Genomic DNA, 72,089 nt, shown 5'->3' on the forward strand with positions numbered 1-72,089 from the left:
CCATAAAGGGATGCTAAATCAGAGAGGGATGGTGATGCCCCATAGATCTCAGTGCTATTTGTATTAGAGGAAGATGTTGAAGAGTTATTTGAATCAGAGGTAGCCACAAAGTTGTTACTGAATTGCTTAGACAAAGTGGGCTTCTCTTTAGTTTCTTCCTTAGATTTTCCCTTCTCAATCTTAGGCACTCTATATTCTCCTACAAAAGTAGGGTTAAATTCTAAATATCCCTAATCATCATCCAAGAGAGCCTTTTCAGGAGAAAAGATATCTTTGGGAGAAGATTCTGATTGAGTAGAAGGATCAAGAGTACTAGAGGGGACAAAATCCTTAAAGGAAGTAGATGCATTTGAAGTGGTAGAAGGATTGGAAGTAGTTGAACAAGAAGATCCAGTTCGTAATGGTTCTTGAAGATTAGTATCAGCTAGCAAGGTGTATGTTATATTGTCATAAATGAATTTGACTCACCCATGCAAAGTTGAGGGGACAAGTTGCATACTATGAAGCCAAGGTCTCCCTAATAGAAGATTGTAAGTCAAATTACCAGAGATGACATGAATAGGTGTAGGTAAAGTAACAGGACCTACTATAATAGGTAAGATTATGATACCCAAACATTCTTTACCAACATTATCAAAGCCTCGAATAGAAATAGAAGAACGTTTAATGAGAGAGTGATCCACATTAAGCTTGTCCAATAAATCAATACTAAAAACATTAAGGTCAGATCCATTGTCCACAAGGGTTCATCTTATAGCACTTTCATTGATAATAACTACAATCATAAGAGGCTCATATTGATTTTGAATTTCATGAGAAGGTAACTCATCTTGTGTGAACACAATTTGAGCTTTGGGTTTGCTTGTAGAATCAACCAGGGAAGCCATGTTATTATTATTATTATTAGGTGTCACTGGAGGTGGGACATCTAAATTTTTTAAAGCATCTTGTAACATCCCATGATAGGCAGGTGAAGTTTGAACTAAATCCCAAATAGAAATCTTTGCCGGAGTAGTTTTAAGTTGTTCAATAAGATCATAGTCCTTACTAAGCATTTGTGAAATACGTGGAGCTTGCGGAAGAATTGGTTGAGGATTAGGAAGAGAAACTTGAGTAACAGGAGGAGGATTAGGCTGCCTATTATTTCTAGTATTATAAGCATGGGCAACTGCATTATAACTCTCTCTATTTAATTGCTTGGCATAACTATAAGGACTTATAGGTTTTCTTCCTTGCACAGTGATGATAGGTTTATTCGGAGTAAGAAAGGAATCATGACCATACCCTCCTTGGACAACAAGGAGAGGTGATTTAGGAACTTGAAAGGTGGGAGAAGGATAAGCACCTTGGACTTCAAAGAGAGGCTTATTATGCTCATTCAAGTTTATCATGTTAACTAATTTAGAAGTTTTGTTCTTGTTTAAAGATTTCGATAAAGCCACAAAGTCATCAAGAGCATCGTCCAACAAAGCATGATCATATCGATTAAAAGGTTTATCTTTTAATTCAAAAGGAGACATCTCTTCATAGAGGGGATCATTGAAAACAACCATGTTACTAGATTTAGTGGAAGAGTTGATAGGAATGTACCCTTGAGAGGAATCATTCGACTTATCTTTCTCATCACAATGAAATGGCATAGTAACAATGTTTATGAGTTTTTGGTAAAATGAAGGTTTGGTATCTTTAGGGTTCAAAAACTCATCTAAAGCTTCATCTAATTCATCTTGGCTATACTCATAATCAACATAATTGCATACATCATCATAAATATGAACATCTTGCAAATAAAAATCTGACATTTTGAAATAAAAATTACATAAAACTTAAACACACAATGCAAAGAAACAAAGAAACACACTCTTTCTTTTCCCTCTTTTTTTTTTCTTTTTCTTTTTTTTTTTAATGAAAAATGAAACTTAAATGAAACACACTAAATCTAGATCTAGCTCTAACAAATGCAATGTAAGAGAAAGCAATAATAAGTTTCACGTCGGGTTCACCAAAATGTGTAGGGGAAAAAGCGAGACTAGGCTAACATGCCCTAATCCTACCTTTTGACACATTGTGGAATACGAAAGAGCCTAGAGGTATCACACAATTGGATACTTCTTTTTGTGGAAGAGAGAGCCACGTGCTACCTATTAGGATTTCTATTCCTTTGTTGTAATTGAAAGATAAAATGATGCAAGTTCAATTCCTAACCCTAAAGTGCAAGTATGAACTAATAACAAGATTGCAGAATTGAAATTAAACAATGGAAAGCTGTAAACACAAGGACAAGACAAGAATGCAGATGCGTACCCAGAGTTAAAATCTGAGTGAAAATGTTCGGGATGGGGGCGCAGGCGCCACTGTCCTGATTTTGCTCCTGAAACTGCTGTTTTGCAACCTGAAAAGCTGTTGGAAATGCTGAAACTTGCTGTCTGACAGAGGGACCAGGGCGCCCAACGCCACTATCCCAGGGACTAGGGTGCCCAGTGCACCTGTCCTAGTAGGACCAGGGCGCCCCACGCCCCTGTCCTAGTCTTTTGCCCTGAAATTTGGTGTATAGCTCAGTTTCTGTTTGCTTCTGCCGGATCTGCAACTTGCGGCGTCGTCCGAATCCTGAAATCTGCACTTATAGCTGAAAAGGTATGGTGGGCAGCTATATAGGGTTTTGCCTTAGTCAAACCCCCACTTTGGTGATTTCCACCTCCACGAATAGCCAAGTTGTATTGTAAAAGTAGTGTGTGTGCAAGATCCTAAAATGCAAGTAAGCAAACTAGAGCAACCTAGAAAGTAAACCCTAATTTCTTGTAAATGATAATGTAAATGCTCCAAATCAAGATGCAAAGTGATCTAAAGCATGAACACAAATGATATAATGAGGCTTATGCAAAGACATGAAAACAACATGAAATCATACCCAACCCCAAGGGAGGGGTACAAGCCAATCTTCAGTCGGTGATCCCCTATCACTCTTCAATGTCTTCAAATCCCTAAATGGATGAATGAAATTGATGAATGCTTGATGGATGGATGTTGAATTTTATTGAAGTCTTCAAAGATCTGCTCTTTTGCTGCATATAAGGCCCCTGAAACCAAAATTTGGATTCTTTCAAATGAAGAAAGAGAGCTCTCATATATGAAACCCTAGGTCTTAATTTCAACTTTTGGCTGACCTAGAGATTGAATCTCCCACCAATTTCTTGGGGTTAAGTTTTATTTTATGATTGGATCGCGCTCCTAAAATTTTGGGAAAAATGTCCAGGACCGTGTGCACTCCGGGCGCCATGGTCCCGACAACTTCTCACCAAATTTTCAGGGCCATCGGATATGATGATTTTAGAGAGAATCCTGAAGTTACAAGTGATTTCGAGATGTTTTGACCCCCGAAATCAAGCCCCCAAGTTCAAAATAGGACCTAATTAGGGTTTTTGATTAAATGATGTATTGGAGGAATAAAATGAAAGGGGCACACTTTAATGAAAAGGGCCCAACTTTATGATATGGGAGATGATAAAAATAGAACCTTAGACCTAATTAAGTGCTAAAGGGGAAATGCAATGCAAAATGCAAAATGCGCCAAGGCGGGTGCTAAACTAGGTGTGAAATTGTACCACCCTAGCAAGTGCGTACAATTTACGACGCTACAAAATGTTACATCAGAAGAGATGATTACATTGGGAAATTTGATCCTAGAAGTGATGAAGGAATATTTTTAGGTTATTCATGTAAGAGTAAAGCATATAGATGTTTTAACAAAAGATTGTAAAAAATTGTTGAGAGTACAAATGTAAAGATTGATGAACAATTCAGGAGAACTTCAAGGTACATAGATTCTGAACCAGCAACAGAAATTATAAATGAACCTAGACTAAATCCACCAGTACAGAGTGAAGATCCAGTTACACCAGTATCATCTGAAAATTCCACTATGACCGAAGAACAACAGCAAACAAAGACACCTCGGTATGTAAGACTGAATCATTCTGAAGATCAAATAATTGGAAACAAGCATAAAGGAGTTATGACAAGAGGAAGATTGGCAAATGAAGAGGTATGTCTCATTTCTCAAAATGAAACCATCATCAATTAATGAGACATGTGAAGATAAGTATTGGACTAAAGCTATGGAAGAAGAATTAGAACAAATTGAGAAAAATAACACTTGGACATTAGTTCCCCGGCCTAAAGATAAAAATGTAATTGGAACCAAATGGGTATTCAAAAAAAAACTTAATGAAGATGGTAAGGTTATCAAAAATAAAGCAAGACTAGTGTGTAAAGGATATTCTCAAAAGGAAGGAATTGACTATAATGAAACCTTTGCAACAGTAGCTAGAATTGAGGTAGTTAGATTATTTTTGGCTTTTGCAGCACATAAAAACTACAAAGTATATCAGATGGATATTAAATGTGCATTTCTGAATGGAGGTCTTGAAGAGGAAGTTTACATTGAACAACCTGATGGATTTTCTTTGACATATGACAAAGATATGGTTTGCAGGTTAAGGAAAGCCTTGTATGGATTGAAGCAAGCTCCAAGGGCTTGGTATGCAAGATTGGATAAGTATCTTTTGAAGATTGGTTTTTCTAAGGGTAATGCTGATAGTAATTTATACTATAAAGTGACTAATGATGACATCTTGGCTATAGAAGTTTTTGTTGATGATATAGTCTTTGGTTGAGAAGATGGATTGTGTAAAGACTTTTCTATTAAAATGCAGCAAGAATTTAAAATGTCTATGATTGGTGAAATAAGATTCTTTTTAGGATTGCAGATATCTCAGAATGATAAAGGTATATTCTCGAGTCAATCAAAATACTTAAAAGAGTTACTTAAGAAATTTGGGATGGAAAACTCTAAACCGGTAAGCACACCTATGACTACAAATGACAAACTATCCTTAAGGGATGAATCTACACCTATGAATCCAACTAGGTACAAATCTATGATAGGAGGTTTATTGTATTCGACACAAACCAAACTTGATATCATGAATGCAGTATGTATTGTTTCAAGATTTCAGAGTAATCCTAGAGAAAATCATGAATCAACAGTAAAAAGGATTTTTCGGTACTTACAAGGCACTACAAATCTTGGATTATGGTATCCTAGAGATGAAAAATTTGACCTATGTGCATACATAGATGCAAATTGGGTAGGAGACATTGATGATAGAAAAAGCACCACTGACGGAGCATTTTTTCTTGGAAGCAGATTAGTTTCTTGGTTAAGTAAGAAATAGAGTTGTATATCTTTATCAACAACAGAATTAGAATATGTTGCAGTAACAACTAACTATACATAGGTACTATGGCTTAAACAAATGTTGAAAGATTTAAAGGTAAAATGCAAGGAACCTATAACTATCTATTGTGACAACACATCAGCAATTGATATATCTAAGAATCTGGTACTACATTCTAAAACAAAACATGTTTCAATCAAATTGAATTTTCTAAGGGAAAAAGTTGAAGCAAAAGAAATAAAATTGGTTTATGTGAATACCAAAGAGCAGCTTGCAGATATTTTCACTAAAACTTTTCCTAAGGAGACCTTTGAATATCTTAAAGAACAGCTTGGGGTCATACCCCCACCGGTAGACACTTAGAGAGTTGATGTCTATCATCAACCGATAGAATTCACAAAGAAATATTTTACTCCGGCTTTAATGAGGAAGCTACTTCTCAGGGGGAGTAGTTGGTATATTGAAATTGATTGGTATTTTGTATCTGAACTTGGTTTTGTTGTAACTTTGGCATTTGATGTCAAAGGGGGAGAGATATCTATGGAAAAACATTATCTTTTGGGAAGAGATTGGTACAAAAATTTATAAGGAAACTCATGTTACTCTTAGGGGGAGAGATTGTTACTTTAGGAAGATTGTTGGTTTTTGTACTTGGCATTTCTGTTTTGGCACTTTGATGGTTTTTCCATCTTGTGTTGCCATCAATGCCAAAGGGGGAGATTGTTGGTATTTTGGTATGGTTTTGTCATTGATGTCAACACCTACTGAAACTCTAGCACTTTGGAGATCCAACAACATTCACCGGTAAGCAAGTGACTTTTGCACAGTCACTAGTATATGGTACACCGGCATGAAATAATGGTCACCGACACTTGGAATAGCTTGGAAAACACTTGGTAATGTCGAAGACATTGTTTGGACATCTTATCTTGGCAAATTGTTTATTGGCATATTCGTATTTGCATATTTGTTGTTACTGACAAATAGGTCCAGGGTTACACTGGTAGGCTTATCTTTTCCAGATCAGTACGACATGCTATGGAGATGATTAATTATTGTTGTAAATGCATTAAGCTGACATGTTCAATCAGTTATTGCATTGGATATTGTATTGTTTGTAAAATGATTTTATTGTAATATCTTGTAGGACCGACCTACTAAAATTGGTCTTAGGTTATGATATAAATGTAAGATCTTATTTGTAAGATCAAGTGTGGGATGTGAAAAAGGATAAGTGTGAAGGTATATGCGAGATTAAGCAGAGCTATACATGAAGACATCATTTGAAGGTAAAGCTAGGTTTTTATGAAAGCATATCAGAACTACACCGTTACTGAATCCAACATATGAAGATGCTATTTTGTGCAGTACATTTTATTGGATTTAACCATCCAATTGTAGTCAGTGTGACTCCCATTTGTGATTGAGCAGTGAGCTCTAGGTGCTTGGCCTTTCTGCATGTGCAGACCCCATTTATGTACACTTACTATCTGCAGTAGTATCATCTGATTGTGGGTAAGGTTTCCCACCATGGTTTTTCCCCTTATAGGGTTTCCACGTACAAATATTGGTGTCATGTGTTGTGGATGACTTTATCTTTTTGTTTCATGCATTAATCTTTACAGGTATTGCATTTATCTGTTAAAACTATCCACCGGTATAACAGACTGGTTCACTGGTATTAAGCAGTAATTTGGTAATTTATATTGGTCAACTGATTCACCCCCCCCTCTCAGTTGCCTCTGGGACCTAATAGGGTAGCTGACATATCTATCTGAAAGTGGATTTGAAAAATTGTCTCTCAGAGTTATACATTGGTTTTGTAAATGAATAACTCTATCACCCAAAGGAAATAAGGCAATGGTCTAGTTGCAAATAAAATTCAATTCAAGATCAAACAAATCATTTTCAGATTTATGTGTATGTTAGTACGAGATAGAAGTAGAGAACATGAGTAAGAAGTAATCAAATTGAAACAAGAGCAGATCCCTAATCCATATAATTAACTAAATGTATCTAAAATGAACTCATCTAAGGTGAATGGATGAATATAAGCTAGAGAGAGAGAGAGAGAGAGGAAAATAGAGAGGGAGAGAGGGAAGGAGAGAGATACTTGAGAGAGAAAGAGAATAATAGCGAAAGAGAGAGAGAGATGTGAGAGAGAAAGAGAAAGGGAGGACAAGGAGAGAATGGACAAAATGGGATGGAGACATCTGAGAGAGAGAGAGAGAGGAAGAGAGAGGAAGAGAGAGAGAGATTGATAGTATTCATAATATCTACAAGTCATCCACAAGTTAGTTTATCAATCACAATGCCTAGTTAACTAGGTCCTAAAACCCACACATTACTCCAAAAGTGGGGACATGAACTACATGTCACCCAGCCTACACTATACTTGGTCCAATGAACGTCCACACACTTTGACTAGCTAGTGCATAGCGCAATACTCTAGTGCATTTGTTTGGAACACTGTGGAACAAACTATGAACTAGTCATAGTGAGCATAATGTCAACCTTAACTTTCCTTCTTGATCACCCCCTATAAAATTTGAATAGATTTGTATTTATGTTTAGCCTTACTTATTTTCAAACTAAAAGCCTCAAAACAACATAGTGGTAGAATGGGGTACAAAATATTGCATCAATGTACTAATAGGTTGTGAGCAATAGACCTTTGAAAAATATCATAAATAATTTTTAATATAGAAATGTTTAATATCCCATAGGTCAATTTTAATTTTTACATATAACTATAATATCCCATATAATATCCAATTTAATTATGTAATTAAAATATCGCATTTACATATAATTATAATATCTCATAGGTCAATTTTAATTTCAAATTACTCTACAAAGCAAAAGACTTCGAAAAACTTCATTCTCGCAAGGCAAAGCAAAAGACTTCAAAAAACTTCATTCTCACAAGGCAAATAAGGAGAGGAGATTCACATACGGTGGTGAATGAAGAGTTCATTTGTGTGCAGGAGAGGAGATTCACAAGAGGGGGAAATTAGCTTACAGGTGAGCAATCACTTTGCTTCATCTTATGTGCATTTCAATGATCTTCTAGGGTTTTATAGGGACTTGTTCTTGGTATTGTAATGGTTTGTATGCTTTATGAATGCTTTGAAGGATGTTCTTTGAATGTTGGGATTGTGTCAAGTACTTCTTTTGTATATGGATAGTAAATTGAATGTTAGGGGAAGACATTGTATGTGATGTGTGAGGCGACCAACGCATCTTATCACTAGGAACCTTAAGCGTACTGGAAGATCAAAACTCATACATGTATTGCAATTACATAATTTTTTTCTTATTATTAAGTGCTATCAAAAGAAGATAGCTCCCTTACATCCCATATGCAGGCCACATAGTAGCAGAAACAGAAAAAAAACTATTCTAAATAAAAGAAAGTTGCACTGAGCCTTTCACCAATGTCCACCACATACACACTTGAGGCCTGACTAAGCCAATTATCATTTGAGTTTAGGAATCTCTTGAAGGGCCCCAAGTCACAGTTTCTAACACCCACCTGCAACACCTCCCAAGCCTCTTCCATGAAATTCGTCTTCCTTTCTTGCAGAACCCTAGCCTCCTAAGCATCCTCATCCTCCGACTCAGACTCTTCCTCTGGTGGATCCACTATGTAATGTTCTGAATTGAAATACATGTCCAAACCACTAGTCTAGTTGCCCAAATCCAAGTCCATAATAGAACTTTCTACCGCTTGCCCATTGATTGATCTTACGAAGCCATCAATCATCTGTATACATGCTTCCTTGGAATCAAGGATGTCAACCATTCAGCACAGAATCACCTCATAGACAAAACCATCACACTAGTGCCTGTCCCCATCCAAATTACCCCTGGCCAGATGCAACAACACATACCAAGTGACCTCATCCAAGTTAAAGAGTCTCCTGCATTGGTATTGAAATGTCTCCTCTGCACATAGGCAACTCAACCCAAAGTGATGGACCATTTCCCCTCAGATCTCCTCCTACATTCATTGCTCGATCTGCCTTCCTATTTAACCTTATCCTTATGATCCCTTGAAATGACATGAATCTCAAAAAAGACTAATTAGATCCTTTTATTTTCAAGATACAAATTTCCCATCCTTATCGAACATCTGGTTCTGTCTTAAAGAGAAAGAAATTTGATATCAAGTGAAAATCAAATCCATCTTTGGATTTGAAGTGTCCTAATCTCTTTCCAACTTCTCCCAATCTCCCTTCATTCATGGTAATTGAAGCCTTATTTTCATCTATCATGATCACCTCTGTCAGTTCGGATCCAAATTTGTGGTTTGGAATCCAAATGAGTACCCTCCCTTAGTCATACCTATCCAATGCCTTCTATTTTCTACCTCCATGAGGATTCATAGTTTTCCACTAGAATCTGTTCCAAATCCTCACTCAAGATTTCCTCGAAAACCTTCTCATCCTTTGTCCTTAAATGTTATGTTCCTGAATGCATTTGTCTAGTTCCTTGGTGTCTAGTCCTGAATGGAAATGAGAAGTGCACATCTGATTTAAATAAGAAGTGCAGACTTGATTATGAAAGTTTATGTCCCTTTCAAAGGGCATAAATAATGAAGAGTTTCACTCTTTCAAAAGGGTGTTATTTATATCCCATTTACATATATGTAAAAATAATTATATGTAAAAGGGGGTAGAAATAAATATATGTAAAAATTGAAATTGAAATATCCCATTTACATATAATTATAATATCCCATTTACTTATAATTACTATACAAAGAAAAAGATCAAAATTGACCTATGGGATATTAAACATTTCTATATGTAATTAGAGAATTTGTGATCCGAATGAACATTGCCAAGCTATGTTGAATATATGTTTTGCACTATTTGACCAATATAAGAAATGTATGAAAAATATGGTAACACAGACAAGGCAGTGAACTGTAAGAAAAAATGCCTTAAAGAAATGCGGTCTCATGGTGATGGAATGCAATTATGGTGATGGAATGTGATGATAGTCACATCACCATCATTGCATTCCATCACCATGAGACCATATTTTTTGAGATTTTTTTTCATATAGTTTGCTGCCTTGTCTATGCAAGGTAGTTAACCATTTGATAAAATTCTTAAGACAAACATGTATTTAGTTGTATGTACTTGATTCTAATCAATAAATAAGTTACTTTTACCTACCCCTAATTGTGTATTGTATAGTGTGATGAAATGATTGATTTTTTATAGTCCTGAAGAATACTCTTTGCCATTCTGTAAAGCGGAAAATCAAACCCTAGGTGTTCCCCCCACTCCAAGGAGAAAGGAGGTCACTAGGATTGATGGTTTTCACTTAGGAGAGACTTTACATTCAAAAGAGGGGTTGAAACCCACAAGATCCAATCCCACACAATGCAAGATTGAATGCTGAATGAGTTTCAAGGGTTAAGACAACAAGGCTACCCTCTTTTGTAAAGAATGTAGATAGAAGGATTGAACTAGGAATGCATGTAAAGTAAGAAAGATTCGCTTGTAGACGGAGATAGAGACACAGGATGAAGCTACAGACTTGGAATTAGTAGTAAAATGTCGAGACGATGCTGTCCTACAAGTTTGAGCGAAAGTTGACGGGACGATGGCGCCCGAAGTGCACACGGTCCTCCGAAAAATCCGCGAAACGAAGGGGGATCTGTTCGTCTCTGCACAAGGATTCCAGATCTTCAATTACAGCCGTGTACCTGCAACCTACACACAGAAAAGAGAGGACGATTGGGGGGTTAGGGATTAGGGGTTTGCCTTTAGGTCAAACGCCGGTTTTGGAATTAACCAAGAAATGAGAATGCTGTAAATGTAAATGTCTGTAATGTAATAAAGTACTAATACCTTGTTGTAAGAATGTTTGTATTCTTACATGCGAAGGTGTAATGATGTTGTATTTTGTATCTTGTAGGTGATCTCCTCTTCAATGGTTGAATCCTTGTCTTGAATGCAACACTTAGCCTTGAATGGAGACCTAGAATGCTCAATTGCTTGAAGGAATGGTTGAATGTTTGAATGTTTTAATGTTTTCCTATCGCTTCCACCTCTTGCACACATATCTTTTTTCGTCTTTCCATCTAACCTTTCTAAGAGGGGAAATGTAGTTTATATACTTGTCAATTAGGGTTAGAAGACTGATTTTTCTGACCTTAGGCCGACCTAGAAACATTATTTTCCAATTTGCAAACTTAAAGACCCGATGCCCATAAGAGACCGGGCCCAAAATAGGGCCAAGGACCAGGGCGTTGGGTGCCATGGTCCCACCTCCCGGGGCAGCAGGGTGCAAGGAAGGATCAGGCCATGGTGCAGAAATATGCAGTTTTTGATGTCGTAAACAAGTTTCGGGGTCTCCATTCAGGTTTAGTGTTGCACCGCCATTGTGAAGACACAAATGCACTCGAAATTGCAGGTGTCACAATTTTAGGACGCTACATTTGGCCCCCACTTTAGCGGGAGTATAAGCGTACGCCCATAATTTTGGTAAAGTACAAGGAAACAACATTGAAAGACTTTCACCACGTCAAGGAGGCAAGATACACCAAGTCCCCAGTGGACTAAGGATCTTACGACTTTGATTGACAAACTAAAAGGGAAGATCACGAGGGAGAACCATGACTGTCAGTAGTAAGGTTCCCTCACTATGAGTCATATAAGAAAAATACCAAAAATTTTTCAAGGCAAAGCTAAATTTGTCAAGAAATTTTCAAGTATCTTGAAGAGATATGGATGGAGTGTATGCCCCCTACGTTAAAGCGATCGCACACACCTCATAGGGGGTGATTGCTTTAAGGTAGTGATACACATAAGAAATGAAAAGGGAAAGGAGTGCGTTATCACAAAGATTTAGCCCCCAAGTGTGAGAAAAACCCAAGGATAATAGACACAAAACACAAATCACGAGGTGACTTCGCTTTCCTCGGGGTCAGTATGTTGTATGATAATTCATGTATATCATATGTATGTATGCATAATTGTTATTCATTCCCCAATCAAGGAAGGTCACCTAGAAGAAGGGAACACATGTGTCTTTTGAGTCAACATGAGAGAGACCAAAAGAGATCTCAATGCTTTGCATCGTCCTCAAGTAGACAACACTAAGGACAACAAATAGAAGAATGAGAATAACACATAGAAGATGTAACAAAAGAGATCAAGAGAGGAGCAGAAAGTCTGCTATGCTAATGAACTAGTCTAGCACGTCATCCACCCCCCGATCTTGCTGATCAATATTTCGGGAAGGCAGGAAACATGTTAGAGGAGGAACATCCAACACAGCAGATGGAGCTATCACAAGATCCAAACAAGGGCTATGTTCATGTTCCAAGCCACGTTTTTCTTGTCTAGGAGCTAAGATAAGTGCTTTAGAAAATTCGTTAGATAAATGGTTATCAATATCAACATATTCATATTCACTATCAGAAGCAAGAGAAGCAACATTTTCATCATGAATAACATTTTCATCTATATCATCATCAAGATTTATAAAAATAGGATCTTTAACTCGCACAGGATCAAAACCATCATGCATCTTATGCTTAGGAGATTTTGGCTCAATTTTCGGCTGAGGAGAAAATGGAATAATACTAGCTGAAGGTGTTTTTGGGGATTGCAAAGTTTGAGAAGCAGCTGCACATGCTCTAAGATGATGCTTTTGTCGGCGTTCACGCGCAGAACGATTTCGTCTAGTCTTAGTAGGAAGTTGAGAAGATTGAGGAGGAGGAATGTTCTCATCCTTATCACTTGGGTGTTTAGGTTGTGATCTCTTAGATTGGCTAATAGGAGAAGAGGAAGGTCTCTTCTCTCTATAAAAGGAAGGAGGAGGAACTGCTCCATATAAAGGAGGAAAATTTGGTTTAGGAAGGAGACCATGTCCATCATGACGAGGAGGTATAGGTCTACTTTTAGAAAGTTTATTAGACATAGACATAGTCACATCCATAGGAATGGGTTGGGAATCTTCTTGAGGAAAGACATTAGTTTTATCTTTCAAAGGAAGAACTTCCTTCTCAAGAACGATAGGAATATAGTGTTTGGGTGTTCGAGGTTCACTTAGAGATAGGATCATATCTTTTTTCCACTTTTGATAAGATTTGAAAAGATGATCACTTCACGGTGGAAGAGATTGGAATTGTTTAGGCCAAAAATAATCAATAGGAACACTAGAAGTTCTTTCAGCTGGTTTAAAGAGACTATGATTGACAGTAACAACTTCACCATTATGGGGAAATTTCAAACACTTGTGAATAGTAGAAGCAATAGCTTTCATGGAAGATAGCCAAGGATAGCCTAGCTTCACACGAAATTGTTCGGATGACGGAATAATAGCAAAGCTCACATCAAGGGATTTATTATGGACCTCAATAGGTAATGTAATAGAACCAATTGCAGGAGAAGAAAATGCATCAAATAATTTCACAACCACATTTTTTTTGTCATAGATCACTTGATTCAATTGCAAAGTAAAGAGAAATTCTTCAGTAATAACATTAACCATGCAAGAAGGATCAATAAGCACTCCACGACAAGGTGTATTTTTGACTTTTGCAACTATATATAAAGGACCATCAGGTGCCCTGATAGTTTTGGTGGAATCAAATGTGATGGAAGGTTCTTTAGGGATTTTCTGCTGCTCTACAAAGTTAATCACATTTGGAGTCATAAACACAAGACCATCAGGTGAGAAAGAGGAATCATTATTCTCAATCACATTAGAGGTATGAGAAGGTAATGGATCAATAAAAATCTTAAGATTTTGGTTAGGAAGAGCTACAGATGTGTTGCCTTTATCATTCACTCCTGAAACAAAGATAGTATTATTATCAATCAAATCTTGAATTTTACCCTTCAAAGCAAAACATTTTTCAGTATCATGCCCAGGTTGACGATGAAATTGACAAAAAGATTTGTTATCAAAATAGGGTGAATTAATCTTTGTAGGATCAATTTGCTTTATAGGAGGGAGAGTAAGCACATTTTGTTCCAATAACTTATTCATAATACTATGCAATGATTCATTCAAAGGAGTAAACTTTATTTCTTTCTTGAAAAACTTAGAAATAGGAGGCACACCTGATGCTGCATTCACATTGTTGTTGATGATGTTTTCATTGAACTTAATGAACCCTCTGTTCGGTTTAAACTTCCCAAATGGTTGCTGACTACTATCACCCTTATCACTCAGAGCCATAGGATTTTCTTGTTCCATTTGACTCACAGTCAGTTGATAATTGTGAAGAGTTGCACACAACTGTTAGAAAGAAGTAAACTCAGAAAACAGAAGTTTTTCTCTAATATCTTTTTGTAAATTAGAAATAAAGATTCTTTGAATATCATTATCAGGTACTGGAAAAGAAATTTGAGCACACAAATGCTTATATCTACCAATGAAATCAGTCACTTTTTCTTTAACACCTTGTTTACAATGCATTAGATCAATCAAAGTAACTTTAGGACTTATATTGTTTTGAAATTGTTGAATAGAAGCATTTGCAAGTTGTTGGAAAGAAGTAATAGAATAGGAAGGCAACGAGCAATACCATTGTAGAGCCTTATCTCTTAATGTCCTAGTAAACAGTTTTGCAAGCAACCTTTGGTCATGAGCAAAATCGGTACATACTGTTTGAAAGGTCTTAACATGTGTTAGAGGATCACCTTTACCATTATAAAGCTCCATCTATGGGATTTCAACATGCTTAGGAGGGGTAGCTCGAACAATGTCAAGAGAAAGTGGGCTCGCAACATCAAATGTGGGCACACTAAACTTAGATTGATTCATAGAGGCAATTTGTTGCTGTAAAGAAGAGACAGTTTGCGCAATATTGTTAATGGTCGCTTCAGTCGAAGAGTTCATATTAGACATGTTAGATTGTGATGGAGGTATTATGTTATTGAAAGAAGGTATTGATTGAGAGTAAGGTGGCGGGACACTATGATGGTTAGTCATATGAGATGATTGGAAACAAGGGACACTACCAGGAGGAATGGAATGGTTGAATGAATTGCCCCCTTGCGTCATGTTCATTTGTGGAGATGTAATAGGGACACTGATTGAAGGAATGAATGAAGAAGTTGGATTGAATGAAGGAAGAGGGTTAATTGAAGAGGAAGGATTGCCCCCATGATTGGTGATCATAGGTGGAATGTTTTGTATTGAAGTAGTCATTATGTTTGATGTAAAAGTAGGTATACTAGCAATAGAAGTTGTTAAAGGAATAGAATGATTGACTTGAGTAGGAGGTTGTGTATAACCTAAAGTTTCGGCACAACTCTTCATAGGTATCACATTCGAATCCACGATGTGTGCAATACCACACAAAATATCAATTCCATTCTTATCACTTTGAACCATACGTTTTAGACCCTCAATTAATGAAAGAGCTTGACTATCGGGATATTCTTGAGACATCCATTGCTGAAAATCATCAAATTGGTTATCCAATTTCAAAAGTTGTTCTACAGAAACCTCATGGAGAGCTTCTTCATCATTAAGAGGATTAGAGGAATTACCCGTGTCCTCGTTAAAAAGGCCATTCAAATTAGGTTCCATCTCTTCGGTAATTAAACCTTGGAAAGACTTAATTCTAAGGCTTCGTCTAACGAGAATAGTGTAAGTAGGGCTTATTGTTGTGAAACTCATGCACTAGAGAGGGAGAGAAGATTTTGAATTTAGAGGTAGCAAATTTCAATAAAATCAGCCAATCTCCTAGATTTAGGCTGTTAAATGCAATCACGACAATCTCCCAAAATTTCGGAAAAAATGTCAAGGACCGTGGCGAACGGAGTGCACACAGTCCTCGCAACTTTTTTTGAAATTTTTAGGGATGAAAGTTATGATGATTTTAAAGCTAATCTGAAAAAATTGAGTGATTTTACGATCTGTAGATAGGCCAAATTGAAGTTGCAATCTCAAAATTGAACCCTACCAAGATTGTTGAAAAATGCAAAATTTGAATTTTGAAAAAGAGAGGGAAACTGAAATTTTGAATTTTATGATTTTAGAGGGAACACTAAAAGCAATGCAAGCTTTAAAATTTAAAAGTTGACTCAATTTCATGCAAAATTCAATTTTGAAAGCGGAAATCAAAGTTGTTGCAATTAAACACTTAATTTCAAAAGCCACAAATTGCAAAATTTGAATAAAGCACTGAAACTTCGAATGAATGCCAACACACTTTTCAGATTTAGGACAGTAAGAAACACAATTTCGACACAAAATTTCAATTTCAACAATTTTTGAATGATTAGAAGCCTTAATCCAAGCAATCACTAGACCAACTTTGACTTTAATTTTGAAAGTGTTAGAATTGATGAAATCAGCCAAGATTCTGGATTTTAGTAGAAAAATACAGTAAGATCTAGCTCTCGAAATTTCGAAAAAAATGTCAGGGATGGTGGCGCTCGGGGTGCACACGGTCCTCGCAACTTTTTTCAAAATTTTCAGGGATGAAAGATATTATGATTTTGTTGCGGAATCCAAAGTTACAGCCGATTTGGAGGTGTTTTGATCAGTGAAATCCTCGGTCAAAGGTTGAATCAAGAGGGTTTTAAAAATTAGGGTTTTGACACTTAACCACTTAATTTTCAGAATTAAAGCACAAATATGAATTGACAATTTGCAATAGAAGGGTAGATCTGAAACAAGCATTAACAATTAAACATTTCACAAGCTCAATTACTAAAAAGAAAATTTAGGGTTTTTATGCAATTAACCTCTAAAATTTGCAAAAGATCAAACATGGAAGTGTAATTAAGGAAGCAAATTTTTCAGATCTAACCATGAATAATCAGAATTAGGAGGTTCACGTCGGGTTCACCAAAATGTAAAGCAGAAAATCGAACCCTAGGTGTTCCCCCCACTCCAAGGAGAAAGGAGATCACTAGGATTGACGGTTTTCACTTAGGAGAGACTTTACATTCAAAAGAGGGGTTGAAACCCACAAGATCCAATCTCACACAATGCAAGATTGAATGTTGAATGAGTTTCAAGGGTTAAGACAATAAGGCTACCCTCTTTTGTAAAGAATGTAGATAGAAGGATTGAACTAGGAATGCATGTAAAGTAAGAAAGATTCACTTGTAGATGGAGATAGAGACACAGGATGAAGCTACAGACCTGGAATTAGCAGTGAAATGTTGAGATGATGCTGTCCTGCAAGTTTTAGCGAAATTTGATGGGATGATGGCGCCCGGAGTGCACACGGTCCTCCAAAAAATCCGTGAAGTGAAGGGGGATCTGTTCATCTCTGCACAAGGATTCCAGATCTTCAATTACAGCCGCGTACGTGCAACCTACACACAGAAAAGAGAGGACGATTGGGGGGTTAGGGATTAGGGGTTTGCCTTTAGGTCAAACCCCAGTTTTGGAATTGACAAAGAAATGAGAATACTGTAAATGTAAATGTCTGTAATGTAATAAAGTACTGATACCTTGTTGTAAGAATGTTTGTATTCTTACATGCAAAGGTGTAATGATTTTGTATGTTGTATGTTGTAGGTGATCTCCTCTTCAATGGTTGAATCCTTGTCTTGAATGCAACGCTTAGCCTTGAATGGAGACCTAGAATGCTCAATTGCTTGAAGGAATGCTTGAATGTTTGAATGTTTGAATGTTTGCCTATCGCTTCCGCCTCTTGCACACATATCTTTTTTCCTCTTTCCATCTACCCTTTCTGAGAGGGGAAATGTAGTTTATATACTTGTCAATTAGGGTTAGAAGACTGATTTTTCTGACCTTAGGCCGACCTAGAAACATTATTTTCCAATTTGCAAACTTAAAGACCTGATGCCCCATAAGAGACCGGGCCCAAAATAGGGCCAGGGACTAGGGCGCTGGGCGCCATGGTCCCACCTCCCGAGACAGTAGGGTACAAGGAAGGATCAAGCCACGGTGCAGAAATATGTAGTTTTTGATGTCGTAAACAAGTTTTGGGGTCTCCATTTAGGTTTAGTGTTGCATCGCCATCGTGAAGACCCAAATGTAGTCGAAATTGCAGGTGTCGCAATTTTAGGACACTACATGTTCATTCCAGTATTTGTATGAACTATGATGACTGCATATTGTAACAAGAAATAAATCTATTCATGTTGTCAACTATGCAATTTTTAGCATACGTATCATGTGACTTATGTAAATCTGATTATGATTGACCTTCGTATAAGATGTAAGCTAACATAAGATAAATGAATTACATATGCATGAACCTGTACCCTGTTGGCATTGCACACTCTAATGAGAATTGTAGATGATTGAAGGTATTGTCATTTATGGCAACCTTGCAATCCTATGGCACCGATACGCATTGGCATCGACAGATTCTACATTGACAAATAGTTCACCGACAGCGACAAGATGATTACCGACACCCCAGTCAACAAGATTTTGATTATTGTATATTATTTAATTGTAATATCCTTTTGTAAGCTGCCAAGGTGTATTGTAATAAGACTCGTATATAAGTGTGAGATCTTGTAGATCATTTTAGATGCAAACATAGGAAGATTATTGCTGAAGTAATGTGCGAATATTAAGGAAAATTTTGGAGTAAGGTTTATGGTTGTTGTATGAGCTTAAACTGGTACTGAACTTGGCATAGCAAATGCTGAACTAAAGCAGTACATTATATTGGATTTGTATAATCCATTTTGTAAGTCAGTGAGACTTCCTTTTGTAATTGAGCAGTGAGCTCTAGGTAGTTGGCCTTCCTGCATGAGCAGGCACCACTATTGTAAGTAATATCCATGCATTGGCCAGTGAGTGAATATTGTGGGTCACAAATCCCATCGAGGTTTTTCCCACATCGGGTTTCCTCACCAAAAATCTTGTGTTATGGTGTGCTTTCTATGTTGTGTTTATTGTTCATATTTACTGCATTAATTCTTGTTTACTGGTACACTATTTTGGAATGTAATTTATTTATTAAGGTCATAAATCTATTAATTGGTTAGATATTGATTCACCCCCCCCCCCACACCTCTCAGTATTTACAGCTCATTCCACTTTTTTGGCCCTCCTATATGCTTTAAGTGACAAGGAAAACTATTTTTCTAAGTTTTTGAAACTCCAAAATTACCAAGAAACTAAACTTACTCAATTTTTGAAACCTCCACATTAGCAGCTGTATACACCTAAAAATGGTCTGAAGATAATTAATTGAATAAGAAATTATTTAATTAATCCTCCTTCCCAATTTAATTGAATTCATCAACAATTTGATTAAGTTTCCCCTTTTATCTACTTATTAATAAATCTAAGGATTTATTAAATAGGTGCATAATCCTTTTTGATTAATTAATTCAAATTAATTAATTCCCTCCATCAAATTCATTTCTTATAATCCCCTAATTAATTAAAACAAATCAAATTCATGAGTTGTTGAGATTAATTAGCCTTTTCCCATTATTTGAATTTTTAAATTCAAATTCTCCTAACTTCTACCACTCCTAAACCTAACCATTCCTAAACCTAATCAATTCTACCTACCCCCATGTCCCCTTTCATCCAACCTCTTCTAGAACCTTTGTGACACTTGTCACTAAGTGTTCCCTTTCATCCTACCCTTCTAGAAGCCTCTTGACACTTGTCACCATAGAGATGACAGATGTTCCCTTTAATCCAACCCCCATTGCCAACCTCCAATTTAACCATTGATATCTTCAGATCAATCTTGACCGTTGATTCCTGCCACCTCACCCCTAGCCTTAGAAAATCCTATAAATAGAACTCATTTTGAGCAATATGGATCCCATCTCATTCTCATCTTATGCATTGTTACTATAGGAATCTAGCTTTTAGTTTATCATTTTTAACAATGTTATCATGCTCAATTTTAGCTTAATTTCATCTTCATTCTAGTCTATTTTCTAAAATAATCATGAGCTCATATAGCTTAATCATGCTATTCTTGCTAGATCATGCATTTTCATCATTCAAATCCTCCATCTAAGTGTAGTCTAGTCACTGGAGTTTGCATACCAAGATCTGAGAGCAAAATTCATACTCACATTTACTAGGAGGCGATAGATCGCTTAGTTATGGTTTTATCTTTCTTTGATTTAAATTCATTAACCATGCTTATAATAATTCATTGAGTGCATTGTGGTTGCAAGTACAGGTACACTTCATAGGCACGACAACAACAACTCTAATACAATTATCAGCGCTTGAGGCCCCAGATGGCCTTATTCAAATTTAAATCTCAACATCAAGTTTAGGGCCGAATTCTTCATCAACATTGCCCTCAATGATGAATTTGGGGAAAAAACATGAGTAATTCTTATCAGTCCATGCAATGGACCTTTGACAACCCGCCCTCAAATCTATTTGCAGTATTTGCAAAAAATCAACAAGATATGGTGAACCATCTATTACAACTTCTTGTCATCTCTCTCCATGGAATCATAAAATTTATTACCTCTCACAATAACAATTGACCCTCTCCCAACTATCTCTCTCATTTAATGGAGTGTAGGTACCACCAAATAGGTATTTGTCAAATGTGTCTTCCTCGAGTGAGGGAAATTCAGAAAGAGAAGAGGAAAGCGAGACATGTAGTAGGTCTAAAAGAGGGAGATCAACTAAAGGTCAAAAGATTAGAAGAAAAATCCATAAACGCATGGAATTTTTTCTTGCTCAAGGGGAGTCATGTTCTTATGATGATGAGAGCATAGGCAACATCAAGGTTCCCTTGAGGTAAAAACATCTACAGAAATAATGGGTACCCAAGGAACTTCCTCTAATAAACACTGATTTTTGTGTTAACGAGAGGATACATTACATAGCACCATCGTAATTACATGGTTTGGGCCTATTTTCCATGGACGACATAAAGGTCTATTACAACAAAGTTGTTGAATTGATGGAGTATGTCAGACCTTGTAACAATTACAAAAATTGGATGCAGCTAGTTCGATATACACGAAGTATGCATAGGTATGCACTGTTAGCAAATTATATACAGCTAAAAGATAATGATCAAAGTAAAAGAGTGGCTATGTACATTGATAGAAGGCCAAAAGCAATAGGTATTATTGCAAGTTTTGTAAATAGTACATGACCTGGGTCAACTTATAGGCAACCCAATTGCATATTCGAGGCACGCGAGGGGAAACTTGTATTTGTATGTGCGATAAAATCAATAAGTGTAGGGGAAGAGTTGCTAATCGATTAGAATTTTAATTGCATAGATACAAACAAAGTTACTATCATGGGGGTGGTACGTACTTATATATACCATTTAAACCAACCTCTAATTAATGACTCCAATATACCATTTTATTATTAAGTTTTTTTGGTAAGTCGATTGGTTTCATTTTGCTAATGTTTTTTTTATATTTAATTTTTGTCATAGCGCGTCATTAATCTGACACATAGCACAGACTGAGATGTAGCTCTGAGCAATTCTACCAAGTAGGTAAACCTCATTCTAATTGTACAAATTACATACAAGCAAAATGTTAGCAGGGTGAAACAATTGAGAGAGAGAGCACAAAACTTGCAAGTGAGCAATCATGAAATCTTTAATTATAACATAAGTTCATTCATGGTTTATATTTTATACTCTTTTACGTCATGAACTAAAATATGTACATGTTGTTTTTATAGGAATTTTTGCATCCTCATGAATCTGGTGGCCATGATTAGGGTACTTCAGGTAGTTCAGGTGCTGACCATGTTCTGTGCATACACCAACTCATATTTTTACATGTTCCTATCCTTTCATTAATATGTTATTGCTCATATAATTAATGTATTAATCTTCAGGTGTTGTCCATGTTCCTATGCATTCACCACCTCATCTGAACCCATCATCCACACCTATATTGCCAATTGCAATGTTGGCAACACTCAACATGCAATCATCGAGTATTGAATCGACTTGTGCAGCATGACATGTACCTGGGGAAGCAGAGGCTAGTAGTGGTGATATTTTAGCATCATTTCCTCGATCTTCCCATATTACTAGTATGGGAACGTTGGCAGTCACATTTGTGGTGACCGATGATCTTGTTCCCATAAAGATAGAGAAGGTTCTAGGTACTTTAAAATTATTATTATATATAGTCCAATAGTAATTTACTTATTGATCACTCATTTTGGACTAATGATCCCATGATTTTTTTGTAGGCAATAATGTTTTTTATAAACATCTAACTGATATTATATTGGAGATCTTTGGGCCCACCATACGTACATGATGGGATGCCCAAAATCAACAATTAAAAGATGAACTCATAAACCATTTGGTTGTGCTGTTCGGAAATGACACATTCAACAAAACTAAGGTCCTTCAAAAAGCTGGAACATATCTAAAGTATGTGAGGGACCAATATAGGACACATTTAGAGAAGAACATAAAGTACAAGCGTCCCCCCATGATTTCAGTGAGGGAGTGGAAGGACTTGGTTTCAGATGGAAAGGAGAAAGCTGAAAAGAGAAAAGGACATACACCACCGGACGAAGGAAGGCATGTGATACTATTAACAATGTAATTATGTACTAATTACTCTTTATATTTAAATAATCTAACATATTTCAAACTTTTCATAGGTTGTCCGACACATCGAAGACAACTAAAGCAAGACTAGAAAAGAACGAGCAACAAAAACTTGGCTCTGGTGGTTATATGAAAATTGCCGCATGAATTGTAAGTATCAATAAATGAAATATCGCACCGAAATAATAAATTGCGAATAATTTTTTTAATCAAACAATAGAAGAAAAATTCATGATATTAAGCAAAAATACAGGGCTCTGAATTCAATAGAGTGCCCACAGAAAATGACATGAAAATTATCTTCCATCAGGGATATGGAGTCGTGGCTTAACGCCTAAGAGAATTGAGTGGGAAAACACAAGATTTCGATGCATTCGTCACATAGGTAAATAAGCTAAATGAAAATTATTTAAAGTTAAATACTTGAGCAATAATCTATTTGATGTTAATTTCCAACATAAAGTGACTATATTTGTATTAAATAAGCAAGCAATGATAACAATGCGCATGGCATTGAAATGTGGCCTGCTAAGGGTGGAACACAACCTGCACATGATGAAGGTCATGGTGTGCTTCCTGGTACTGGAAGTATCCATGTGCTATACATTTTTTTTATGTAATTATTAATAAAATTAAACATTTTTATTTTAGAGCATGGTGAACAAGTGGAGCATGATCAGGGTAGACAACATCAGGAACGCAATGTGCCCCCATCAAGTAAAGAGGACCAATGTTATTCCTTTAAATGAATTTAATTGCAATTGGTGTATTGATTAATGTAACCTTTCATGTTTCAAATCTAGAGGATTTAAAGGGTGTTCAACATGTTGAGGATGAGGCTAGACAAAATAATCAGGAAGATGATGTGGCCCCATCAGGTAAAGAACACCCTTGTAATGTTCTTTTAATTAATGAAATACTTGTAACAATAAGAAAAAATATTATGAATTTAACCCATTTCTTTGTTATTGTAGTGGACCCCCTTTTTCCTAGGCGTCCTCGTCATGAGTATAGGACTAGGTATACATTAAGATCACAAGCAGAGGGCACAACAATTGATGAGGGGAAAAACGATGAATAAAATGATGTAACATTTAGTCTTTACTTAGCTTAACAAATAAATAGAAAATGATTGTAATCATATTATTTATTAATGAATGTAATGTTATATTTTATTAATGGATGAAAGAATGAATGAATGTTATATGTTAATGGGGAATTTAGAGTGATGTTAGGGGGGAGAGCCAAATGATCTTCCACCTTCACGTGGTTGGCCCTGTTAAGTAGAGAATATGAAACTATTCTTGAAACAAACAGAAGTTCAATAAGGTAACACACTTTTCAATATTTCATTATGCTCCACTATTAATCTTATTGAATAATATGTATTGAATCTTAATTGCAAGGTCCAATAGAGCCAACACGAACACTAGCACAAGAAGTTACTTAGTGGAGACCATCAAAGGTAAGGTCCTTGATTAAGATTTGTTATTTATATTCATATTGCTAATTATAGAAAATAGATTTTGTTGTTTATATTCACATTGTTGACTACAGAGGCAAATATGCATTTAACTTTTTAAAAGGGCAGTCACCAAATACACCAAATAGTTGTCTAAGTCTAAGATCAAATATTAGCAATCTTTTTGTCTTTAGCAGTCTAAGACACAAAATCAATCACTTTACAATTTGTATTCCTTCATGTTTTTTTGCTCATATCTCTCCTATACCCTTGAGGCTGCTTCTTGAATCTTTTGTTCATGGATACCTGAACTTTGATGATGAAAACTATTAGAGGAAGAATACACGAGGAGAAAAGGGTCCTTTTAGGTCAACATGGAAGAGACCAAAAAACATCAACACTTTTCTTTATCACCAAAAGATAACACAAAAGCACATATAAAACACATGTATACAACATATAGAAGAATAAAGATACAAATACGAGAATACCATGCCTAAACAAGGGCGAGAACCCACTATGAAATATAGTTTACACTTGTCCTTGAACTGAGAACTTCAACATTTTTATGGACTAGATAGGGCACTACCTTAAAAAATGAGCCGACTTCACATGAAATTGGCCTAAGGTAGAAATAATGATAAAAGGAACATCTAAGCTTTTAAATTCAACTTTAACTTGAGGGTGATGGAACTAATGGTGGGACAAGTGAAACCATCATGCACCTTAATCGAGACTTCAGTTTTATCATAATTGTCTCGATATAATGCATATGTGAAAATACATTCTTTTGTATTCATATTAAAACCATATGTAGTATATCAATAAGCACCCTACATGTGGGTTTGTCATTACTTATAGTATTAATGTATATTGGTCCATCAAGTGTATGCTTTGAGTTACCACTTTGGGTAAAGGTGATATTAGGTTCAATCTTAGGTTTCAGTCTATCTTGTTTAGGAACTAGTTCCATCACGTTCACTAGATGTTCAACTCAGTTGGTAACTCCAAGGATCACATTTTTATTCTAGTGACTACTTTTAATCTTATGAATATAATTGTCCCTTGATAAGGCATTTTCTTCATTGATGTTGAAATTTTTCCCTAATGCATTTATCATATGACTGGATTTTGTGATGCTATACATTGTCTTGTGTTTTTTCTTTCCTAACTACCATAGTTGCTCATACACCTCTTAATTACTTTATAGCTTATCTTGGTTCTATGTTGAGGCTTTAAACTATCAATGTAGCTTGATCTTTGACAATTTGTGACAATGGTTGCATTATGTTGTGACCGATACTCTTGATAGTCTATATAACTGTGAATCGTCCTTTTGTTTAAATGATGAAACTATTTTGACTGTGTATTATGGGTGTCCTTTGAGTAGTATAAACTTTTGAATTCATTGCAGCTTATTATGGGTTCTTCATTTTGCCTTAACACATCTTTGTCTCTAAGTTATCAACTCTTTGATGCGTAGGACTATTTTTTATTATGATTTATTGAATATCACTTTAGTTGGTCATTCGACCTTCTATTCATCTTTTCTCACTACAGAGACAATTTTTTATTTGCTTGGGTCTGAGGATTATGTTTTGACAGTGAAAATAATCATTGTTTGTTGCCTTTTTCATTTGAGAGCTCCTATTAGATCCTTATTTTTCTATCCTACTGTTGATATCCCAAAATCTAGTAACAATACCTAATACCCCTAGCATGTTAGTCATCACCAAGCTTTTGTATTTGTCATAAGCGAAAGGTTGAAGCTACAGAAGTTTTCTTTAACTCAATACAAGACCACACATACTATAGCTAAAATCATCTAAGAATAATCCCTGATAGACCTAAGAAAGATCAGAAAAATAATCCTCATTAAGTAACATTCTATGTATATATCGGGATAGCTAACCCAATCTAATAATTCAATACTGAACATGGCTATCGACATAGTTATATTGAATGCAAACAATGAGATGCCTATTAGAATAGACACTAAAGGCGAAATAGTAATATTTTGTATTCCCGATAGAGTATAGATACCTCGACAGTGTAAACTTAATCCTGATAGAGTATAGCTATCCCAATAGTGTAAAATTATCCCCTATCCTGATAGTGTTCCAATCGATGAAATCTTATCAAATCATATTCCATATTTGCAATGCTTTATATTCCCTGATGACAATTTTTTTTTTTTTAATATAGCTTGTTCGTCGGAATTCTAATGGACATGCCCAACATAGGCCCCAATGAAAGTGTTGTATCTTCGATGAAATATTGCATCGTAGGCACAACACTCTCATTGGAGCTTCCTTGCATTTCTTGTCAGAATTCTGACAACAAACGACACTATGCTTCGACAGGAATGTTGTACCTGTGACAAAAAAAATTGTTGCAAGTGCACCATTCCTATCGGAGCTTCCTTGCATTTTTTGTCAAAATTATGACACTAAAGGGTACTATGCTCCAACAAGAATGTTGTACTTGCGATGAAAAATTTCGTTGCAGGTGCACTGTTTTCATCGGAGCATAATGCCCTTTTTTGTCAGAATTCTGACAAAAACCCCAAGGCATGGTTCATCAAAAGATTGGCGACTTCGTTAGAATTCCAATGAATTAGACCACCACATTATGTGTCAAGTTTCGACAAAGAAGGTGTAGGAATTTTGGCGAAAATCTGTTCGTTGAATAACCCAACGAAATTTGAGCGACAAAAATCTTTTCATCGTTCCATCGAATCGACGACAATAGTTCACCGGAAAATGACCCCAAATGTGTTAGTGTCACGTGCGTTCATGGCATACTAAAGAATCACCATATTTTGAAAAACTATTTCCCTAAACTCCTTTTTTGTCACCCCCTCTCAATACACAATTTGAATTAAACCCCCTTATTTTCACCAGATAGGCAATATATTGTTGTCAATTTTTGGGATATTGAACCCCCCAAATGTGAATGCAATTGATATAATATTGCCTAGCCAGTGAAGCCCACATGGGAGGGAAGTAGGCAGGAAGGGAGAGGTAGAGAGACAAGTCCAAATCTTAGAAGAGAGAATGTGAGATAGAGGAGGGCATGATGAAGATGTAGAAATATAAGTTATATTTACATATATTTTGTTAGTTTTATTTACCATTTATTGAGTGCTTTATTATTTGCAGATGATAGTTGTCAATAGATGTAGTTTACCTACTCTAAAACATGATTGGGACATATGTCTCTCTCTATGTTGTTCATTTTCTTTCACCTTGCCTATATAAACAAGCCTTTGTACTCTTTGAATAATCAAACCAAGTATTTATTTTGCATCTCTTTCTTTAATGGTAAGCTGTCTCGTGATGATTCCTATTTGCTTCTACATGGTATCAAAGCAGTTTCAATGAGATTCCAACTCATTTTAAGAAGTCTAAGTTTCTGAGATCGTGGCATCAATCCATGTCTTGGTTGATTTCTATGCACAACAATCCATGTGATGGCAATTCTTCCATATATTTGTGGAGGAATGATATCTTCTAGTGTTTGAGTTTTTGTTTCAAAAATTCTATTTTGCCATTTTTTCTCACGTCGATATCATCGTTTGGCAACATCACTTCATTATTGGCATTGTATTTCTTCAAAGCCTTCGAATTATTATTTAGAGTGAAAATTTTCATTATCGTTTCAAGGATTTTTAGTTGTATTTCATTCATGTCAGAGGTGATAATATTGTGTGAAGTATTTGCACATTTACTTATAGACTTTAGTGGTGTTCTATTCACTGCACATATTAAGACTTTTTTTTTAATCCTTCATCGAATAGTGGCAACATTTCTATTCCTTTTCAATGGTTGCAAATTCATAGGGGAAGTCGTTGCATGTTCATTCATTGGGCCTGCGTCACGCCTCATCGTACTATCGACTCTACTTGCTTCTATATTTTGTCTTGAGATTTTTCCATTGAGTTTGGAGATCTTTTGTGTGCCTTGATCAAACTAATTATTGACTTGTGTAGTAGAAATAGTCTTAAACCACACACTAAGAAACATATTAATTCTAGAGAATGTTACTCAACTCTGTGTGTTTAACACTTTTAATCCTAGAAGTGTATTCTTAGTGTGACCACATAGATTAAGAAACATATTAAGCCTAAGAAATTTCAGTCAACTCTGAGTGTTTAACATTTTTCTTTCTAAAAGTATCAACTTAGTGTGTGTGGTTTAAGTCGTTCCGTGTAGCTAAGGCTTGAAGCACATGCATCAATTTATGATAAGCATTTCTCTCATTGGTTGATTTAATTGATCAAAATTTATTATGCTATAAGGTATCCCTCAATTTTTTTCTATTTAGGGTTTGTTTTGCAAATTTGGTGGCTTTCTTATATCTTCTCGTACTTGCATTGCCGCTTAGGGTTTTATCTTACAGAAGTAGTTTTTTATGGACCCATGGTGGTTGGAACCATTAGTCCCACATTGGGAAGGTGGGAAGTTTATTGGCTATTTAAATGGCCTTTTCACAACTCATTTTTACATGAGCTTATACTCACATAGTGTGTTGATCCTCTTGCATGTGCATGGGATGGTGGGCTAGTAGTTGTAGTTGCCCATTTTTTAGCCTAATTTGGTTATTTTCCTCGATGGAGCATATCTTGAGCCTCAAATATCAATTTTTTGTGCTCTATATATCATTGGAAAGTTGATTTAATCAAATTCATCATGGTTTAGGTTAATCCACCTTAATTTTTTGTTTTCTATCTCCTTTTGCAGCTTAAAGTCACTCTTTGTGAGGGACTTCCATTTTAGTGAGCATGAAACACTTGATTTGGTCAAAGGGGTTGTGGTCAACTTTGGGTGAGACTCAATCTAATATCACTAAGGAGTTTGTGAGGTTTTCACATTGAAGCAAGTGTGATAAGGCGATGGGATTGATTTCACTTCATGTGTTAGAATCCTTGCTCTTCTACATCGAAGATTGCACTACACCAAAAGAGGCATGGTACAAACTCAAGTATCTTTTTGGTTTTGTTAGTGAAGTTAAAGCTATATAATTCAAAGTACAAATAAAATCTCTTTCTATTGAGAATTATTTTGTCAAATTTTAGTCCTTGCATTCTAAATTGAAGTGTCATGGGAAGAGAAATTAGAGAAGGAATATATTTTCTTGATTTTGTCTAAGCTTATGGGTGTCTTTTCATACTTTGCTACTTCCTTCTATTCTACTGTGGATGAATTGGGTACACAATTTGTAATGCTGCAATTTTAGACCTTTTGTGAAAGATTGACTAGGGAGCAATCCAAACTTTGCCAAAATGATGTCACTAAGTCTCATGCATTAGTTGCTACTTCACCTCAAGTCAATGGAAAAGGTAAAAACAAGAAAACTAAGCCTAAGAAAGACTCTCATGAGACTTCCATCTATTCTTCCAAAGAGGATAATCGAAAGAAGGAAAGACTTACATGTAGCTTTTTCTGGAAGCTTGGACATGGTGAATAAAACTGTTATAAGAAGTAAATCCACGAGTTGAAACAATTACTCAAGGAGCATCGTATTTACATTCCTTATTCATCTAGTTCACCCTCTTCTACTTCAACTAATCATGAGGTTACATATCATCATAATTTTGGAAAGGGTCTTGCCTTCATTAGCACTCATGCACCTAGGGATGTTGGATGGATCATTGATTTAGGAGCTTCAATTCACATCACCCATTCAAGAGATACCTTGATTCTAGATTCTCTTAGAGCATCATTTCAAGATAGAGTCTTGATTGCAAACAATCAATTTGTTCATGTTATTACCACTAGTGACATTTTTTTTGGATATAGCTACAATGAATAATGTTCGTTTGATTCTTGACATCTCTCATAATCTCCTATTAGTATATCAAATTACATAGCAAGGAAACACAATTAAGTTCACTTGAGATTAAATGTTCTCTCATTGTCCCATAAGAGATAAATTTGTAGTTGATAGGGTTGATCATTAATCCAAGGTGTAAATTCATCATTTCATTGATTATGAAGATGATGATCCTTATGTTCCACTAACTCCTTCGAGTGAGAGGACTAATTCAAATACACTTCATGGGTTTATGGGCTTAATCACGTCTCCTCCATCTCTTGCTACATCAAAGGTTATAGTTGACATAGATTCCAATACTTCAACACAACAAGACATAATTGTTTTTTCAAATTTATTGTTTGAGAATGGTTTCATTGCAGGTCTATCCGACTTGGCTTCTCATTCTTCTACTGTAGATTTGGAGAGTATGGTTGAGGAGGCATCACTCCTCCTTGAAAAGTGTCCATTGGAGGATGATCTTGCATCTTTTACACCCACTTTTTATTTATTGATCGAGGATCTTCCTAGTCTTGATGAGACATGTTTGGAGGCACTTGATTATTCTTCCACATTTTAATTTATGACATTTCTTCCTTCTCATTTTTTCATGGATACTACTTGTACCATTGGATCCTCATCTTTCCAAGAGGAGACATATTGGTAGTCATCATGGACATGTTTTATGGCTTTGAACATGATTTAGTATTTTTGAGGATATTTCATCATGGTGTGCAATGTTGTCTCTATCTCCCCCTTCATTGGAGGGGCAATTGTACTATATTCTCAATATTAATGTCATTCTTGGGGGGTATTGTGGAGACCTCCATTCATCACTTTATTAATCATTGCATGATTTTTGTCTCTCTTTTTTGGAGATGATTTTTGTCCCATGAGTTTTTCTCCCTTTCTTCGTTTGTAAGAGATTAGTTGAATTACATATTAAATGGGTACCTAACATGGCCTAGTTGCACTGAAGGTGATGTGTTAAAGTAAATAGTTAATTCTATTTACGTACTTAAGTTTAACATAGGTATATTTTATTAGTTGTATTTATCATTTATTGTTCATTATTATTTGCACTTGATAGTTGTCAATAGGTGTAATTTACCTACTCTAGCATATGAATGGGACACATGTCTTTCTCTATGTTGTTCATTTTCATTTGCCTTGCCTATATAAGTAGGCCTTTGTACTCTTTGTATAATAAAGTAATCAAGTATTTATTTTGCATCTCTTTCTTCAATGGTCAGTTGTCTCCTGGTGATTTATATTTTCTTCTACAAGAGGGACAAAAAGAGATGGAGGGAGCAAGGGGAGGTGGAGTGATAGTTTTATATTTTAGGAGAGAGAGAGAGGGGTAGAGAAAGGAACATAGATAGATATGATGGTTTCTCAAAATTTATTACTCTCCTTAGTAAAATACCTAATTTTTATTATTAATTATTCATTTAATGTTTCAAGTATTTTAAGACGATTGTTACAAAAAAAATCATGAAAGAGGGAATTCATATGTAGAAGTTGTGAGTATTTGATGTTTTAAAAATGAAGGATGAATTTAAATTAGTTATAATTATTATTTTATTTATAATATAGAATCCCTACCTATTCCATTGTGTAGAGCTTTCAATCACCTTTCCAATACCTATAAAAAATCAAAATTTTGATAAGAAACGTAAAAGTTGTACCCATCTGACTAAAATATGTTTTCTAGGCTTTTTGATATGGATATCCATTTTGAAACAATAAAATTCATAAAAAAAAAGCAACTTGAGAAAACAGATATCTATTTTTCACATTTAAAAAACAAATATTCGTTACTAACAAATATCTAGTTTTTTTTCATAATTTTTTTGCTCCATTTTTCCCTTGAGACTGCTTTGGTATTTGGCTTGGGTGTGCCAAACCTAGAAAGTCAACACAAAAAATGTAATTAAAGAATAGTCATGCTCGAACAATGACATGATCCACTTAGGTGGGGAGGATAGATGAATTTTCTTTTAAATGGAACTCCCCCTAACCCAAAGCACTATACTTAGTTACCACATGAATTTGGTTTAGGCATGGCATTCTTGTATTTGTATCTTTATTATTCTATATGTTGTATACATGTGTTGTATATGTGCTTTTGTGTTATCTTTTGGTGATGATGCAAAGCATTGATGCTTTTTGGTCTCTTCCACGTTGACCTAAAAGGACTCTTTGCTCCTCATGTATTCTTCCTCTAATAGTCTTCATCATCAAAGTTCAGGTATCCATGTACAAAATATTCAAGAAGAAGTCTCAAGAGTATAGGAGAGATTTGAGAAAAAAAACATGAAGGAATACAAATTGTAAAGTGACTGATTTTATCTCAAACTGCTAAAGACAAAAATATTGCTAATCTTTGATCTCAGACTTAGACAACTATTTGGTGTATTTGGTGACTGCCATTTTAAAAAGTTAAATGTATATTTTCCTATGTAATCAACAATATGAATATAAACAACAAAATCTATTTTCTATAATTAGCAATATGAATATAAACAACAAAATCTTAATCAAGGACCTTACCTTTGATGGTCTCCACTAAGTAACTTTTTGTGTTGTTGTTTGTGTTGGCTCTGTTGGACCCTGCAATTAAGATTCAATACATATTATTCAATAAGATTAACAGTGGAGCATAATGAAATATTGAAAAGTGTGTTACCTTATTGAACTTCTCTTTGTTTCAAGAATAGTTTAATATTCTCCTCTTAACAGGGCCAACCACGTGAAGGTGGAAGATCATTTGGCTCTCCCCCCCCTAACATCACTCTAAATTCCCCATTAACATATAACATCCATTCATTCTTTCATCCATTAATAAAATATAACATTACATTCATTAACAAATAATACGATTACAATCATTTTTTATTTATTTTTTAAGCTAAGTAAAGACTAAATTTTGCATCGTTTTATTCATCATTTTCCCCCTCTTCAGTTGTTGTGCCCTTTGATTGTGATTTTAATGTATGCCTAGTCCTGTACTCATGACGAGGATGCCTAGGCAAAATGGGGTCCGCTACAATAACAAAGAAATGGGTTAAATTCATAAGATTTTTTATTATTGTTACAAGTATTTCATTAATTAAAAGAACATTACAGGGGTGTTCTTTACCTGATGGGGCCACATAATCTTCCTGATTATTTTGTCTAGCCTCATCCTCAACATGTTGAACACCCTCTAAATCCTATGGAGTTGAAACACAAAAGGTTACATTAATCAATACACCAATTGCAATTAAATTCGTTTAAAGGAATAACAATGGTCCTCTTTACCTAATGTTGTCTACCTTGATCATGCTCCACTTGTTCACTGTGCTCTAAAATAGAAACAAAAAAGGTTACATTAATTACGACACCAATTTCAATTAAAGATGTTTAATTGTATTAATAATTACATAAAAAAAATTGTATAGCACATGAATACCTCCAATACCGCGATGCACCCCATGACCTTCATCATGTGTAGGTTGTGTTCCACCCTTAGGAGGTTGCATTCCAATGCCATGTGCATTGTTATCATTGCTTTCTTATTTAAAACAAATATAGTCACTTTATGTTGGAAAATAACATCGAATACATTATTGCTCAAGTATTCAATTTTAAATAGTTTTCATTTAGCTTATTTACCTATGTGACGGATGCATCGAAATCTTGTGTTTTCCCACTTAATTCTCTTAGGCGTTCAACCACGTCTCCATAGCCCTAGTGGAAGGAAATTTTCATGTCATTTTCTGTGGGTGCTCTATTGAATTCAGAGCCCTGTATTTTTTCTTAATATCATGAATTTTTCTTCTATTGTTTGATTAAAAAAATTGTTTGCAATTTATTATTTCGGTGCGATATTTCATTTATTGATACATACAATTCGTTTGGCAGTTTTCATATAACCACCAGAGCCAAGTTTGTGTTCCTCATTCTTTTTTAGTCTTGCTTTAGTTGCCTTCGATGTGTCAGACAACCTATGAAAATTTTGAAATATGTTAGATTATTTAAATATAAAGAGTAATTAGTACATAATTACATTGTTAATAGTATCACATACCTTCCTTCGCCTGGTGGTGTATGTCCTTTTCTCTTTTTAGCTTTCTCCTTTCCATCTAAAACTAGGTCCTTCCACTCCCTCTCTGGAATCATGGGGAGATGCTCGTACTTTATGTTCTTCTCTAAATGTGTCCTATATTGGTCCCTCACATACTTTAGATATGTTCCAACTTTTTGAAGGACCTTGGTTTTGTTGAATGTGTCATTTCTGAACAACACAACCAAATGGTTTATGAGTTCATCTTTTAATTGTTGATTTTGGGCATCCCATCGTGTACGTATGGTGGGCCCGAAGATCTCCAACATAATATCATTTAAATGTTTATAAAAAACATCATTGCCTACAAAAGAAATCATGGGATCATTAGTCCAAGACAAGTGATCAATAAGCAAATTACAATTGGACTATATATAATAATAATTTTAAAGTACCTAGAACCTTCTCTATCTTTATGGGAACAAGATCATGGGTCACCACAAATGTGACTGGCAACGTTCTCATACTATTAATATGGAAAGATCAAGGAAATTCTGCTAAAATATCACCACGACTAGCCTCTGCATCCCCAGGTACATGTCATGTTGCACAGGTTGGTGCAATATTCAATGATTGCATGTTGTGTATTGCCGACATTGCAGTCGGCAATATAGGTGTGGATGATGGGGCCAGATGAGGTGGTGAATGCATAGGAACATGGACAACACCTGAAGATTAATACATTAAATATATGAGCAATAACACATTAACGAAAGGACAAGAACATGTAAAAATATGAGTTGGTGTATGCACAGAACATGGTCGTCGCCTGAACTACCCAGAGTACCCTGATCATGGCCACCAGCTTCATGAGGATGCAAAAATTCCTATAAAAACAACACGTATATATTTTAGTTCATGACATAAAAGAGTATAAAATATAAACCATGAATGAACTTATGTTATAATTAAAGATTTCATGACTGCTTACTTGCAAGTTTTGTGCACTCTCTCTCAATTGTTTCACCCTCTCTTGTATTTCATCATTTTGAGGGACTATGAATAACAATTTAAGAATTTCTTTATTAATTTTTTTTTGCGTTTTTCTTATCATTTCAGTAGGGTTTATGGAATATGCGATGTCATCATCACATAATAGTGAGTCCCCCTCTCTATCAATGTTCTTAGCTACTACTGGTGCCTTTCCTCGAACACCCATTTGTGACAATAAAATTAGTAACATTATCAAAATTAATCCAAGACCCTAAAGAAAAGAACATAATAATATAACATTTTGCTTGTATCTAATTTATACAATTAGAATGAGGTTTACCTGCTTGGTAGAATTGCCCGGAGCTACATTTCGGTCTGTCCTATGTGTCGAATTAATTGGAGGAAGTTCCTTGGGTACCCATTGTTTCTATATATGTTTGTACCTCAAGGGCACCTCGATGTCGCCTATGCTCTCATCATCATAAGAACATGACCCCCCTTGAGCAAGAAAAAATTCCATGCATTTATGGAATTTTCTTCTAATCTTTTGACCTCTAGTTGATCTCCCTCTTTTAGACCTACTACATGTCTCGCTTTCCTCTTGTCTTTTTTAATTTCCCTTGCTTGAGGAAGACACATTTGATAAATACCTATTTGGTGGTACCTACACTCCATTAAATGAGAGAGATAGTTGGGAGAGGGTCGATTGTTATTGTGAGAGGAAATAAATTTTATGATTCCATGGAGAGAGACGACAAGAAGTTGTAATAGATGGTTCACCATATCTTGTTGTTTTTTTGCAAATATTGCAAATAGATTTGATGAGGGGTTGTCAAAGGTCCATTGCATGGATTGATAAGAATGACTCATGTTTTTTCCCCATATTCATCGTTGAGGGTAATGTTCATGAATAATTCAGCCCCTAAAGTTGAAGTTGAGATTTAAATTCAAATAAGGCCATCTAGGGCCTCAAGTGCTGATAATTGTATTAGAGTTGCTGCTAATGTGGAGGTTTCAAAAACTCAGAAAAATAATCTTCCTTGTCACTTAAAGCATATAGGAAGGCCAAGAAAGTGGAATGAGCTATACCATGTGGATGACTTATACCTGCCAATCCATGAGAAGAATCATCGCCTTGCCTTTATGTAGACTATGTAGATCCTCGTCAAAGGGGTTCAGGTTCCTGCATGAGTAATTCATTTATCTTATGTTAGCTTACATCTTTTATGAAGGTAAATCATAATCAAATTTACATAAGTCACATGATACGTATGCTAAAAATTACATAGTTGACAACATGAATAGATTTATTTCTTGTTACAATATGCAATCATCATAGTTTATACAAATACTAGAATGAATGGTAAAGAGTATTCTTCAGGACTATAAAAGATCAATCATTTCATCACACTATACAATACACAATTAGGGGTAGGTAAAAGTAACTTATTTACTGATTAGAATCAGGTATATACAATTAAATACATGTTTGTCTTAAGCATTTTATCAAATGGTTCACTACATTGCATAGACAAGGCAGCGAACTGTTTGAAAAAATGTCTCAAAAAAATATGTTCTCGTGGTGATGGAATTCCATGACAATCCATAGTAATTTGACTATCATGGCATTCCATCATCATCATTTCATTCCATCAGCATGAGACCACATTTCTTTAAGGCATTTTTTCTGACAATTCACTACCTTGTCTATGTTACCATATTTTTCATACATTTCTTATATTGGTCAAATAGTGCAAAACATATATTCAACATAGCTTGGCAATGTTCATTTGGATCACAAATTCTCTAATTACATATAGAAATGTTTAATATCCCATAGGCCAATTTTGATCTTTTGCTTTGAATAGTAATTATAAGTAAATGGGATATTCTAATTATATGTAAATGGGATATTTCAATTTTAATTTTTACATATAATTATTTCTACCCCCATATAATTAGTTTTACATATATGTAAATGGGATATAAATAACACCCTTTTGAAAGAGTGCAACTCTTCATTATTTCTGCCCTTTGAAAGGGACATAAACTTTCATAATCAAGTTTGCACTTCTTATTTAAATCAGATGTGCACTTCTCATTCCCATTCAGGACTAGACACCAAGGAACTAGACAAATGCATTTAGGAACATAACATTTAAGGACAATGGATGGGCAGGTTTTTGAGGCAATCCTGAGTGAGGATTTGGAACAAATTATAGTGGACGACTATGAAGCCTCGTGGAGGCAGAAAAAAGAAGGCATTGGATAGGTACAACTAAGGGAGGGTATTAATCTGGATTCTAAACCACAAATTTGGATCCAGACTGATAGAGGTGATCATGATAGATGAAAATAAGGCTTTGATTACTATGAATGAAGGGACATTGGGAGGAGGTGGCAAGAGATTAAGACACTTCAAATCCAAAGATGGATTTGGTTTTCACGTGATATTATATTTATTTCTCTCTAAGACAGAGCCCGTTGTTCGATAAGGACAAAAAATATGCATCTTGAAAATAAAAGGATCTAATTAGTCTTTTTTGAGATTCTTACCATTTCAAGGGATCATAAGGCTGAGGTTAAATATGAAGGCAAATTGAGCAATGAATGTAGGAGGAGATCTGAGGGAAAATGGTCCATCGCTTTGGGTTGAGTTGCCTATGTGCAGAGGAGACATTTCAGCAGCAATGCAAGAGACACTTTAACTCGGATGAGGTCACTTGGGATGTGATGTGGCATCTGGCCAGGGGTAATTTGGGAGGGGATAGGCACTAGTGTGATGGTTTCATCTATGAGGTGATTCTGTGCCCAATAGTTGACATCCTTGATTCCAAGGAAGCATGCATACAGATGATTGATGGCTTCGTAAGATTGATCGATGGGCAAGCGGTAGCAAGTTCTAATTTGGACTTGGATTAGGGTAACTGGACTAGTGGTTTGGACATGTACTTCAATTCAGAACGTTACGTAGTGGATCCATTAGAGGATGAGTTTGAGTCATAGGATGAGGATTCTTGGGAGGCTAGGGTTGTGCAAGAAAGGAAGAAGGATTTCATGGCAGAGTCTTGGGAGGTGTTCTAGGTGGGTGTTAGAAATCATGACTTGGGGCCCTTTAGGAGATTCCTGAACTCAAATGATAATTGTCTTAGTGTGGCCTTAGGTGTGTATGTGGTGGACATTGGTGAAAGGCTCGCAACAACTTTCCGTTATTTAGAAGTTTTTTTTTGTTTTTGCTACTATGTAGCCTGCATATGGGATGTAAGGGAGCTATCCCCTTTTGATAGAACTTAATAATAATAGATAAATTATGTAATTGCAATACATGTCTGAGTTCTGATCTTCCAGTACGCTTAAGGTTCCTAGTGACAAGACATATTGGTCGCCTCACACATCACATACGATGTCTTCCCCTAATGTTTAATTTACTATCCATATACAAAGGAAGTACTTGACACAATACCAACATTCAAAGAAAATCCTTCAAAGCCTTCATAAAGAATATAAACCCTTGCAATACCAAGAACAAGTCCCTAAAAAATCCTAGAAGATCACTGAAATGCACATAAGATGAAGCTAAGTGATTCCTCACCTGTAAACTAATTTCCTCCTCTTGCAAATCTCATCTCCTATGCACAAATGAACTCTTCATTCACCACCATCTGTGAATCTCCTCTCCTACTTTGTCTTGTGGGAATTAAGTTTTTTGAAGTCTTTTGCTTTGCCTCGCAGGAATGAAATTTTTCGAAGTCTTTGGATTTGTAGAGTAATTTGAAATTGAAATTGACCTATGGGATATTATAATTATATGTAAAAGTGATATTTCAATTACATAATTAAATGGGATATTATATGTGTAATTATAATTAAATGGGATATTATATGAGATATTATAATTATATGTAAAAATTAAAATTGACCTATGGGATATTAAACATTTCTATATTAAAAATTATTGATGATATTTTTAAAAGGTCTATTGCTCACAACCTATTAGTACATTGATGCAATATTTTGTACCATATTCTACCGCTATGTTGTTTTGAGGCTTTTAGTATTCAAATTTTATAGGGGGTGATCAAGAAGGAAATTTAAGGTTGACATTATGCTCACTATGACTAGTTCGTAGTTTGTTCTAGGGTGTTCCAAATAAATGCACTAGAGTATTGCGCTATGCACTAGCTAGAAAAAGTGTGTGGATATTCATTGGACCAAGTATAGTGTGGGTTGGGTGACATGTAGATCATGTCCCCACTCTTGGAGTAATGTGTGGGTTTTAGGACCTAGTTAAATAGACATTGTGATTGATAAAATAACTTGTGGATGACCAAGTAGATATTATGAATGCTATCAATCTCTCTCTCTCTCTCTCTCTCTCTCTCTCTCTCTCTCTCTCCCCCTCTCTCTCTTCCTCTCTCTCTCAGATGTCTCCATCCCATTTTTTCCATTCTCTCCTTGTCCTCCCTTTCTCTTTCTCTCTCACATCTCTCTCTCTTTGCCTATTACTCTCTTTCTCTCTCAAGTATCTCTCTCCTTCCCTCTCTCCCTCTCCCTCACTCTCTCTCCCTCGCTTTCTTTCTCTCTCTCTCTCTCTAGATTAGATTCATCCATTAATTTTAGATGAGTTCATTTTAGATACATTTAGTTAATTTTATACATTAGGGATCTACTCTTGTTTGAATTTGATTACTTCTTACTCTTGCTCTCTACTTCTATCTCCTACTAACATACACATAAACCTGAAAATCATTTGTTTAATCTTGAATTGAATTTTATCTACAACTAGACCAATGCCTTATTTACTTTGGGAAATATATTTATTCATTTACAAAACCAATGTATAACTATGAGAGACAGTTTTTTAAATCCCCTTTCAGATAGATCTGTCAGCTACCCAGCCTTCAATGTTATATAGCTAAATGATACTTTTCACAGTTAGTTTAATTGAATTTAACTTTCCTTTGAAAGACCAATTAAAGAAGACACAATAGGCAAAATGATTCTCAGAATGTATCTTGATAACCCAACCATGTAACATCACATAACTTCTTCACACAGAGATTTAGAGTAGCAATTATCAATCATAGATAATAATAATATAGAAGCATTTTGAAAATGAAAATCCACAACACAATTGCAAATAAGAGAACTGACTTTCTTTGTATTAACTTGAAATAAAGTCTGTCTTGAAACACCGAAAATGCTTAAAACTTTTGAACCGTAACTATCTATCTTCCAACTATCAGAACTTCTTTTTCAAATGATTACATTGAATATTTATAATATATCAAAGGGTCATGCCCTTTTATTGAAGTCTTTTGAAAACAAATTAAAACCTATAACTAATCATCTACTTAGGCATAAATGCACATTAAAGTTAAATGTGCTAGATACTTCTCATTGTATCTTGTGTTACAATCATGGATTGTGTCTCTGGCTTCCACCTCCATCAGCGCCATGCTCTCCATGAGTTCTACTACCTTGTCAATGTATTGGTCCTTGATAAATTTCAATGCACTTTTGAGTATGTGTTGGCGCTCGCAGATCCAACCCATTTTTTCTTTTTTTCGTCCATATTTGTTGAGTAGGGGTGAGATGTTATTTGTTTTGTCATTGAGGAAATTTTCTCCCTCTACTCTTAACTCTTCTAGATACCTTTTATGAGCCTTCATTAGTTTTTCACAATTTTGCACTGCATCCGGATGTGCTTCATCTCCACTTTGCAATTTTTGGGACCTTTCCTGCAGTCGTTTATCCAATCGCTCATGTTCTTTAATGAGAGTTTGATTCTTATTGTATATGTCCCAATACTTATCTATCCATTTCATCAAATTAGTGAATCTCTTTTATATCAACACTAGCATGGTTTCACTCTTTGTTTTTCTTAATTGCACTTGTAGCTGATAATTTTCTTCTTTCAATTTGCTGGCCTTGGTCTAAGGTTGTGAGCTTTCACCCTGTATCAGTAATCTTTGTGTCTCTTTCTATTTTAACATTTCTTTCAACTGATCAATTTCTTTATCTAACTTGACTATTTCAAGTTTACTAAATTGACCTTTTTTACGAAAAATTGAATTTATGCTTTGTTCAGTTTAGCAATATTCACCCCTAAATCAGTTGTCGTCATGGGGTTGGTTTCACCAAGATTTAGGGTCATGATGTGTCCAAAGGCCTTTTGTGTATCAATGACCACATGCATCTTATTTGGAGGGTATAGTGACCATATTAACATGGAATATTTGTCAGGGTTGTACAATGATCCCATGTATACCTGGGTCACACCCTCAGGAGACAATTTGTGTTTAGCATCAATGTCATGTAGAAAACTATCAAATACTAGAGTTGAATTCAGATCCCATCCTAGAAATATTAACACACCTACATCTTGAAGTAGCTTTGTTCCTCTATCAGGGGTCATTAGGCCCATTTCTTGTACTACTTCATTCTCTAGGGTGGCTAATAATTGTTGTTCATTTGAGGTGTTTACCTCTCCAACACCCTCTCTAATTGCTTTACCTTTCACTCTATATAAGAAAGACATAAATTCAAGAGTCCTTATAAAATTATCATCAGATACAAAATCATTGCAAGACAATTACCTCGTGTCATCTTCCCCTAGGATTCCTTCATCAGGATCCCTAAGAGGTGAAACCTGCTCTTCAATTAGTATCATTGAGAATTGTTCAAATGAAAGCTCTTCTGATGAGTCTTCTTCATCTGAGGATTTTATTTCAATAGTTTTCTTTTCTCTAGCTTTTTGTTCAATCTCCCTATTATGATTGTCAATGGCTAGTTCAGCCTCCTTCTCATCAATATTCCTTATTAAATCATCCCTTAAATATGGGATGTGCTCATAATCACCAAGTTTATACTTCTTTTTCACTGAATGAATATATCCTTCTCGATCAAAATTCTTTCTTGGAGCACCCAACTTCATATTATAATGGAACAATTTTTTCCATGTGATCTCTTGTCCTTCTCTTTCATTCACAATGAATTCTCCAACACACAGGGTCCTAGGTAAAAAATATTGTTTGTCATGGGAAGCTAGATGCATGTGATTTAATTCTCCCATCTGCCTTTTGATCTCCAAATATGTTATCTTGTCAGGAACCATTTTTGGTAATAATAATGGGGCCCCTTGAAAGCCATAAATCCTAATCATGGTTACATCGAAGAAACAATACCAATCTCCCTAATTGTGTCTGATAGTATCAGGCCCTCCAAAATCTGCATGCCTTAAAAATCTCTTCACATCTTCTAAGAGTGCAAAGTTACAAGGGTGACCAAAAAATTTGTAAAGAGATTTAACAAATAATTCTTCAAAATGAATATAACTAGACCTAGCAAATCTGCAGTCCTAGATTGAGGTCCATAGTTAAATTGGTAGAGGCTGGTTATCACCACCATATTTTATTACCCTCATTTCCTCAGGTCACAGCCACAATCCTTGTCCGTAAAACAACACCATATGCATGAGTAAAGAATAATGTGCAAAGTGAATTTTGGAAGAGTCCCTCTGGATAGAAACAAGTCTTGCCCCATGTTGGTCAACTCCAAATATAGCAAAATCAAATTCTCTGGCCTTTAGGGACTGAATGTCTACTGCAATGATCATGGATTCTATTCTCATAAAATCCGGAGTGTTCAACCCTAGAAATTGACCAACTAAGTAGTGTCTATACTCAAAATAGTCTTTAAACAAATTTACATGAAATGTCAGGCCTTCCCTTGTCTCTAATGGCACCTCGGGATCAAGCAAGTGAAAGGGAAATCTCCATCCAAAGTAAGTGGTATCTAATCTATGATACTCTTCAAGAAAATCCCCAAGGATAATGGGATGATCATAAACCCCAAGCAAATCAAAAGGTTCTGAAATTGCCTCAAGTGATAGGAAGAAACAAAGATTTCCATCCTAGTCACATATCGCCCTCTTTTTTGGATCAAAGTTTTGTGCCAGTGGCTTTAGAAGATCCACATTGACATAGACATTGGGAACAACAATTTTTCCTAGACTCAACTTCCATGGATTGAAGACTGGCTCAGGCTTCTCATGCCTATGGTAATGAAACATAAATAGTTTATAGCATCTAATAGTTGTGTACACATCTCCCACATCAACATAGTTATCTTCTAATTTCCACTTTATAACCTCTTAGGTTTGGGGGTGGAACCCTGGTGCAAGAGAACCTCTTCAAGAAGAAAATCATGGATCTTAGGATGAAGACTATGATCATAGTGTTTGTCTTAGTGTCTTGTGTTTATGCAAGTTTCATGTATTCAATAAAGACCCCACCATGTAAACCAATGTCACTGATTAGGTAATTTGATAATCCAATTGGGATAATGTGGTCAATAGGGGTAGTAGGATGTTTGTTTTTGTGTTTGATGAGTTTTTAGGTTGTCTTAGTAGTTTTTTTTTGATCCAAGTTGTGTGGATTGCAAACTTGTACTGTTTGACAACTTTTATGCAGAAATGCAACTTTTGAGAGCAAAAGTGTGGTTGATGTAAGCCTTTCAATAGCTCCAACCTCTTCCAAATTTGGTTGGTAACCATTGGAGAGGGATATAATCATTGTGGACATGATTACCAAGGTAGAGGAAGTGTGATTTCAAATTTTGATGCAATAAGACACAAACAAAACTGAGTTTTTCCATAAATTTTGATTTTGTAGAGATTGTATATCTTTGTACAGATTGAATTGAGAAAAACCCTTCATGGAGTAGTTGGAGGGTTGAAAAAAATTTATTTTGGTGGTGGTCTGAGGTTTTGATCATTTCTGAGTAGGTAGAACCCTTCATTTTCTTGACTGTAACTCAGAAAGTAAGGGTTTAGCTAGGACTTTAGCCAAAAATGGCCATATCTTGCATTCCTTCCATCTAGAAGCTGCTTCCTTTGGTGGACGGTAGGATTGGCCTATGTATTTTAGGATTTTCATGGGTTTTATTAGGGGAGACTTGGTTGTGTGGAGAAAGAGATAAATCTAGGTAGGCATCTCTATGTCACTACCTTAAGCAAAATTAGGATAGTGATCTTTAAATCTGATAGCGGTGGATTCCAGGTGTGCAACCTTGGAATTAGAGGTTATTCACCATTCTCCACATGCTCATAAAGTTGGTTTTTCAGTTTGGATATCGGTAATTGGGGTTGCTTTGCAATTTAGGCCTAATCGCCCTAATTAGGTCTCTAGGCTTCTAAGGGGTTCAAACCCTTAGGTTACAGATTTTTCCAACCCATTTTGGGGACGAGTGTAACTCCTAAAAGGGTATCTGGAATGGTGAGTATTTTGTCAAAGTTTTTGGAAGATTTTGGAGTTAAGGTCAATTCTCTCGCTAAATAGGGCTACTAGCCTAGGGGGTAGGTTTCCAAAGGAGGTATAAGGATTTGAATACAAAACTTTAAAACAATGCCTAGAATAGTCCTTAGTAGTCATGAATGGACCAATTCCAAATCCCCTAAGCACAGGAGTCACCAGTGAGGCATGTTAGAGGAGTTGAAGCCATTTACTCATCTTGAGTAGGTGTTAGGCTTGAGTAGTGGAGAGTAGCTCAAAACCTTAAGATATGGAGTCCTTCCTTGTAGGGTATTTTTGTCATTTGAAGGGTCAGATCCTAACCTTTTGGACTCATACTTAGGTGTAAGAAGGCCTCTGCATCAAGTGGTATCAGAGCATAGGAGTGTACTTCAGACTGGAGAAGAAGACAAGATGTTAGAGAAAGAGGGATCCCAAGATATCCCATCAAGGATGACCAATGCTAAGTTGGTTGTCTTGGTAAAGAAGCAGATGACAAAGAGCAAAGCATTTAGGGCTAAGAATCAAGCCTTGAGAAATGAAATGGACCAGTTCAAGGGAAAAGTGGAGAGAGGAGAGAGAGACCTAGAGGAGATGAAGAAGGGGATGAAGAGGAGATCCCTAGGCAGGAAGAACTAGAGGTCCCTACAGACTAGAGACCCTTGATGAGTGTCCTCAAGTCCATGGAAATAAGAACAATGGATGTGAAATTGGATCTACCAATGTTTGCAGGTAAGATGGAACTAGATACAGTGGTGGAGTGGATAGACTCCTTAGACAATTTATTTGAGAGTGAAGACATACCAGAGTACCAAAGGGTGATGATGGCCTAATCCAAAATGAAAGGGTATGCACTAACTTGGTGGGCTTTCATCCAAGATGAGAGGGTGAAAGAGGGAAAGAGAAAAGTGGCTACTTGGAAGAAGATGATGGCTTTGGTGAAGGAAGCCTATGTTCCAGTGGACTATAATGTCCAATTGTATAAAAAAAGACAAAATTTGAAGCAGAAGGAGATGGATGTGAATTCCTATACATAGGATTTCATGAAGTTGTGTGTGAAGAATAAGGTAAAGGAGAGTGAAAATGAGAAGGTGGCGAGATATCTCAATGGATTGAGATTCGCCATCCAAAAAGATTTGAACCTCCACACCCCAGAGACAGTCCAAAAGTGCTTTCAATTCGCACTCAAGGTAGAGGAGAAGATAAAGAGGAGAAGGAACAAAATAGAAGAGGCAAAGGGAGACAACAAAGAGGGGGAATAAGTCCTTTTAGAGGCAAAGGAAGTGGTTTTGGATACCAAGGTGATTCTAATCAAGAAGGCACCAGAGGAGAGAGTAGTTACAACCAAGGAGGAGGCTACAATCAAAGAGGGAACTTTAGGGGTAGAAGACCATTCTCTAGAGGAATATCCCAAGGTAGAGGACCTCCTAGATACTAGAACTGCAACCAAGAAGGGCACATGGCCAATAGATGTCCAGAGAAGGCTACAAGTTCCATGAGAGAAAGGAGGAGCAATTTGTTGTAGGAATCTTATTGCCAAAGTGTGGCAAGTGCAAACACCTATCAAAGTGTTAATGCTCCTGATAGTTGTGGCTACCCTAAAAGAGGAGAGGCTTTGATGATGAGGAGAGTAGTAACCAAACATGAAGGTACCTGACAAGGAGTCCCCACAAAGAAAGTCTCTTTTCAAAACTACCTACAGGGCAAGAGGAAAGGTTTGCAAGGTCTTGATAGACTCTGGGTCTACTGAAATTTTTTTATCACATGAAATGGTAAAGAATCTTAAATTGGGAAGGTTGCCTCATCCTTACCCCTATAAGGTCTCATGGCTCAACCAAGGTCAACAAGCAGTGGTAGAAGAGCAAGCATCGGTAGAGTTTCAGATTGGATCATACAAGGATAGATTGCTATTTGATATAGCCAAGATGGATGCATGCCACCTCCTATTTGGGAGACCATGGAAGTTTGATATGAAGGATTATCATGATGGGGTTAGAAACATCTACTCAATCACCAAGGGTGGTAAGGTGATAGATATTTTACCCCTGATGGAGAGTGAGATAGAATAGAAGGGAAAGGATGCCAAAGTGTTGTTGGTAGAAGGCAAGAAGTTCAGGAAGGAGATTGCAGAGAAGGATGCAATTTGCTATGCCCTCATTCCCAAGTCCAAGGGGACAAAGAAGGAGTAGTTTGCAGAGTGGAAAGAAGAAGGACAAAGGTACATAGACCCTATAGTTAGATAGTTTCTTGACAAGTACAAAGGCATTATCTTGGATGGAATGCCAAGATCCTTGCCACCGATGAGAGATATTAGTCATTGCATCGATTTAATCCCTGGATCTATCTTACCAAATAAAGAAACATAGAAAATTACTCCAGATTAGAATGCAAAGATGGCAAGACAAATTGAGGATTTGCTAGAATCAGGGCTAATTGGAAAAATCTTAAGCCCATGTGTAGTATCGGCAATCCTTGCACCCAAGAAAGAAGGCACTTGGAGGCTATCTACAAACTCAAGGACCATCAACAAGATAACTATAAGGTATATGTTCCCCATCCCTAGGATAGAGGATTTACTTCATTGCTTGGGGAGTGCAAAATATTTTACCAAAATGGATCTAAAGAGTGGATACCATTAGATTAGAATAAGGCCAGGGGATGAATGGAAAACAACTTTTAAAACCAATGAGGGGTTGTATGAGTGGAAGGTCATGCCATTTGGGTTGTCCAACACCCCTAGTACCTTTATGATGTTGATGAATTAAGTCTTGGTGGAGTTCATAGGCAAGTTTGTGATAGTATACCTTGATGATATCTTGATCTTTAGCCACTCAAGGGAAGAGCACCTCAAACATATAGATATGGTCCTCAAAAGGTTACATGAAGAGAAGCTAATGATAAATTTGGATAAGTGTTTGTTCATGCAGGAGGAGATCATCTACTTGGGCTTTGTAATCTCACAAGGTGAGTTGAAAATGGACCAGGAGAAGGTAAGTGCCATATTGTCTTGGCCTACAGTACCTAAAACTATGATGTCTGGGGTTTCTATGACTTAGCAAATTTTTATAGGAAGTTTATAAGAGGATTTAGTCATGTTTGTGCACCTATGCTTAGCACTATAACAGGAGGACAAAAGTGTAGGTTTAGCTAGACCAAAGAGGCAGATGACTCATTTGAAACCTTGAAGAAGAAATTTTTAGAACAACCAGTCCTTGCCCTACCAGACTTCAACAAGATATTTCAGGTGGAATGTAATGCAAGCCACATGGCTATTGGAGCAGTTTTCAGTCAGGAAGGAAGACCAATTGCCTTTTTAAGTGAAAAGCTAAATGATGCCAAGAGGAGATACTCATCCTATGACTTGGAGATGTATGCTTTGGTTTAGTCATTGAAGAAATGGAGGCATTATTTATTGCCTAAAGAGTTCATAGTTTTTACTAGATAATAAGGCTATAAGATTCATAAACAGTTAAGAGAAGTTAAATCACCAGCACATGAAGTGGGTAGAGACCCTACAAGCCTTTACCTTAAACCTCAAGCACAAGAAGGGAGTCAAGAACAAATTTGCAGATGCTTTGAGAAAGAGGGTTTTAACTATCAATCAAATCAAGATAGAAAGTGTTGGAATTGACTCCTTGAAGAACATGTATGATACTGATGAAGACGTTGGAGAGATCTACAAGGTATGTGAATCTTTTGGTGACTAGTATCATGTTGAATTTTTTGAATTTCTGATACAAGATGGATTTCTATTTAAAAGTGGATATTTATGCATTCCTAAGTGTTCAATGGGACTGAATATAATTAGGGAGAATCATTATGGAGAAATGGCAGGTCATTTTGGTCTTGACAAGACCCTTGACCTTGTGAAAAGAAACTACTATTGGCCTAAGTTGCAGGTAGATGCAAGGAAGTTTGTGGAGACAAGTGTAATCTATCAAAAAGCTAAGGGAAAATCCACCAATGTAGGTTTGTACCAACCCTTACCCATTCCTTCTAGGCCATGGGAAAGTATAAGCATGGATTTTGTGTTGGGTCTGCCTAGGACAAGGAGAGGATTTGACAATGTTTTAGTAGTGGTGGACATATTTAGCAAAATGGCTCATTTCTTACCATGTAAAACCTCTTGTAATGCCTCATATGTTGCAGACTTGTTCTTCAAAGAAATACTCTGGATACATGGGTTTCCTCTAAATATAATTTCATACAGGGATGTGAAGTTCATAGGTCATTTTTGGAGGACCCTTTGGAAGAAGTTGGGAACTAACCTAGCTTTCTCATCATCCTACCAGCCCCAAATGGATGGACAAACTGAAGTTGTCAATAGGTCCTTGGGGAACCTATTAAGATGTTTGACAAGACAACATGGAGAGAAATGGGACAATATACTATCACAGGAAGAGTTCGCATACAATGACACCATAAATAGAAGCATAGGGAAGTCTCCTTTTCAAATTGTGTATGGCATCCACCCAAGGGATGTATTGGAGTTGAGGGATTTTCCCAAAGAAGAGCCCATTAGTGTAGATGGTGAAGCTTTTGCATCAGCCATCAAGGAGGTCCATGACCAAGTGAAGTCTCACCTCCAATAATCTATAGAGAAGTACAAGGCTTATGCTGATAAGAAAATGAGGGATGTGCAGTTTAGTGTTGGGGACTTGGTATGGGTACATTTAAAGAAGGAGAGACTCCCAAAAGGTAAGCACACCAAGCTCATGTAGAGGAAGATTGGACCATATCAGATTTTAAAGAAATGTGGAAAAAATGCCTATAAAATCCAGCTTCCTCCTAATCTTGGATTGTCACCCATTTTAAATGTGTGTGATCTTACATTTTTCAAAGGTGATGGCAATGAAGAAGAAGAACCAATGTCAGTTGCAGCAGATGATGATATTCCAAAGCATGATTCACCAAGGTTGAGAAATATTCTAGACACTAGAGTCAAAAAGAGGATAAGGAACAAGTATTACATCAAGTATTTAGTGGATTCCCAAGACAAACTAGACTCTGAGGTAGTTTGGATGACAAATAAACAAATTTCCAACCATGGTGCAAATCTCCAAACTCCGATCTCAAGTGGGCTTGAGATCTCTTTTCTCAGGAGTATGGTGCAGGAGCACCTCTTCAACAAGAAAATCATTGATATGAGGATAAAGACTACGATCATAGTGTTTGTCTTAGCATCTTGTCTTTATGCAAGTTTCATTTATTCAATAAAGACCTCACCATGTAACCAATGTCACTAATTAGGCAATTTGATAAGCCAATTGGGACAATGTGGTCAATAGGGGTAGTAAGATGTTTGTTTTTGTGTTTGGTGAGTTTTTAGGTTATCTTAGTGGTGTTTTGTTGATCCAATTTGTGTGGATCCCAAACTTGTAGTGTTTGACAACTTTAATGCAAAAATGCAACTTTTGAAAATGCAACTTTTGAGAGCAAAAGTGGAACTTTTCAAAGTGCGATTGATGTAAGCCTGTAAAAGGCTCCAATCTCTTCCAAATTTGGTTGGTAATAATTGGAGAGGGATATAATCCTTTTGGACATGATTCCAAAGGTAGAGGAAGTGTGATTTGAAGTTTTGATGCAATAAGACAAACAAAACTGAGTTTTATCAAAAATTCTGAGTTTGCAGAGATTGTACATCTTTGTACGGATTGAATTGAGAAAAAATATTCATGGAGTAGTTGGAGGGTTGAATCAGATTTATTTTGGTGGTGGTATGAGGCTTTGATCATTTCTGAGTAGGGAGAACCCTTCATTTTTCTTACTTTAACCCAGAAAGTAAGGGTTTGGCTAGGGTTTTAGCCAAAAATGGCCATATCTTGCATTCCTTCCATCTAGAAGCTTCTTACTTTGGTGGAGTGCAGGATTGGCCTATGTATTTTAGGATTTTCATGTGTTTTTGCAAGGGAGACTTGGTTGTGTGGAGAAAGAGATAAATCTAGGTAGGCATCTCCATGTGACTACCTTAAGCAAAATTAGGATAGTCATCTTAAAATCTGATAGTGGTGGATTCCACATGTGCAACCCTGGAATTATATGTTATTAACTATTCCCCACATTCTCATAAAGTTGGTTTTGTAGTTGGGATACCAGTAATGGAGGTTTCTTTGCAATTTAGGACTAATCGCCCTAATTAGGTCTCTAGGCTTCTAAGGGGTAGGTTGCAGATCTTGCCAACCCATTTTGGTGATGAGTGTAACTCCCAAAAGGGTATTTGGAATGGTGAGTATTTTTTTAGGTGATGAGTGTAACTCCCAAAAGGGTATCTGGAATGGTGAGTATTTTTTTAGAGTGTGTGGAATATTTTGGAGTTAAGGTCAATTCTCTCGCTAAATAGGGCTATTAGCCTAGGGGGTAGGTTTCCAAAGGAAGTATAAGGATTTGAAGACACAAATTTAAACCAATGCTTGGAATAGTCCTTAGTAGTCATGAATGGACCAATTCCAAATCCCCTAAGAGCAGGAGTCACCGTTGAGGGATGTTAGAGGAGTTGAAGCCATTTACTCATCTTAAGTAGGTGTTAGGCTTGACTAGTGGAGAGTAGCTCAAAACCTTAAGATGTGGAGTCCTTCCTTGTAGGGTCATTTTTCTCATTTGAAGGGTCAGATCCTAACCTTTTGGACTTGTCCTTAGGTGTAAGAAGGCCTCTGCATCAAACCCGACAATTGATCTAGCAGATCCTAATTCAATCTCCTTTCTTTTGCCTTGGATTTTGGACTTGTTTCCTTTGTTTTATGTTTCTTCCCCTTACCCTTTCTTGTCTCCCCTCTTTGCCTTTTTCCAGAACCATTGGGAGTTTCCATTTTACAAGCAATTGAATGTATTACTTGAAACAATCATAGAGAAATCGATTAGAGAACTTACTTCCTTTCTTCTTCTATATTTTCGGCCTTCTTCAATGTCTTCTTAATGTGTTTGCAATTCTAGTGCAAAAATCTCCTGGATGTGTTCCTCAGATAATTTTGTTTGTGCAACAATAAATGTTTCAATCTATTAATCAATGAGCCATATTTTCAAAGTTTGAATTATCTAATGACATATGTCATCGGCTTAACTCTACCTGTCACTGCCTCTAAATTTGGCATCTTTCTGACAAATTAATTGCTGTGGATAAATATGGAGATATCGATAATTGTTTCCTTTTCATGTCATTTCAGCCTAAGTTATACAAATAAGCAATCATTATGACGTCCATCGACATTACTTCTACTATGAGCATATCCAAAGATTTTTTCCTTGACTTCATAAGTCATTCCAATAAGGGTTTCCTCATATGTTCTCCTTTTATCGCTATTGGTTTCTTAGTTTATAATTGTTAAATTGGGATAGTTCTCCTGATAGTACTCTATTTTTAAATCATCAAAAATAATTTCATCGATCAAAACACTGTTGATGTGTTATCCTGACTTTGTATGTTATCCCAAACTCCTCCTAGATAATTCTTATCGACATTATTTTCATCATTGGAAAAGAAAAAAGGTGTTATCCCATCTTCACAAGTTATACCGATAAAGGTATTTTCCTTGAATTCGCTATAAGTTTACATTGTCTGGATAGCCTTTTTCACCTACCCTGATCTTATATGTTATTCCAATAGGGCCTGCATTCTTACAACCTACCCCTAGATGTGTGTTGGGATAGCTATATTTTATCGTGTTTGCAAAATATCACTATTCTACCTTTAGTGACTATTTTGATAGGCATCTCATCATTTGTGTTTGGTATAACTATGCCGATAGCCATGTTCAATATTGAGTTATTAGATTGGGTTAGCTATCCTAATATATACATAAAATGTTACTTAATGAGGGTTATTTTGTTGATCTTTCTTAGGTCTATTAGGGATTATTCTTATATAATTTTAGTTATAGTATGTGAAGTCTTGTATTGAGTTAAAGAAAACTTTTGTAGCTTCAACCTTTCACTTATGCCAAATAAAAAATCTTGGTGATGACTGACATGCTAGGGGTATTAGGTATTATTACTGGATTTTGGGGTATTAGGTATTGTTACTGGATATTTTAGACTCTTAGATTAGTTGTCAATGAAAATGAGATAGTGGCTTGTTCTCCTTTGCACTTTAGGCTTTGCTAGACATAAGGGGTATCCCTTACTTCAATATCTAAAATATCAATCTCTACACATTGATATATTGATTAGAGCATAATGTTCCCCCATTTGTACTAAGGATTGAAATGATCATAATAGGAATCATTGTGTTATTGCATAACAAACAATTAAAAGGATTCATCCATTAAGTTTTCCTTAAATATCTCAGTAGGGAACACAACATGATGCAAATATTTGTAATGTAAAAGTATAAATGACTTGACATGTAAAGATAATCACAAAGTAAAAGTCCTCCCACATAATTACAAACAATTCCGCCCACATAATCACAACATTTATATTTCACCAAAAAATGTCAAGAAATTGATATCAAATAGATAATATACTAATCACATACCTCATACATTTAAATCATGTCATTGATCTTCTTCTTCATCCAACTCTTTGTTTGTATCTTCTGGTCCAGAATCAACATTGTAAGGATTGGTCATCATCATCATCATCATCATCATCATCATCATCATCATCATCATCATCATCATCCTAATCCTCATCCTCATCCTCATCCTCATCATCCTCATCCTCATCCTCATCATCCTCATCATCATCATCATCATCATCATCTCCATGAACATTAACTCCTACATCATCGTGATCTTGTTCCTCTTCTTCAACATCTTCGTTGGGCACATCATCAACTAAATGTTGATCCTGATCATCATGTACATCATCTTCTAGTTCTTCTATATATTCATCTTCCATGACATTATACTTTAACGACCTTCCTCTAAGATCACATCTAACAAAAAATGACCAACCCGGTTTATGTGGAACCTCTGAGTAAAATACATGGTCACATTGGCTTGGAAGAACATAGGGCTCATTTCCAGCTTGCTCAAACGACCTTGTATTGACCATTGTAAATCCATTATCATGTTCAATAACAGTTTTGTCATGATCATTTTCATTCAATCGTAATCTGTACCATTGGATGATGAAAATAACTAATTTGAAGGACCTAAAGTCACACTCAAGTATATCATCCAAAATCCCATAGTATCAATTTTCTACGACTTGAGGATGTATGTCACTTCTAGATGAAACATTAGTCACCTGAAATATTGTAGTTATCCCAAAATCACAAGTTTTCTTCGTGACATTCTACTTTTTGATGCAAAATTTATGACCATTGCACCACATAGCCTTGTGGTGTTTCACCTGCAATATGTCAAACATGTAAAAGTTATTGTATATATATATATATACATCATTAAAATTGAAAAAAAATTAAATAATATGGGTGATTAATATATTTATACGTACATGTTGATCTCTTAAACCATATGCCAAATCAATTTCCCTTGGTGTAACATTGGAATCTCCATTACGATGAGCTTCTTTAACCAATGAAACCACACCTTCCCATGTTAATGCACAACCATATTGTTGACATCATTCAATCCATACAATCATCCAATCAAGATTGTTTGCGACATACAAATGTAGTGCATCCCACTCTTGAGCAACTGTAAAAAAAATAACTAGAAATTTACAACTGATGTATACTGAAGATTAAGAATTAATTAACTACAATATATATAAAAGCCAAATGTAAAATGTATTCAGATTAATGTCCATGAACATCCAATAATTACCTCTCACTTTCTTCAATCTACCTTTCCCCATCAAGTACTCCCCTTTGAATTTGTTAATGGAGTTGGGATCCCAAATGTGATCTACATGGATATTCAATAATGTAGACCATAGTCTGGTATACCATATATCCCTCCACCATAGAACCCTCAAGATGTTCTCTTTGTCGAACCAAAGCCTTCAAAAATTTCAAGTGCCTCTCAACCATCCACATTGACCTTATGTGTATAGGTCCACACAATTCAATTTCCTCAACTTGGTGTATGAGGTAGTGTTCTTGTGCATTAAAAAATGTTGAAGGTAGACACTTCTGCATTTCACACATTAGATGAGGAATTTTTGTCTTCCAATATTTTATATTTTCTTTATGAATTTGTTTAGATGACAACCATCTACAAGTGATTCAAGATGCAAATATATTAATGAGAACTAACAAAATAATATACAATATATTACATAACAAGTAAAACAAATGGCAAATATAATATCTATACAACAAATTGAAAAAATAACATTACTTACCTCATGTATTTTCCAAGATCATATATAACTTGCTTGACATTATTGTTGAAGTGGTCAAGGAGAGATAGAGGTAGAACGTACTGCAACAATTATAAAATGACATTTTCATTATTTTTCCAAAACTAGTACTAAACATAATACAATGAAACGTACATGCAGTATACAAATATATAAAAAATATACAAGAACATGAATTACCTTAATGAAGGTATGTCAATTGAATGCGTTTTCATCCTTGACCCAAATTCACTTATTTTTGTTATGAGATTGTTTATGTTCGTAACAAATCCCATGGGAAATCGAATTTTTTGTATGACCTCTTTTATAGCATTGCTTTGTTGCTCTGTTAATAACTAAGGGCACTTATATCAATTTGGTCTCCATCACTATTTAATTGAATGACATTTTTCATTGCATGATTGGATATTTGAATGTCACTACAAATTTTGACAATTTTTTCTTTGTCATGCCTTCCATCCAATATTTTTCATAACATCTCTGTTATATTCTTTCCAATATGCACAGTATCAAACAAATTCACAATTTGTAGCTGCTCACATAGTAGGGCAACCTACTAAATTGTCTGGGATAAATTTTTAGTCCCTTTGGAAGGTGGTAATTAATGCCTTGACGACCTTGATGAAGCATATAAGTTTAAAAAGTTAACAACGACAATCATCATCAATTACAACATGAGTAAACAAAACACAATATAAAAATATAAATTCCAAACATATCATATATGATAGATAAACAATTAGATTGAATGACATTACCTTGACGATTAATTCTATTATATTCTAACTTTGATAGGCGAGGTGTCATTCTTCATGGTTTTGATGTAGTCTCTTCTTTCCCATTGAAAAGATGTTTTTCAGTAGTTCAATACTTATGATTTTTGTGGAGGAAGTGCCTATACTCATCAAATAGGCCTGCTTTCCTAAATTTGTTGAGTGATGAGATTTCATCTTTGGACCACAAACTGGACATGAAAATTTTCCCTTTGTTTAAAGACCTGCAAGATCATGTATAATTAGATTATTTATATCTTAATTTTTATAATTATATATATTGAATGGATTTTAAAAAAAATGCATGATTTATACTTTAAAAAATTAAACATTTTTAAAGTGCGCAAGTTGAACATTATAACATACCAGAAAAATGTGTTAGCTCTAGGGCATCATGAATTGTCCATGCAAGCATTGCATGGAATTGAAATTGTCTTTGTCCTATTGGTCTAGAGATGTCATACATAGTGACACCATTCCATAAAGGGATAACTTTAAGAAACCACCCCCCAAGCAATTGTGTAAAATCCTGGAAAATTAGACATTATTTTCGGGGGGAAATTTTCATATTGATGGTGATTTGTTTTTTCAAAATAGGGCAAAAAGTTATTTTGTATTGGTGATTTTTTTCTAGGGTACAAAAATTCCATAAATTTCTGGCGAATAATACCTTGTTCTATGGGGAAAATATATATTGTAGGAGATGAATAATTTTTGTTAAAAGGAACAAATATAATTGTATGGGCGAAAAATTTTACTTCAAAGGAAAAATTATTTAAATGTATTGGCAATTTTTATCCACCACTTGAAAATTGTTTAAATGTATTGCTGAATATTTTGTTATTTATGGAAAAATATATAATTTATTGGCGATTTCATGAATTCATTGCCATTAATAGAAAAGGCACATCACATCAATACATCACATTGAGTTCAAACTCTGCACGATGTATCAATAAGCGTGGCCTCTTTGACACATGAAAGGTGACACATACTTAAAATCCATCAATGATTTTAAACCGTTCGATGATCGTAGATCAATGGTTCAAGTTTAATTTAGGCCCAATTTACTGAAGAGAACATAGCTCACCAGAAAGTGCCCGGAATGGAATTGGATTCAATAGACACGTATCAGATCTCACGAATCACGATCGATAATTTCGGTAATTTAATATATATCTATTCACTTACTGCAATTCACTTTGTCCCCATGACTTCCAATGTGGTACTTGCCAACTTGGTACTGGTTTATAGCTGTTTCCAATTTTGCACACTAGTGCATTTATGGGAAAGATTTGCAGAGATACAAAAGATTTAAAAAAATTTAAAGCAATTAATGCAATTAGAAAAGTAATTATTAAAATTAAGAGCTTCAATTATTTATATACGATCTCTTCTTCTTTCATCTTCAATTAGCCTTTGCCATTTGGTAGATAAATCATCGGAGCTCACGGTATTTAAATCCTTCCTCTGGTTTAGGCTTATAGGCTTAGGTTGTTTAATTTGTTAATCTAATTTCTCAAGATGGACACTCCCATCCACTTGAGAAACATTTTTGTAGAGGACCAGAGGGCCTTTCTGGGCTCCGTGAGAGACCCAACCTTGCAATCAGTCTGCAAGGAGGTTGGGTCGTTCACCAATGAGGTTGTGTGGATGGTGTTGGGCAGAGAGTTTCTGTGAAATGAAAATAGATACCATGTTAACACGAACATTACATCTCGGTTCTTGGCGTCTCTTCTGGACCTCGGAGGAGACAAGGTGGATATGCTGATGCTGTTGAGGAAGGTTTTTAAGGAAGACTTCCTTGGAGATGAGATTATTGTTGTTGTCCTTGCAGAAGTAGGGGTGGGGATCCCTTGGGCGAGTGAATTATCCAAGCTTCTCCTCCTTGACCAAATAGTGCCAGTGGTTAGGCAACCGTTTCTCCTAAACCTAAATGCAGAGCACTTGACGTGTCACAAGAAATGGGCATGGATTGGCAGGGACTTCCTCTAGAAATGGTTTCTCCTGGATGACTTTCCAAACTACATGTGGCTTGAAAAATTCTCTCAGCTTATTCTATCTGAAGAATTCTACATGGAAGGAGGGCCAGATTCTTAGGGCAAAGTTATAAATCATCCACTACCTGTGCCCTAGCCCTGACCCCCTAGTAGCTTTTTTTTTGCCTATGTCATCAAAACCTCATAGACTCAATGGCTCACTCATTTTGGCTTTTAAGTTTTTGAGGGACTCAAGTCTCAGACATAAAAATTGTAAATTTCTGAAGCATAAATATTAATGATAATTTTTCAAATTCCAGTTTGTTTCAGTTTGCCTCTTAGAGTCTTATGGATATAAAAATGCTTCATTTCTTTCTATAATTCTATTTCATTTTTTTAATGAAAGTTTTTCAAATGCTTTTTGTCTATGAGCTACGTTATTTCAATATTTTGTTAAAGAATGGAAATAAATTTAATACTGTGATGTTTTTTATGTAATGCTTCTTCCTCTATATTTAATATATACAAAATTTTTTTAGTTCGTTCCATTAATTATTTGTACATTAATTATGGTTGATTATAATTTTATAAATATATATAAAACATAAGTTTATCTCACAAAAAACAAGTGAATTAAAACTAAAAGACCAACTTACTTGTTGAAGTTTTGAACCAGTGCATGTGTGGGTTGGTACTGGGTACATGGTATGATTTATAGTTAAGATTTTGTCATTATGAAGAAATTTGAGACATTTATGAAGGGTAGATGGGATTGATTTCATGGAAGAGAACCAAGGGCAAGGATGTCCCAACTTCACACAAAATTGATCTGAAGTAGGTTTTAGGTATGATAGCAAAAATGACATCTAAGCACTTAGTACCAACCTTAATAGGAAGAGTAATAGAACCTATAATATGATAAGAGAAACCATCTAAGATCTTAACCACTAAATCCAATTTATCATATCAATATGTTACTTCATGCAATTGTAAAGTATAAAGATATTCTTAACTTATTACATTCACCATACATGTTGGATCAATCATCAATGAGAGCCCCTTGTAAGAGTATGTCTTTGATCTTTGCAGGTGATATATAGACTTATAGTAGGCCATTAGGTGTTTCAAATTTCAATAGTCTCACTAGGAATCTAGTATCAAAGGTAATGTATATTGCATAGGTCCTTAGGAGGTGCAGGTTTATCAATAAGATTCACCACATTATTTATCAATAAAATTATATTAAATTAAAATTTATATTAAAAAAAATTTATGTTGAACTTTAATATATATTTTTAGTCTTTATTTATTTATTAAATTAAATTAAAATTTATATTACACTAAATTAATATTGAACTTTAATATATATTTTTAAACTATTTTTTAAAATTATATATCGTAAACATATTTTTAAAGAATTTTGTTAAACTTTAAATTAATATTTTAGATTTAATGTTTTCTTTTTTATATTAAACTTTTACCTTTCAAATTGTATATCAAAATTTATATTTTTATTTAGTTATTTTTTTAATTCTAGAAACTAAGTTTCATGTTCTATACTATTTTTGAATTTCATATTTTTACAAACAATATTAACATTATATTTAATGGTTATCTCAAACTCTTGCACATCTTTAAATGTCTCTTATTATGGGACCCACGACATCTAACAACAGGTACCATCGTTCGTTGGATGAGCAAAGATCAACGACTTAGGGTGGATTTTGGCCCGAATGTGGGAAAGGAACACATTTGTGAGAACTTCTCCTGGAATTGAACATTTTAAATTTAATTTAATATAATTAAGTCTATAAAGCTCTTTTTCAGGTGGAAGTTTAAAATTTTAAATGATTAAACAAACTTAAAAAATAGTCCTAAAAAGTGACACGAGTATGGTGACGTGCCCGAAAAATGGTAGACGTCATGGGACCCACGACATCTGACAACAAGTACCATCGTCTGTTGGATGAGAAAAATTCAATGGCTTAGGGTGGATTTCGACCCAAATGTGGGAAGTGAACACATTTGTGAGAACTTCGCCCAGAATTGAACGTTTTAAATTTAATTAAATATAAGTAAGTCTATAAAGCTCTTTTTCAGGCAAAAGTTTAAAATGATTAAATAGACTAAAAAACAATCCCGACTCCCGAAAAGTGACTGGAGTGTGGTGATGTGCCCGAAAAATAGCAGAAGTCATGGGTACCATGACATCTAACAACAAGTACCATCGTTCATTGGAGGACCAAAGATCAACGACTTAGGGTGGATTTCAGCCCGAATGTGGGAAGTGAACACATTTGTGAGAACTTCGCTCAGAATTGAACGTTTTAAATTTAATTAAATATAATTTAGTCTATAAATCTCTTTTTTGGGCGGAAGTTTAAAATGATTAAACAAACTTAAAAAAAAGTCCTAAAAAGTGACTCGAGTGTGCTGACGTGCCTGAAAAATGGCAGAAGTCATGGGACCCATGACATCTGACAACAGGTACCATCGTCCATTGGATGAGAAAAGATCAATGGCTTAGGCTTAGGGTGGATTTCGGTCCGAATGTGGGAAGTGAACACATTTGTGAGAACTTCACCTGGAATTGAACGTTTTACATTTAATGTCCTTAGAATTTAGACTGAAAGTGAAGTAATGAATAGATATTAATAATAATTAATAAAATTACAACATGATTCTAGATATTTTGCCCTAAGTATTACTTTTGTACCTTTCAGATTTTTCAAAATAAGTGAATCATAAATCATAATCGTATTTCATTTCATGGACAAACCAGTAAATCGAGGGAGATTCTGAAACAACTACTAGATTGAGGAATGCAAGTTACAACAGAGACTATCTGCGCCAATCTAGTGAAATAGAAATTTTGGGTAAAATCTAGAACACATCCCACCTTTTTAAATTTTTTTAATCTCGTGGTCCAATTTGAGGGTTAGCATTTTCAGGTTTGTATCTAGCATTATTTTGAATTATTAACAATAACAGCAATAGGGAAAACGGGAAGTCGTAGTTCAACAGGAAGCCAAGTGAAAAAAAAATGTACCTAACCAAACTAGTTAAAACACCAGGTTTCATTGATGAATACCATGATATTTATGACCTTGCTATCCATGATGAAAAGTGTATCATAGATATTAGATATGCATTGTCTAATAGTGCGGCAAATCCATCCAAGGGAAAATTTATTGTGTTTCGACTCAATGTTAAAACTAAGAACAAATAAAATCGCATCGTGGGATACTGGATTAGGAAGCATGGTGTTACCTGAAGTATTCCCTTGCCCTGATTTTGTCATGCTCTTCGCCAAAAATTATGATAAAGATAAAAAGTAATTGTCAATAAAAATACAAAAGAGGAAATTCTATCCATAAACGTGGGAGGATTTACTCATTTGCTGAACCTAGGGTTTGAAGTACAAAACTCAAAAGTCCAAATTGACCTAGGAAAGCTGGCAAGGAATTATAAGTCTCAATTTAAGTCGCAGAGATTCATTTATCAAAGCTCTAATAAAGGGTGGTACTCAGTTGGATCATAATCATAAGCCTCCTTATGATTCTAACATTTTTGTTCCATGGGTTGGGGATACTATTTCCTTGTTGTCGTTTTGCCTGGGATTAGAAAATGATAGGGAAGTGGGTGCAAGCCTTCTTGAAATGATTTTTAGGATCCATTGTGTAGGTCAGCGAGTAAGATATAATTTTATTGAGCATATTGTTCAATCCATGCAAAAACAATTACTAATGATAAAAAAAGGTTCCTGTAAGACATTTAGGTTCTCATCCTACTTGTGCTATCTCCTTCTATCCAAGTATCGTGCAATATTCGAGACCAACAATCTTCAAATTGTGAACTATAATATTGATGAGAAGACCCGGAATAGAACAAAGTGTCCAATATATGAATGGACACCAAAGGTAAGGATGCATGATAACAGAAAGAACTACAACCATTTTGTAGACTTCTTTTTTGCACCAATGTACAATGAAATTACAACCACTCCAGTGCCTAGATTGCCCGTGTCTTGTAGAGATTTCATTCAACTCAGAAGTCAAATACAATTGGCTGACTAGTTATTCATGGAAGAATACACTGTGTTAAGGTTTTATGGATCAACAGTAAAACCATACAGACTTCCAATACATGTGACAGAGAGGGTATATACATTGGAATATGTATGGCAGTTGGAGAGCACAGATAGGCACTTCCATGGTCAGCAAAAGAAGAGCATATTTCCTTCCTTGGCTTTCTCATGTGGAGGGTTCGCATTTGAGAGAAAAGAATTCAATGTGGCACATGATTTTTGGACAATTTTTAGCTTTGGTGATGAGGGTCTCTGGCAGTATGATCCAATCGGTTTAGTTCAAGCAAGGCTTAAGAAAAATGAAAACTCTTTAGTGTTATGTCAACATGAAAGTGTTGGCATTTCAATTGCAATGAGAGATTGTTGGCTTTTCATTAAGGATATTGAGAAGGTTGTTGGAGATTATTGATATAACTGAAGAAGGATGTTTACTGTCTTAATAATATTATTTTGTCATTGATGTCAAGAAATTGATTTTATGATTCAGTATGATGTTGCCATATCCTAAGAAGTATGTTTTGATGAGAATTAAGATGTCAGTAAGTGACACAGAAAGAATATGATAATGGGAGGTAAGGGATAAGTTATTCAATGGGCAACTATTATTGAGTTAGACAATGATGAGATCATGTTATTTTGATTGTTGTAATATCCTACATATGTTGTTTATTGTAAGTTTAATACTGTACTTTGATCACCGAGCAAAGCACCTAGTTGGTAAACCCTAAGAAACCTAGTCGGTAAACCCTAAGGTTATCAATATCGGTTAAAGAAGGTAGAATGTCTACCGAGTGAAGTTCAGTATTTACCAAGTAACAATTGAGTTGTAATAGAATGCATTAAATGAATGGATACAACATTTAATGAAGGACACCGATGAGCTGGAGATGATTAGATGATTGGTATGTCATGCAAGAATTTTGTTAAGGATCTACGGCCTTGAAAAATCAAGAGCTAGATCTACAACACAAATTGAACAGCAATTACCTAGCACAAGTTCCAAGGAAGATATACAAGTTCCAAGGTGAGGTAAAATGTTTCTTCAGATCGAGGGATACAATGAACCTAGTCAAGTTTGAAGATCTGATGGCTAAGATTGATCATGGGAAATGTGATCAAGGAGATTAAGCGGTTATACATTGTTTATAAATAAGGGATTGTTGATGAACAATGCATGTGGGCAAATGTATGCATAGTGATGCTACAGAAGAGATTACCGAGCACTGAAGCTTGAAGATATGATTGAAGAATGAATTGTGAAGTCCAACAAAAGACTAGATAAGTCTTATGACTAGATTGTTTTGAGCAAATAGAATCTGCTTTAGCATTTTACATGTGAAGTTGCAGATATATATTATTACTATTTTTTATTCTATAAGTGACAAGAAATCTCTTAACCGAGTGGACCTAATAGCCTTATTTGTAAATCCTCTAGCAAGGTGACATTCTAGTTGAGTGTTTGAAATCCTTTGACAAGACGACTTCTAACAAAGTGAAGATTCTAACAGATATGAGGGAAATCCCTTAACCGGGCCACATCTAGCAATGTGTTCGTAATCTTTATCAGGATTTGCTTTTAACCGAGCATACTCTAGAAGAGTATATTTCTTAGTGGGTCCAAAATCCCATAGTGGTTTTTCCCTATTTGGGTTTCCACGTTAAATCTGGTGTTATATGTGTTGTGATGTTATCTGTTCATGAGTTTGAATATTTTATAGTTTTGGTTATATTCAGAAGTATAAGTTACTCAAGTTGAATCTGTTGAATATATTGAAGATTAAGTTTGTATGATTCACCCCCCACTCTCATCTTGTTGACAATTGGGCCTATTAACAATTGGCTTCAGAGCTTATTAAGAGAAAGTAAATCAGTGTTAGAAAAGCCTAGAAACATGGACTCCTGGGATGAGGTAAAAAAAGAGATGGAGAAAATTGCCGTTGACAATAACATTTTAATGGTAGAAATGTCATCACAAATTATGGCATTACACACACAAAGGACAACAGAGGATGGCCAAGAAATCCAAAATAGGAGGTCCTACAATTTCTACCAAATGTTTGCTAATCCATTTAACAAATCTATTCCTAAATCAATTTTGCAAGAATGTAAAGAGAGTTATTGGACTCAAACCAAAATAAATGATTTTTGGACGATGAGGAAGAATCTTGGTGAACAAAAGACCAGTGAAGAATTTGAGACCATCGATGAGGATGAAGAGTTTAGAAAATTGTGGAATATGGAGCATCCCACAAAAGCATATGATGTGAGTGAAGATGATGATGAGTATGAGGTTGAGCCCACTCCAACAACTAGAACAATCCCTAAAATATTAGGTGGATTCAATGAGTCCATGAGAGATAAATATAGCAAAGGGGCAAACATTGTGGAAAAAATGGGTTTTGAAGGTGGTGGTCTAGGTCCTAGAGGAGAAGGCATTTGGTATCCACTTGAGGTACAACTTCCATTAGATTCAAAATCAAAAGCTATTGTTAAACCAGTCATTGGACTTGATTCTTTAGATTCATCACAGAAAGGTACTACTCATTACCCTCAGGGTCCACCTACATTTGTTTCAGGTTGAAATCCACAACCACCACCAAATCATGGTATTCCCATTGGTGGTGAATCAAGTGCCACTGCCACTAGTGGGGAATCTGGGGATAGCATTCCTATTATTGTTCAGTCAAGTGCCACTGTGATTGGTGGGGTTGGCATGGGTACTACTACTGATACTAGTTGTCTTGGTGTTGGACAAGGTCAACAATAAAATATCTCTCACAAGAGGCCACTAGTGGTAGATACACAATGTCATACTATTGATAATCCTATATAAAGTGCCACTGACACTACAAATCAATCATTTGCAGCTTCAGATCACACACCTCAAAAGATTATGAAAACTACATATGAAAGTGTCAATGGGACAGGATCAAGAAAGGTTGCTGGTAATCCTAGTAATGCATTAGTTAAAACCATAGGCATAAGTGGAACTGGAGCTCTGCTATTCCTATGTCACCTTTCAAACATTCAATTACTTCAGCAAGCCCAAATTTTCAATTTCCTGATTACTATGAAAAATTTGAACACACAAAAAATACAAATAAAGAAAAAGAGAGAGAATTTCATAGGGTTGCCCTGACTGAAGTTTTAGATGAACAACCTACAAGGAACAAGGTATTTCCAGCATATGACCCACACAAAGATATGATGGAGTTCATGGTTGTTATGCCCCCAACTAAAGATATAAATCCACCACATAGTCAAATAGATCCCTCTAAATTTTAAGTCAGCACCCTCCAAATGGATTTTTCCAATGTACATAATGTGGACAAAATTAGTGTGTCAAAAAGGACTAATGAAGTGGTCTACACTTCATTGCTAAAGGTGGAGAGAGAAAAAAATAAACTGGAGAAACAAATAGAAAAGTTACAGGCAAACTTGGCAAACAAAAAAATCAAAGAGGAAAGCAACAGATAACAAGTGTAATGATTTACAGAAAAGGATAAAAAATTCGGGCTCTGTAGTAGAAATTGTAGAGTAGGAGAAGATGGATGCATAATTGAAGGACCTAAGAGAAAAACTAGCTAAAAGAAGTAAAAAAAATGACGAGGAAAGAGCCAGTTTTCAAAAATTATATAAAAGTTATGAGTCTTCTGCTACTGAAATAAGAAAAAGATAGGATCTATTGGATCATGAGAAGGAAAAAGAAAAACATTTGCAAGAGGAAGTAGAGGAAGAAAGAAAAAAATGTGCACAAATGAAAGAAGACCTGCACAATGCAGATGATAAAATTAAAACTTTGGAGGATAGATTGAAAGATAATATGAAAAATACAATGAAGTATATACAGGAAAACATTTGGTGGCAAATAATGCAGAGGAGTGACAAGTTGTGTGAATGGTTTGAATTGAATGAAAGTCTGAGAGTAATTTATATGAAAATCAAAGGGAAATTTGAGAAGAGCATACATGTTTATTCAAAAGAGGATATGGCAAAACAGATTCTGCAAGTAGTCTACAATACCAGTGACAACTACTTGGCATCCAAGGGAATTAAGAGCTGCATTGATGCCACAGTTAAGACATCATCTATCATTCAAAAATGCCAGAAACTAAGTGAAACATTAGAAGTTATGGAAAAATGTGGTAAAAAGATATTGAAGCTGCAAGAAAAGAAAAATAATTTGATTAAACTTGGTTTGCCTAAGACTGTTGACTCATAAAATAAATTCATTGGAAAATAAGCTTACAAAAAAAGCATGGAGATAAAAATGAAGTCTGATTTAGACTTGCTTCCTAAGGACACAACTCCCTAAAGCTTTCTGGAATTCATCCAACCATTTACAACTCCGAATTCAGTATTGGGTGAAACAGTGATGTCAAGTCACTCTTCTAAATATGGAATGTTGACGAAGTTGCAGTTGACTTTCCATAGTTTACAGAATATTGACCTTCCATCAGACGAAGAGTGGAGCACCCTACAAAAAATGGCACATAAATCTTAAGAATCATAGTATGTATTGCACAATTTTCTTCTTTTACTCTTAATTTCAAGGTTTTATGTTTTTTCTATTTGGAATTTAGCATCACTTGAAATAACTCTATTTTAAGAATAGGAAAAAACCATCACTTTCTATTGCTAAATTGCTAATCCATCCTATGAATCTATGATGCACAATGCAAAACTTCTGCCTGTAAATTTGTATTCTCAAATTCTCCCAAGCTTTAACATTTCTGCACTTCTCTATTTCTGATTACTAGGTTTTGGGTACTGCTATTATCTATATTTAATTTGTAATGGCGTGAATTAATATTTAATTTAGAACTCTATTTTTTGAACATGAGACATCAGACATGTAGCAGTTGTTAAATTGCTAATTCGTCCTGTGATGGCCATGTAAATCTGTGCTGAGTTTGTGATTTTGATGTTGAGTCTTCACATGTTGCAATTCAACCTGAAGTTGTTGTTGATCCCTTGTTTCTATAAAAGGGAATTCAAGGTCATTTGCAAAGGGTTCTGAAACTTTGTATTGACTTTTGCATGGAGAATCACATAGATTGGTGTATTACTATTGAATGAATTGTATCATATGGCTATATTTTGAAAGAATTAATTAAAATCTAAGTTCTCGACATGTTACATTACCAGACATGGTTATGAAATGTATTACTATTGAATGAATTGTATCATATGGCTATGTTTTATTACTAGATATGGTTTTGAAATGTATTACTATTGAATGAATTGTATCCATATGGCTATATTTTATTACTAGACATGGTTCTGAAATGTATTACTATTGAATGAATTGTATCAAGGGAGGTTGGTTTTGCATGGAGAATCACACAAATTGGTGTATTACTATTGAATGAATTGTATCATATAGCTATATTTTGAAATAATTAATGAAAATATAAGTTCTCGACACGTGTATTACTATTGAATGAATTGCATCATATGGTTCTGAAATGTATCACATAGATTTGAGACTCAAACATGCTAAATAAACAATAAACATCTCTGTATCAATAAACACATTATAGTATTTTATTATGCTATTTTAAATCTGGAAATATAAAGTTGAAAAATACAATTACAAATCAATATTAAATTCTAATTGCTAATATGCTTTTGTAATATGAATGATGAGATACAGTAATAAGATTAATAAATACCAATCTCTTACAGCTTCCATTCATCCTCATCAAATTAAGAGATTTCTTGATTCTTGTCTGTGGTTTCTTCACTCTGAGTCTGCATACCTTCGTTGAACTGCATCTTAGTGCTACCAGTAGGTCTAGTACATGAGTGAATAGTCCCACTAGAACTTTGGTTTGAAGTGTTTCCCAAACCTCTTCTTTCACATTTGGACCTCAAGATTTACAGTGCCCTATTGTAAGGAAAAGTGTGGACATCATACCTAGATGTATAGAGCCTCAATCAATTTTCCAAATTTTTGTCTAGTTTGTTTCTTAGCTTTGATTTTAGGAACCCCAAAGCACTAAAAAATCTCTCATCTTCCACCTAACCCAATATCATGGTAAGATATAAATCGGCAAGCTTCAAATATTCTGACATTGAATCACACAATGTTGCATTCTCATCTATAATTTTCCAAAGCCTTGTTACTGATCCCTCTTCGCAGGGGTTTTCCATTTTGCCATATTGTTCTCTCATAGTGTATGCAAAATGAGATGATTTCTCTTGAAGACAAGTTTCGTCTAATATTCCATTTATAGTTACTCCATTCAATTCTTTGGATATGCGAAATTGTTTTTTCAAAATCAATAGCTTACTTTGAAAATCAGTTGCAATGTTGAGGCTCCAATAATGAGGAAACACAATATACATGGCTTCAAGTAGGTTGTCAAGAGGGAATCTGCATCTAATTTGTGAGGAAGGATCATACGTGATTTTCTTCACATAGGTAGTTACAGTCTCAATAATCTTGTCGAAATCTTCCCTTGTAACTCTTGCTAGTTGCTTCTTGAGGGCTTTCTTGGTTCCTCAAGGTCGACCATGGCATAGAAGTGCATTGGTATCTCAACTCCCCATACATTGGCACATACCTCCCCATATGCACCGATTTGTAAAAAGTTATCAGGATTGTTCAAATCTGTGAGTGTCCACCACTTAACATTTTTTTCATTAGATAGTGTTGGTTGAGTTTGATAGAGATTGTCGAGGGTCATGCATGCACCGCAGCATATTTTGCAATATACAGAGCTCTTTTTTGGGCAGCCTTCATAATATTCCTCATTTCCTCTAGTATGGGTAGAAGATCTTCTAAAGTTAAGAGTGTCTGTAAATTACTTAACCTCCGAAAAAGGTCAGGAAATTTTGGTTGATCTGATTCGCCACGAGTTGTGTGAAATAGTCCAATCAAGGATGGATATTCTAAAAAAAGTTGATGCCCTGGACCATCCATAGAGATCCATTTGGTATCATTATCCTTGAGAAGCTTGTTCCCATTGGTTATTCCATCAGCAAAGTGTTGAAATTCTATAAATTGCTTAGGAATTTTGATAGAAGAGTGAGTAGAGCTCTCTGATTAAAATTTCATTTTTTTAAACTAAAGCAAACTTGCTCACAATTCCAAAAGCTAGATTCATTTTATGAGTCATGCAGTGAATTGCAGTAATATACGGTGCAAATGAAGTTTCAATCTTTGTACAAAGACCATTCCTGTGACCTTGCATTATCGAAGCTCCATCTGCTCCAACACAAACCAATTTTTTGGCTATCGTCATGTCATCCTTACCTCCACATTCAATTAAACTTCTCTTTACTAGTTGAAATAAATTTTTCGTTGTCGCACTCTCCTTCATTTTAGCAACACATAGTAGATGAGGTTGGTGGGTATGATTCTCTACAGTATAAACATGCATGCATACCCATGAAGTATTGTCTACTTCCGTAACTTCGTCTAAAGAAAATGCAATAAAATTTGACTCTCATATTTTTTCCTTTACATCTTCTTTTTCAACCTCAGCAAGACAAATTTCCCATTCCCATCCATTGTTTACTGACCAATGCCTATTAGGATAGTTAAGAACTTTCAAAAAGTGTAATAAACCACTAATTGATGTGAAATCTATCATAGCACGCCCTCTGCTCAAAATATAAAAAACAACGCTTAACTGAACAACTTTTCCCAATTGCTCTATTTGCATTGCTTTTCCAAAACTAGCTTCAATAGAACCTTTAACTTCAATAGGCTTTGTCTATATTTTCTCATGAAAATAATACTCTTTAGCATTCCTCACATGATTACATTCCTCCTTTGTTTTCCATCTTATCACTGATTTTTCAATCCCGTCTATCATTTGTTTTTCATAAACTTTACCCATATGCTTTTCTATGGTGTCAAATTTTAGTTGCAACCTAATTTCCTTGTTATGTTTCCAAGTGCAAATCTTACACCTGCATTCTATTGGAGGCTTGCCTTCAATTGCATTCTCCACTAGTTCAATGAATGGATACTTTGATGCCCAATTAATTTGAAAATTCCTCACTGACATATCCCACTGCCGATCCGTTTTTTATTGTGGTTCATCATTTTTTGATCTAGCTTTTCTTTTCCCCTTCCATGCATTATCATCAATGGCATTATCACCCAAGTCAATTATATCATTTTGGCTAACTTGGGCATCTACCAGATAATATTCTTTGAGATCATCCTGATCTGAGATATCAGGTTCACCGTCGTCTTCAACATGTGGTGTAGGTTGTGAATTTTGTACTTGTACTTGTGATGATGTACCTTCCCGATTTTCACCACTCTTTTACAAAGCCAAAGTATGAAGACAACATTTTTTTTTTTGTTGGCCTCTCATGGCCTTCCCCACATTTAGGTTTCCTACCCTTCTTCCTATTCAACATCTCCAATGAAATAAAGGTTGCCAAAAGAATATCAATTTGTTAAAGAAGCAATAATAGACTATAAAGTATAATATATGTTTCATTGGCCCTACAACATACAATATAGATGTCTGAGGTTTGAATGTCCTGGCTGATGACTTGGCACTGACAGGTCGCCATTGAATAAAAATGAACTCAACAGTGCAAACAAATATAGATAAATTCAGAATAACATTATAACACTTCAAAAATATGGTCACTCACCTTTAGGTCACTAGCAGTCACCAATGCAGTCAACAACAATGAATTTCCTTAGTCTGAAACTTCACTATTGATCATAATTCAGAGCCTAGAACCCACCAGATTGTGTAGAGAGAGATCTGATCTTTGCATGTATTTATACCAATACTTATATGGCGAATTTTGCAGGAATTTTATGTGGTATACAAATATTTGGCGAATCTCACGTAACTATGACATGACTTATGTAATTTTTGAGGCGATTATGGGTCGTTCAAATAATTGGCAAATATAATATAGTTGGCGAAAGTTGGGGTGAATGGAGACACTCATCGGCAAAATGTTGGGTGAATTGGGTCCTCCTAGCGAACAAATCCTCACATGCCTATAGGTGAATTATGGTCATCTATTAAGGCAACCTCAAAGAGTGTAGGAAAAAAAAAAATTACCATGTGTCCAACGTATATTCTATTGGCGAAATCCTCACATAGAAACATTTAATTACATAAAACATATGGTAATCAGGCCATGAATTTGACAGAAATCGATAATGTTTTGGTGACATGGCCACCCCCAGTCGGTATAAAATATTCGCCATTTTCTAGGTTGCCGACGTGAAAAATTCGCCATTGGTGAATATTCGCCACTAAAGTAAACTCTGATTCCATAACTCCACTATCTCATTGATAAGAGCCTCGATATATACATTCATATCTTTAACTTGGTACTTACCTAGTTGAAAGAACAAAAACATTACATAATTATTATAACTATTTTACTGCAATATATATAATTTAATGTACATGACTATTAAATGGAAAAAAATACCCAGAACAATCATTACCAACATTATGTGTTCCCTCTTTATTGACATCCATGAAGGAATGTTATTGTTGATAACAAAAAATAGGCCACACCGAGTAAATAGATCTCAACTCTCCAAATCGATTGACACCGTACATTGCCAATGAAAGCCTGAGATTATGAGGTTCTTCTTTAAAGTGTGGTCATTTTTCCTCTATGTCTGTAAATGCAAAACCATCCACAGGCATTCAAAGAATGCCATCTTGACTTATATTATGTGCATGGTAATCCATAAATTGCACCAAGCTTTCGCACCTAAATAATCATTGCAAATATAGAATAATGAGAGTATAATGAAGAACCTTGTGAGGCACCTTTTTTGTTAGTTGATCTATTCTATATCTACCGATATGACATTCAGGGCATTCTGTTGCAAATTTATGTTGTTTATGATATATAATATGATCATTGGGACATGCATCTATTGCTTGACACTCCATTCCAATATCTTTCATAATGGTAGATAATTCTTGATATGAGCAAGGTAGAATATTTGATGGTGGTAACAAAAAATCACCTCTCAATCTAGAACGGAAAAAATAATTTGTTAATATAAAAAATATTAATGGTACATATTTCAATTTTTATTTACTAGTGATGAAATAACAACAAAAATAGATGAAAAAAGATGACATATATGACATACCTTAACATACGTGAGATTTTGTGTTGGATAAACCATTCATAACCTTCAAGTTCAACAACAAAAATACAATAGAGATAAGATTTGTTTGGGATCCTTTGTAAAGGGGCTCGTATGCCTTTGTTAGATACTTGATCAGTCCCAAAGACACTGAGAGGGGGGGGGGTGAATCAATGTCTAACCGGTACACAAAATATTTAAACTTGTTTGTAACTTTATAACCCAAATTAATATACTAGTAAACAAGTAATAATGCAATAAAGAGAAACAAAAGTACAACCATCAATGCACACCATAAAACAAATATTTTTGGCGAGGAAACCCGGTAGGGGAAAAACCTCGGTGGGATTTGTGACCCACAATATTTACTCACTGGCCAATATGAATAAATATTACTTATACAATAGGGGCCTAAAAATGCATGAAGGCCAATATCCTAGAGCTCACTGCTCAATACAAAAATGGAGTCCCACTGACTACAATTGGATAGTTAAATCCAATGATAATGTAATAC

This window comes from Cryptomeria japonica, chromosome 1, assembly GCF_030272615.1.
Source record: "Cryptomeria japonica chromosome 1, Sugi_1.0, whole genome shotgun sequence".
NCBI lineage: Eukaryota > Viridiplantae > Streptophyta > Pinopsida > Cupressales > Cupressaceae > Cryptomeria > Cryptomeria japonica.